Here is a 62,833-nt window from a genome sequence, read left to right as displayed (position 1 = left end):
TTCACATCCATACAAGACACAGCAGAGAAAACTAAAGATTAAACAACACTTACTCCACAAAAAATTAGGGTAATCCCAGGTGCTACGGAAGGTAAGTAAACCCTGCTCCCGAGTGGCACCCGTCGTGTAAAATTTACCTTATTTAGGTTTATGTCTTCCTTTCATATAAAAAAGTAAAATCACAAAAATACTGACCTAAAAAACAAAAAAGGAAAGTCCCTAATCAAATGGTAAATGCAAAGCTCAAAAACATCAAATGTATGGACAAAACTGTCATATTCCTAATTTGGTGCAAGCATTTTCTTATGGATGGATGGATGGATGGATGGAAGGATGGAGGGAGGGAGGGAGGGAGGGAGGGAGGGAGGGAGGAATGGGATGGATGGATGGGAGGGAGGGAGGGAGGCACAAACCAATTAATGAGAACAAAACAGATATATGCAAATAGCCAAGGCAGAAAATTAACGAAGTTGTTTCCAAAATTCATTTTCGTTGAAACCACATTTCAAAGCATGAACGGTGAGGTTAATTGTTCAGCAAATATTGGGACTGATCAATTGAACTTTATAAGTTATCATCCAAATTGTATATATATGAAATAAAATAATAAAAATACCAAATTCTATGGAAATTCAAAACGGAAAGTGACTTATCAAATGAAAAATCAAATTCTCAAACAGAAAAATTGAATGGAAATCAACTTTCATATTCCTGACTGGCTACATGTATTTCCTTATGTAGAAACTGGTTTAATCACAAGCTAAATCTCTTACTTTTGAGAAATTCGAATACAATTCCATTATATTGAAAACAATTAGTCCAGTCAATTATTGCAGATTTTTGACAAAATTGCCTAGATTGTGGTAAAAGCATGAAATTTGTCATAGTAATAGTATATGTCATAGACAACATTTAAGCTATGGACCCAATCTGAAAATCGAAATTGGCGGAAGAGGCGGCCATTTTAAAATGGCGGCCGTTTGATCTCAATAGATTAATAATAGAAAATCATGAAAATGATATTAGAGAAGATATTGACATGAAATCTGGTTGATAGAATAACAGTGCTGAATCCAAGGATTTTGTAGAACAAAAGTTTTGAAACATTACCCATCTTGAATGGCGGCCATCTTGAAAAATCTTTTTTTTTAAGCCAAAATATGTAGTCATTATTCGATATAATAAAAAGAATGCATTGTGAAAGTATATACAAATGTATTTGTTTGAGCTATATAAACAGGACAAAAAGCTAGGCTATCCCCCTCCCCCGAGTTATTCTTCTGTTTTGTAGGGGGTATAAAAGCATTAAAACGCGGACACGAAGAGGATCATAAAATTAACTATTACTCTGAAAGCAATATTCGTGCAACCGCTTGTTCAACATAGAATAACAGGAGAATTTTATTTTATACGTAGAAATAAAGCAAGTAAATATGTGTATACCTGTCGTTTATAATAGTTGGCTGATTACTGGATAATTCTTTTTGTTGATATTGTTCATTTGAAACAACTTTCAAAAACCTTGATTGCAAACATAATGAATTTTATAAGTTATCATCCAAATTGTATATTGTAGACTGGAAGGAATGTGTAAAACGGCAAGAGAGGACATGTAAGGGTTTGCAATGCCAAGCAGATACAAACAGAACAGTCATAGACATTTGAGCTGGCAATCCCTCTTTTGATGCAAGCATACGAAGATGTTGGGTCTTGAACTGAATTTTAATGTGCGTATTGTTATGCGTTTACTTTTCTACATTGGTTAGAGTTATAGGGGGAGGGTTGAGATCTCACAAACATGTTTAACCCCGCCGCATTTTTGCGCCTGTCCCAAGTCAGGAGCCTCTGTCCTTTGTTAGTCTTGTATTATTTTAATTTTAGTTTCTTGTGTACATTTGGAAATTAGTATGGTGTTCATTATCACTGGACTAGTATATATTTGTTTAGGGGCCAGCTGAAGGACGCCTCCGGGTGCGGGAATTTCTCGCTACATTGAAGACCTGTTGGTGACCTTCTGCTGTTGTTTTTTATTTGGTCGGGTTGTTGTCTCTTTGACACATTCCCCATTTCCATTTTCAATTTTATTTATATCATACAAGTAATTGACGTTAACAATATCTAACAATAAATGAAATGTACATGTACATGTTTTGTCAAACCACACTCTGTTTATCATATTCTATCACATTGTCTTCCACATTAACATAGAGTAGTACAACTTAATACTGCCTTTACACATTTGCAATTCATTAGTAACCGTGTTTACTTTTACTTATAAGTTAAGCGCTTGCTGCAGGAAATTATTATATAGTCATATGGTATATTCATCACAATTGACAAGGACTGTCATCTGAGGACTTCATATATATTGATTATTTGGTAGCCATCTTGAATGTTGACCATTTTGAAAACATGAATTTCCAATATATCATTATTCGCTAACCTTAATATTAATTCACTGTTTCCATTCATACTTTTTTTACTAATTTATATTGGATATTCACAAAGAGGTCAGATAAGGCATGCACATGTTTACAAATTTAAGATATCAGTATCAAAATTTCTGTTATGTACACGTTTGCCTAGTAAGTAACTTTTTAAAACAGAAATTACGTATATATTATATAATTTATGACCGAAAGTTTTTTTTTCGGAAAAGATCAAAATTGTTGATTTCGAAAACACTGGAACTAGATATAAGAAAAAAATAATGGGCAATTAGACTGGAAGGAATGTGTAAAACGGCAAGAGAGGACATGTAAGGGTTTGCAATGCCAAGCAGATACAAACAGAACAGTCATGATAGACATTTGAGCTGGCAATCCCTCTTTTGATGCAAGCATACGAAGATGTTGGGTCTTGAATTGGTTTTCCTTTTGCTCAATTCGAAACAGTTGAATGAGGGCTATTGAACTGCAGAAACCCTCCAGAATCACAAGGCAAAATGACACAAACCATGTCAAACAAATTTTGAGACCTCAAAATATTTCATCAGCAAAAGGGAAAACTTACTTCTGATGTTGAAGATAAGTTGCCAATTGAAAGGAAACAAAAAGTAACCAGACACTGTAAAGTGGAACTGGATCAAAAAGAAACAATGACTGCAATGGTTTTTTTTCTGTGGTGATGTATCTGAAGATCTCCATGATACATCGACATTTTCAAATCGTTAAAATAGGGCATGACTGTGCACTTGTACTACAAGACATATTCCCTTTGCCAAAGTAAGAACTGGAGATGTCAAATCACTAGTGTCATGCTTAATAATTGATGAAACTTGACAACATAGCAAATAGGCAGAATAAAAGACACAGAAAGAAAGCCAGGAATCTTTTATCCTTGGAGTTGTGCTTTCCTAAATAATGAAATACATTGATGGCACACGGTCTGGAAGAAGCATTGTACCAATCTCCAAGCTTGCAAATCACGCTAAATTGTACAGTAAACGCCTGGAAGATCTTGAAGTTATCATGGAAGGAAGAACTGATACAACGCAGTTAACAAAATTGGTATGTAGCTGCTATAGGATATCTATAAGAATACAAGCAAGATAAATTAGTGCTCTTGATTTTCAACAAATGTAATCGTGAAGCTCTGAAACAGACCTAATAGAAAAAGGGTAAACATGAAGGTATCACCATAGCCATAGCAGGCAAAATAGATATGCTTGATACTAAGAATAACTTTACAGGGACACTCAATAACAGCTGTTGACACGAATTAGTTCAACAGACATAAGTTTCCTTAGTAAAAATGATACAGGATGACCAAAATATCAAGACACAGTCCAGAAATATCGTTGAGTGGCAGACAAGACTTACCTTTTCTCAGCTATAATAGTTCAATTGTGCAACTCGTCGTTGAAAGGATACAACTGCAACTTATCAGTCCTCAGATAGAGAGTAAGATGTCTCAAAGATTGTGGAACTGATTCATTTTGAAAGCCCACATTGAATGTCCCTGTAAACCTTTTTATAGTAACAAGCTTATCTCTTCAAACTTTTCTAGTTACTTTGACTATGAAGAGCCCTTCATCATCACGACTAAAAGACATGGCCTGTTTCAGAACTTCCTCAACATATTCGTTGAGAATCCGGAGAAAGACGCAAACTTTCGTGTGTGCTTGCATATCATCTATGGCAGCTAGTATTCAATTTTTCAGAAGTTTTTATTAACCATTCCTGTACAATTAAACCAATATCATCAATTTCAAATATTAAAACAATAGATGTTCCATAGTCTGAGCCGTCACTGTTTTTTATCAATTTGGCGAGCCCCATTCCATGGATAACAGATTCTTGACTTTTTTTTCTGTGTCTCGAATTCTGTATAATTGCCCTGTCGTGCAGTTTTAACAAACATTGAGCATGATATCTGCTCCTGAAATATTAATCTCCAGCACTGAGTCTTGCTAAAAGAACAATGGTTAGTAGTTCAAGTGACAGTCACATACTATGTCTGCTCATTTTGTATTTGATTGACCTTGTAAATCCTCATGTGTCCTCTCTTGGCGTTAGGGAATTCTTTCCTGTCTATTTATTATTTGTTCAGCTTCATTGACTTAATGCCTACGTATTATTCCTTTTCAACATACAGTGGTCATAACTTATATTGTATATACCCATTTTTTTTGTGGTAAACAGAAACTAAGCCCTACATGCTAGACTGCAATTAAAAGAATTTACGCATATTTTTTAAATACATTTATTGTTTAACATATGCATGCCTTATTTCAGCACTTGGTGAATATACCCTTTATGAATAGCAACAATCATATAAATAAATAATAAGAAAAACTAGTTGTAATTGCATATAAAACTTAGTATTAATTCCAAAAACAATTTAGGATAGCGAATAATGATATATTTGAAATTTACGTTTCCAAAATGGCCACCATTCAAGATGGCCACCTAATACTTCAATAGTCCTCAGTTGATATCGTTTGTCATAAGATATACGAAAGTTTATCAAAATTGGTAAAGTAATCTATTTTTTTATTTTTTTTTAATAATTTTTATTTATTTTTTGGACATGATTTCAAAATGGCCGCCCAGAGCCGCCATTTCGATTTTCTGAATTGGGTCCATAGCTATAAATGTTAGTTTTGACCTCAACTAACACTCTGCCAAATTTTATGCTTTTACCACAATCTGAGCAATTGTTTTTCTCAAATCGACTGGACTAAATGTATGAACACAACAAAATAAGACACAATACTAGTAGGTAATAAAATAGCCTTAATGCTCTTCAATTTTGTTCTTTAGTATGTCAAATTCCATAAAATACTTCCTGTTATCTGCTCTTTTTGTAAGGTTGTTGTCTCTTTGATATATTTCCCTTTTCAATTGTATCACTGGTATCCAAAAACAAATCTACCAAACTACCAAAAAAATGTCTTTAATTCCCTTTTTATCAAGGGTAGGATTTTCAAAAACATGTACAATGACTTTAAGCATAAAAGAAAGGGCATTTTTGGTTGAAATGCGCATTTATGGTTGCAGAAAAAAAACGTTGGTGCTATTAACCTATACCATTAATATTAATATTGATATTGATTGAAGAGTGCTTGGGCTATAATCCTTCAATCCTGAATTTTTTTAAACATATTAATATGCTAGTATGACACTTTATACATTTGTTTCGTCCGAAGCGCTTTCGGAAATTTGTTAAATGCATTTGACGTAGCGCTCAATTTTCACTGAAACTGTTCACAATGTCAAATGTCAGCATACAATATTTTTGTATTATAAATAAAGACTGTACCAGCGCGTAATGTTCTTATACGTTAATAAAAAATACTTTATTCAAATAAATTAATTGTAAATAAGGAAAAGGTAAACATTTATCTCGACCATTACAAAATACATATACACATATCACAGACGATAAGGAAATAAACTAAAGTTAGGTATAATATACGTGATCGGATTCACGAATTTCAAGACGAGAATTAAGAAACAGGTCGATTCGGACTTTATGTCATGTACATAATGAAGTTTCATTCATTGTTGCTGGTTAACTATTCATGGGCATAGGTAGGAACATTTTAACGTTGTTTATTTTGATAATTGTATATTTAAGATACAGAATTTCTCATGTATTGCTAGCTATTGATACAGATATATCCTTTGCTATGATGGACACTGTCATTTGTCGACCAGCTGATGTTAATTTCAGTTGTAAAATGGGTTATAGTCGATTTGATTGCTGTGTCTGTTTATAGTGGACGTCTTTAACTAAACTCTAATTATTTCATTCAAACTTTTCCACAGTTGCAACCCCCTTCTTCTTTCCCCTTTATCATATGTCATCCTTGAATTGTCAGTTAATACGAAAGTTAATTTTTTTATCTTTGATTTCTGCATTTGATTTGTTTGGTTTTAGATCCTTTTTATACCATGAATAAGAATACTGTCTAGCTAGTAGTTGCAAAAACGCTGAGAGATCGATCTTTGGTTTTCTTTATAGCACCTCATTCATAAAATGACACACACATTGATTTTAAACAGTATAAATAGACACCTGTTTTGTCAAGTGGATCAGGGTACGATCTACAAACCAACAATCTGCGAAGCTTATCGAATTTAAGCTAAAGAAACAACTACTTAAATAAAACTACCCCCCCCCCGGAAGAACACATAAAGTAAACATTAAAAGAGCATAAAAACACAAAACACCAACAGTACCCACCTCCCTCCGTAAAAAAAATACTAACAAAAAGACAGCTTACAAAACACTCAAAAACATCCAACTAGAAAAAACAAAAAACGAACAATTCAAAACAGCAAAAAAAACAAACATAAAAAAACGGACAACAAACAAGTTATTTGATCATTTAATATATTACTAGCTGTTCAGCTGTTTTTCGACTGACTTCACTTTGTTCAGTGAAGCGTTGGATTAAAAGCGGGTTCCAGTTTAAATCACGCTTTCTTCACGTTAACAGAATTCTTACAATAATTCGGAGAGTCTGTATGTGGCCTTTTGTAATGCAGTTTGTCTGTCCTGATCCTAATTCCTTCATTTTCCAGTGGCACCATTATTTCTCGACCCTCGTCCATGTCACCTTATTTAGTAAACCTATCCTTTGTATTTGGTATTAATCTGTTTATCCTGAACTATTTTCAACTTGACTTTAAACAAGCAACAATCATTAAATCAATCACATGTGATCCGTGAATATGATATAGGAAGATGCGGTATGAGTGCCAATAAGACAACTTCAAGACACATTTTTAATTTATAAATTAAAAAAAAATAGGTCAATGTACGGTCTTCAACATAGAGCCTGGGCTCACACCGAACAGCAAGCTATAAAGGGCCCCAAAAATTACTAGTGTAAAACTATTCAAACGGGAAAACAAACGGTCTACCCTATATAAAAAACGAGAAACACTTATGAACCATATAAACAGACGACACAACTGAACATCAAATTCCTGACTTAGGACAGGTGCAAACAATTGCAGCGGGATTAAACGTTTTTTAAAAAGGTACCAAACCTTCTCCCTTTTCTGAAACAGTAGTTTAACATCACATCATAGAAAGACACACGATAAAATATCAATTGGAATGGCTTAACTCAATCAAAAAACATAGTAACACAAAATAACACGAAAGAAAATTAACAAAAATGTCGATATGTTGTGTTACCGAATTTAAGGAGTTTTATTCACACTGGTACATGTACAAGCATAAAGATAAACTAATAAATTCCCACTAATAAACTGACTGCAGTAGTGTAATTTGATTCGTCACTTGTTATGAGACCATATTTTATTCAGTAAAGCGGGGTTATTTATTAACATGACCTATGCCGTAGTCGAAAAGAAATATAAACAGTATAAAAAGACCGTTGAAAGTTCGTCGTTTGTCAAGAATTACAAGTATGCAGCACATATAGTGATTTTTTTCAGTGTGATTGTCCTTTTTTAACGATATAATAAAATTGTCTCATGAATATCTCTTAGTAAGAAGTAATTAAAGGTTGTGACGAAAAGGGGCGTATGTTTTGCTGTGTGGAATATCTATATATACACAGTCACATCTATATACACAGTCACATGTATATACACAGTCACATCTATATACACAGTCACATCTATATACGCAGTCACATATAGTCACATCTATATACACAGTCACATCTAAATACACAGTCACATCTATATACACAGTCACATCTAAATACACAGTCTATATACACAGTCACATCTATATACACAGTCACATCTATATAACATTCACATCTATATACACAGTCATAGCTATATACACAGTCACATCTATATACAGTCACATCTATATACATAGTCACATCCATATACACAGTCATATCTATAGCCTCTATATACACAGTCAAATTATGTATGCATTATGTATAAGATTATCATGCTCATCGTGCTCTCTCTATGCTAACGACAAGGTCCGATCACCCATTGATTGGGGGGTCTAGGCAGCATGACATTATTTCAATACTACTGCATTTCTGTACTTATTAAACACGTGCTCTCTTTTTAGTATTCATACTTTCTTTCAAAACCTTTAAACAGACTTATTAAGAAGGGATATAGTTACGATACTGTTGTCTGGTCATTAAAGATTGCATATTTTGGCTTTAATATTGATTCACTTATAGGGTCTTTGCATCGGATTTAAACACATTTATTCTAAAACCAGTTGTTGGCATGACATGAGTTATATTCTTCTCATATATTTCATGATGGTATAATAATAAACTTTATTGAAAAGCACTTTACGCCCATATGGACCAATGGCTTAAAACATTATACATAATATACAGTTTACATAAAACAATGAAAATAAACAATGGACACACTTTGAACTATAATTTGTCTTTTTTTTAAATCAAGATATATATATATATATAAGAGATTCAAATTATATCAAGGACTCCCTGCCCTCAGTCTTAGTGACTTTTTTAAAAAGGAGCCTAATTTGCAAGTGTCCTGTTTTGTTTCAGGATTGAGAATATGTTTTAATTTATCTATATCATTTAAGTTATTATATTTATTTTCATTTAAAAATTCTTTTCTTAATTGTTCATTTATTTTACATTTAAAAAAGAAATGAAACTCATCATCTAGTACATCACAATGTGTACATAGTCTTAAATCTCTGGGAATTTTCCTGTATCTTCCAGTTTCTATTAATAAGCAGTGGTCACTTATTCGAAATTTAGAAATTAGTTGTCTATATTCAAAGTTTTGAGAAAGTAGGTATGGTTCAAAGTTATAGCTTTTCTTTATTTTTTTAAAAAGTTGGAGTTTGCTATTCTCTTGTAAATTTAAAATTTTATCATTATATAAATTTTCATAGGAGTTTTCTAGATTTTGTTTGTATATTAGCCTATTATTTTTATCCTTATTTTGGTTAACAATTGCTAAATCATTTTGACTTCTGACATGATTTACATAGGAGTACCAAGAATAAATACCTGCATACTAAACCCCTAACAGGAGGGATTGTGTCTGATATTCATATGATGAAGACATAATGTTTCAATCAGTTTAATTGAGGACTGAAGCTGGCATGTCAGTAACTGCAAGTAGTCTGTTGTTATTTATGTATTATTGTCACTTTTGTTTCATATTCTGACATCGGACTCTGACTTCTCTAAAACTGAGTTTTACTGTGCGTATTGTTGAGCGTTTGTTTTTCTACTTTGGCTAGACGTATAGGGGGAGGGTTGAGATCTCAAAAAACATGTTTAACCCTCCGTAATTTTGCACCTGTCCCAAGTCAGGAACCTTTGGCCTTTGTTAGTCTGGTATGATTTTTAATTTTAGTTTCTTGTGTATAATTCGGAGTTTAGTATGACGTCCATTATCACTAAACTAGTATGCATATTTGTTAAGGGGCCAAATGAAGGACGCCTCTGGGTGCGGGAGTTTCTCGCTACATTGAAGACCCATTGGTGGCCATGTTGTCAATTCTATGGTCGGGTTGTTGTCGCTTTGACACATTCCCCATTTCCATTCTCAATTGTATTTCTTCACGGTAGATTCACTTTGCAAAAGTTCTTATTGAATGTATTGATAAATGAAAAAAGTAAAATAACAAAAATACCGAACACCAAAAATTTTCAAAACGGATAGTCCCTAATCAAATGGCAAAAAGCTCAAACACATCAAATGTACGGATAACAACTGTCATAGTTGAAACTTGGTACAAACATTAACTTAAATTAATTAGGTATGGATATCCGTGGTATCATAACCTAAAGCTTTGAATGTAAACATAGACTATAAAAAAAATGAGGTATGATTGCCAATGAGACAACTCTCCACAAGAGACCAAAATGACACAGAAATTAACAATTATAGATCACCGCATATATATTCTACCTTCAACAATGAGCAAAGTCCATATTGCATAGTCAGCTATAAAAGGCCCCGAAATGACAATGTAAAAAAAATCAAACGAGAAAACTAACGGCCTTATCTATATAAAAAACTAGATGTGTCAAAGCGACACGTATGGCCCCGTCTCAAAAAAATTTCAATAACACATGTGGACACAAGCATGATTGTTGTCTCACATATAAAAAATCAGCTCAAAATCTGGAGGCGTATTGGAAAAAGGTCCGTACAACTGTGATTTCAAAAATTTATCAAAGTCAATAGCCCGTAATTTAGCGGAACAAAACTGAAACTTGATCTGGAACTCATCTTGGTTAACTCACATGCCAAAAATCATCCCAATATCTGAAAGTGTTGAGGAAAAAAGTCTGTATAACTGTGATTTTCAACAATTTATCAAAGTCCAAAGCCTGTAATTTCGGCAAAAATTAGCTTAGCGGAACAAAACTTAAACTTTAGCTGTAACTCATCTTGGTTAACTCACATACCAAAAATCAGCCCAATATCAGCTGAAGGCGTTTAGAAAAAAAAACTCTGTGTAATGGTTTGTTGTGGAATGACGGAATGACAGATTAACAGAATGACGGACAAGGTTAAAACTATATGGCACCGATCGACAGCTTCGTTTCGGGGCTATAAAAAAAATGAACGAAAAACAAATATGTAAAACATAAACAAACGACGACCACTGAATTACAGTCTCCTGACTTGGGACAGGTACATACATACATAACGTGGCGGGCATATTACAACGAGCAATTTGGATTTGTGTTCTAAAGACTATCGCTTTTCATGCTTGTATTGTATCAGTTTTGTTGAGTCGACTTATTGATAGGGCGTAACCTCCAAATTTCTTTGCATTCTTTTAATACTATAGTGATACTGATGAATAATGATGTTGCAACTTAAATAGAAATAGATGCAAGGCTATTTGATATGAATAACATTGAATTAATGAACATTATGAATTTAGAAGTAGGCTTATGAAAAGACTCTGTTTTTGGATTTATGCGATTACTTTGTTTATCTTCTATTCACTCCCTCTTTCATTTCCCTTTGCCATGCAGATATATAAAGGGTCCGCAGACTATAGTGTAGACAAGGATACAGTTAAACATGACAATGATTACGTATCTACACTCAAACCTTATATTTTTCTATTATCAATTTCAGGGTTTTCCTAGTATTAAAATCACCACCAACTTTGAGACGGTTATTGGAATTTCGATTAGGAAACAAATCGCCATACAGTTTTAATTTGTGGTGAAACAGTTTCATTTATACGAATTTTAGTGGAATACTTCTCATAAGAACGAGATTCGAGAAAAAACGAGATCTGCTAAAACTAGAAATTAAAATCAGAATTTTGACTGCCATCTATAATAAAAGAATGTTTCGGTGATTACTTCTAATAGAGGTATTCAAGAAAACGAGACCTGTCATAAGAAGAAGTTAATCAAATATTGGATGAAATTTTTGTGGAATATTGTTCATATATCTTACTTTGGAATATTTTGAAATATTTTCCAAAACAAGCGCAGCACCATTTAGAAGTTCGTGACTGTATATTCACCATTCTACGGCTTCCTGTTTACCAATCAAATTATACCCTTGAGATAAATATGATAAAACAACCATGTTCTCCAGTAGTTTCTGTAAGTACATATACTTATATATATAATATATATGTATATAAAGGTGTGGTATGATTGACAATGAAACAACTCTCTACAAGAGACCAACTGACACAAATATTACCAACTATAGGTCATCGTACGGCCTTCAACAATGAGCAATGCCGATACTGCATAGTCAGCTATAAAAGACCCCGAAATGACAAATGTAATACATATTCAAACGAGAAAACTGACTAACGGCATAATTTGTTTACCAAAAAAAAAAACGAAAAAGAAATAAGTAACACAGCAACAAACGACAACCACTGAATTACAGGATCCCGAATTGGGACAGGAACATCCATACAGAATGTGGCGGGGTTCAAACATCTCCAACCCTCCCCATTACTTGTGACAGTGGTTTACGTGACAGTACAACATGAGAGAACGAACTGAAAATCAGTTGAAAACGGATTAACTCATCAGATGGATATACATCTTACAACTTGAAACACAGAATGTCTATGTCTAGCTGCTTAATAATCAATTATCATCTCATCTTTGAAATATTTTCCACTGGACGTTAAGCAATGTTAAGCAAACAACATCAAACAAGCTTGTCTTTTGGACACCAGCAACTACACAGCTTTCTGTAATCATTTGCTGCTATTTTTACGTGTAAAAAAAACACGCAAGCTTCAAAAATCGATTTGTATATCTTTTATATGCAAACTCCTTGTTGAAAACAATATGGCGGACGTTATATTTTGTATACAAGACATACAAATTGAATTCTTGAAGTGAAATTGCACTTTTAATGAATAAAAACGAGTAACATCTTTAATTTAGTAATCTTTTTGTTGTACACACCATAACAAATCTTTTTATCGGGATATATCGGTTTATTCTTGGGATGTTATAAAGGTTCTTGTATTTCTCGGGAAATCGTGGTACCGCTTTTTATGGGCCCTGAAACTTGGAAACGAATAAATACATATAGATATATAAAAATTCTGTTCTACCCTATGATACCAGAAGTCCATTTATACTAGTAATGGTTTTCTGATAATTCCAGATACTTCTTAAAAGGATAGTAATGGGGGTACCTTCATGACGTATAACGGTAAAAATTCTTGCCAAATGATGTTAAAAATTTTAGTGCATGACGATAAAATGTACCGTGACCTTTTTTTATTCCTTAAACAATTGCATTACACAATAAAATGTATCATTCATGATGACACGAGGTCCCACAAAATCGTATTTCCATGATCATAGCTATACGTATTGAATGGTTCTTTTCGTAACTTCATAGAGGAGGGGCAATAGGGGGTCCGTTAACATGTTGGCAACACCTCGATTTTGGCAAAAACAGTTAACAAACATGCAAAAATGCTGATTACAGTTAACAAAGTGGGTTGAAAACAGTTAACAAAGTGGGTTGAAAACAGTTAACAGCTTTAGTTTACCTCAAATTAGTAGTTAACAACACCTTGAAAAGGGCCAAAACAGGTTAACATAAAAACATAACTAGAGGCTCTGAAGAGCCTGTGTCGCTCTCCTTGGTCTATGTGAATATGAAACAAAGGACACAGATGGATTCATGACAAAATTGTGTTTTGGTAATAGTGATGTGTTTGTACATCTTACTTTACTGGACATTCTTGCTGCTTACAATTATTTCTATCTATAATGAACTTGGCCCAGTAGTTTCAGGTGGAAAATGTTAGTAAAAATTAACAAATTTTATGAAAATTGTTAAAAATTGACTATAAAGGACAATAACTCCTTAGGGGGTCAATTGACCATTTTGGTCATGTTGACTTATTTTAAGGTGTTACTTTGCTGTACATTATTGCTGTTTACAGTTTATCTCTATCTATAATAATATTCAAGATAATAACCAAAAACAGCAAAATTTCCATAAAATTACCTATTCAGAGGCAGCAACCTAATAACGGGTTGTCCGATTCATCTGAAAATTCCAGAGCAGATAGAAATTGACCTGATAAACAATTTTACGCAGTCAGATTTGCTCTAAATGCTTTCGTTTTTGAGTTATAAGCCAAAAACTACATTTTACCCCTATGTTCTATTTTTAGCCATATCAGCCATCTTGGTTGGATGGCCGGGTCATCAGACACATTTTTAAAACTAGATACTCAAAAAATGATTGTGGCCAAGTTTGGATTACTTTGGCCCAGTAGTTTCAGAGGAGAAGATTTTTGTAAAAGATTGCTAAGATTTACGAAAAATTGTTAAAAATTGACTAGAAAGGGTAATAACTCCTAAAATGGTCAACTGACCATTTTGGTCATGTGACTTATTTGTAAATCTTACTTTGCTGAATATTATTGCTGTTTACAGTTTATCTCTATCTATAATAATATTCAAGATAATAACCAAAAAACAGCAAAATTTCCCTAAAATCACCTATTCAGGAACAGCAACCCAACAACAGGTTGTCCGATTCATCTGAAAATTTCAGAGCAGATAGATCTTGACCTGATAAACAATTTTACTTCATGTCAGATTTGCTCTAAATGCTTTGGTTTTTGAGTTATAAGCCAAAAACTGCATTTTCCCCCTATGTTCTATTTTTAGCCATGGCACCCATCTTGGTTAGATGGCCGGGTCATCGGACACATTTTTAAACTAGATACTCCATAGATGATTTTGGTGAAGTTATGATTAATTTTGCCCAGTAGTTTCAGAGGAGAAGATTTTTGTAAAAGATAACTAAGATTTACGAAAAATGGTTAAAAATTGACTATAAAGAGCAATAACTCCTAAAGGGGTCAACTGACCATTTTGGTCATGCTAACTTATTTGTAAATCTTACTTTGCTGAACATTATTGCTTTTTACAGTTTATCTCTATCTATAATAATCTTCAAGATAATAACCAAAAACAGCAAAATTTCCCTAAAATTACCAATTCAGGGGCAGCAACCCAACAAAGGGTTGTCCAATTCATCTGAAAATTTCAGGGCAGATAGACGACGACGACGGACGACGGATGCCAAGTAATGAGAAAAGCTCACTTGGCCCTTCGCGCTTCATACAAAATGTACTTCGGTCAACGCATTTACACCCCCAATGAAGTAACAAAAAGATCTTCGAGCATTCAATTCTTAACATCTGACGAATCACGATTAGGTCCGTGATATATATCACGGTAACTGATTTGACGCTAACGGTAGCCGAAAATGAGCGTTTGACGCCTGACGGTAAAAGACATTACCACACTCCTTTATGGGTCCTGCAATTTGGAAAAAAATAAAAAATATTTAATACAAATATAAAATATTTAAATATTTTATAGTGTATATACCTGTTTGTCTTTTTATCATTTCTTGTTTATAATTGATATACCTTAATTAGGAAATAAAAATACTCTAATTAGGAAATAAAATTGTTTGATTTGACTTATGGGCCCTGTTGTAATTTGCGGGGAAAGTATATTTGTCATATGAAAATCATATGAATATATAAATGTTTTATTCTATACTATTCGTTAAATACAAGAGGTCAGAATAGAATAGAATAGAATAGAATAGAATAGAATAGAATAGAATAGAATAGAATAGAATAGAATAGAATAGAATAGAATAGAATAGATTAGAATAGAATAGAATAGAATAGAATAGAATAGAATAGAATAGAACAGAACAGAACAGAACAGAACAGAACAGAACAGAATAGAATAGAATATTTTTATTTCCCAAATTACAAATATTCAATATTACAGTTACAGAACTGATATTCAAATATCAGTATACTAAAAAAATCGACGTCTTCTATCAGATAAGGGACTTATCATTTTTTACCTGGGAAAGGGGGGGCTGATCATTTTGAAATCAAACATACAAAATGTCTTGACCCCCCCCCCCCCCATAATATTTCTATATTTTTATTTGATCACCCCCCCCCCCCCCCCAGTAAAAACATTTAAAAAATGTGATCCCCCCCTCTATTAAACATGCCAAAATTTTTACATGCAAAACACTTATAATGGTATTTCACGAAAATATTGAAAATGAAATATTCTCAGTGGATTGAGTCTTAAAACATTTTTTGAGGGAAATTGTCTTGAAATAGGTAACGTCCATGAGGCCTCTTCCATGAATATAAGTTGGTAAAGCAAGCCACGTACGGTGCTTTGAGTATTTTTTTCTGACTTTTTTTCTAATTTCCTATATCAGTGGCGGATCCAGGGGGGGGGGGGGGGGGTTCCGGGGATTGGAACCCCACTTTTTTGGACGATCAATGCATTTGAATGGGAGCATATAGTTGAACCCCTCCCATTTTACTCTGGGTTGGGACCCCCCCCCCCTTTTTAAAATGGCCGGATCCGCAAGAAACTTGATCCTAAGAAGTAACTCTATAAAATAACTTTTTGAAACAGTAACAACACATTATTTACTTAGAGGAATCTTTTATATGTCCCTCTCTTGAACACTGCTTAAACTTAAGTTTTATGTAAGACCTCAAATGAGTCGCTAAACTTTTTATATGTGGATAAATAATGATAAGTCCCTAATATCATAGAGAGCTTATTATTTTATCGATTTTTGTAGCAAGACCAGGGATATCGAGTAACTGATTAGTCACACTCGCATTAACTTTTTACTGCTTAACATTGCGCAATGATTAATCATGTTATCGATCGTTCCTCATGAGCCCCTTGATAAAAATTTGTTTTTGTAAAACTACATTTCATTGGCTGATCTTTGGCAATATTATCCAATTAGAATTTGTTTATCATTCAAGCACCTGAATATCATGGAGGACGAAAATGGAAATGTAAGAATTAATGGAAAAGTTTCAAAACATAATAAACTGACTAGCGTTGTAGTTTTAATAGTTATCATAGGAAAAATAAAGATATGTGATAACCTGCTCCCCATTCGATAGAATATTCCAGTCCTCTTTGGTCGTCTCTCAGTCAGCGATACCCATTACTTTACTCAGGTCTGTGTATCTTTTCTGCCAAATATATAGGCACATCTTCAATATGAAGTCGACAAATTCCCAGAATAAAAGGGAGGGAGGTTGTGTTGCAATCATATGCCGTATGTCCCCATTCAAAAGCATTGATCGTAAAAAGGGGGGTTAAATCAGCCTCCTTGGATCAATACACCTTATGGCTAATCCCGGCTGACCCGGCCGCTTGAACTTTTGACGTCAACAACAATCACTTTTCCATTGTGGCGTCAGATATTTTGTTTTATGACGTCAAAATTTTTCTGGGAACCTGTGTGATTTCCAGCAATGGCGGACAAATAGCGATAAGGTGTATCACTGCCTACACCAATAGGGCAATACACCTTATCGCTATTTGTTCGCCATTACTGGATATTACACAGGTTCCCGTAAAATTTTGACGTCATAGAATAAAATATCTGACACCACAATGGAAAAGTGATTGTTGTATGCGTCAAAAGTTCAAGCGGCTGGGTCAACCGGGATTAGCGATAAGGTGTATTGTTTTACATTGTCTTATCAGAGCCATATATAGCTGACTATACAGTTTGGACTTTGCTCATTGTTGAAGGCCGTAGGGTGACCTATACATGCATATGTAGTTGTAAATGTCTGTCATTTTGGTCTCGTGTGGACAGTTGTCTCATTAGCAATCATACCACATCTTCTTTTTTTTATAGTGAATCCAGTATTAATTGACTAGGATTCTATGTCAGTTTTCCTATTGACTGTGATTTTTTGGGCACTCTAGATCTTACTTCCTCCACCAATAAAAACTGGCTGCCACAAAAGATCCTAAAGTGGCATGAAAACACTTAAAATCATATGTACTTAATCAGTGGAGTCTCGCGATTGAATATAAAAGTTTGTGAAATGTTGGCTTTGGGGGCACACAGCATTAGCCATACATGTATATACATGTACAACTTGTTAGGGGGTTTGGGGACATAGAATTCTAGTGGATATAAATAAGAAGATGTGGTATGACTGAGGCTTATAATACATGTTCTCACCATTGATGATCAATAATTTTTCAATTCTTTTTTAGGTTATAATAACAATTATTTTTGTAAGTTGCATACACACAGAATACCTTTTGTAAATGGTAGTACTTATTCGTCAAGCTGGAACCAGCTGATTCGTCCACTGCAGCTACCAACATTACACAGGAAGATGAAATCCAAACAGCGAAGGAAGAGGAATGCTGGGTAAATGATACAAAGGACATTGGAGTCCTGACAGGTTAGAAACTATGTCTTTTGTCATGTTTATTTAATTGGTACAAAAATCCAATAATAGAAACTGATGATGCACATGCTGATCTTGAAACGAGATTAATTAATTATAACCCTCCACCCATCATTTTTACTGTTCTAGAGTTATGCCCCTTAAGTAAAGGAAAAATTGCTATTTTTGTTGTTTTCATTCTCTAATTAATTTATGCCTCAACCAAATGTTATGAAACTTATACGCATAATTGCTTATTACCTCAAATAAAATTGAGAATGGGAATGGGGAATGTGTCAAAGAGACAACAACCCAACAAAAGATCAAACAACAGCCAAAGGTCACCAACAGGTCTTCAATGCAGCAAGAAATTCTGCACCTGGAGGCGTCCTTCAGCTGGCCCCAAAACAAATATATATACTAGTTCAGTGATAATGAATGCCATACTAAACTCCAAATTGTATACAAGAAGCTTTAAATTAAAAATAATACAAGACTAACAAAGGACAGAGGCTTCTGACTAGGGACAGGCTCAAAAATGTGGCGGGGTTAAACATGTTTATGAGATCTCAACCCTCCCCCTATACCTCTAGCCAATGTAGAAAAGTAAACGCATAACAATACTCACATTAAAACATTAAAATTCAGTTCAAGAGAAGTCCGAGTCTGATGTCAGAAGATGTAACCAAAGAAAAAAAACAAAATGACAATAATACATAAATAACAACAGACTACTAGCAGTTAACTGACATGCCAGCTCCAGACTTCAATTAAACTGATTGAAAGACTATGTCTTCATCATATGAATATCAGGCACAATCTTTCCCTTTAGTTGTTTAGTATCATACCATCATAACATATATATATATGAGAAGAACATAACCCGTGTCATGCCAACAACTGTTTAAAAAAAAAATGTGTTTTAAAATAGTTCCGATGCAAAGACTCTTTAAGCGAATCAATATTAACTCCAAAACATGCAATCTTTAATGACCTGACAACAGTATTGTAACTATTTCCCTTCTTAATAAGTCTATTTAAAGGTTTTGTTAGCTTCTGAGGTGAGTACTGACCTTTTTGTGCTTTATAAAGATCAACAGATCAAGTACGAATTTTGGTGGCATCACTTTTTTACAATGTACCGTTCTAAAGTAATGCCTCTTTAGAACATTACATATATATACATGTATGAAATTGGGGGCATCATCTGTGTCTTATGTTACAAGAATATTTCTCATATATGAGTTTCTGTTCAAAATTATACTTTTTTTATGGTAACTGTTTCATGAACAGAAAAGGGGAGAATCTGATGTAAGTCTTTTATATTAATATATGATTAATACAAAATTCTTATATCTTCACTAGTACTTCATGTACATGTACTAGTACGGGTCATCTTGTCCAGTAACTGATGACATTTTATTGGACAAAACCATTTATTACTCATCAGGACACATGTCTGGCGTACCTTTGAAATAAATGGTCATAATATGATAATACATCTAACTAAGAAATATTTGTTTTAAAATATTTGGTCACTATACATTACATTCATTATAATTACTTATAATTAGGACATCTTTATACATTTACTTGTACATGTATATATATATATGTATGTAAGTATACAAGGCAGGATGTGATACATGCATACATTTGTACATGTAAAAATTTAGATCTCTATTATCTACATGATCTACATGTATGTCAAGTCTACAACATGTATGTGTAAATTACATGTACATGCATAATTTCATAATTTCATCATGTATCATAATTAAGAACATGATAAAAGAAATGTCCTCATATTAGAAAACTTGTATTCAGCAATTTCAAACTCTTTCCCAAGACACAATGGCATGGGTATTCTGCATAACAAAATAGGATACAACTATACAAAAGTCAAATAAAACAAGAATGCATAACCACCATTTCATCAGTTAAAATCTCTTTAATCATGTTAATAGTAGAATTTTTGAGTTCTTAATCTTTGAAGTCTTTTTTTCCCTTTGGGTCCTTGAAGAAAATTTGCTGGACTTCACAGTCTTTACTATTATTTCTTCAGCAAAAAACCAAAATTTTGTTTGTCCTTTCCAAAATTTTAGTGGTCAAAAGTTAAAACCTTTTGAATCAATGAACCATTACTTTTCAAGAAGTTGGAAATAGAATATAAACATTGTGTATATATTTATACTGTTACAAGTTTAACTTGAAATCCATGCCATTACCCTCTTTTATTTATACGCCAATTTACGGGACATATTATGGTAAAAATGTATACCATTGTCCGTCGTTACAATAATGTCTGTCTGTTTGATGTTGTCAACATGTTGGACATTAACTGACGAATGCTTTAACCAATTTGCATAAAACTTTGGTGAATGTATCTATTGACTTGAGCACCCCTTTCAATTTTTATAAATTTTTCATTCAACATGTACTTTTCCGAGTTGCAAGGTTTATTAATAAAAAAACAAAATGAAAAAGGGTGATTTACCAAGTAAAAAAAATCTTTCAGCAATTCTCATAAAACTTTAATGAATTATGTGTATATCTATTGATGTAAGCTCCCTTTTGATTTCCATTAATTTCTATTTGACATTGAGAAATAATTGAACTTTATTCTTTGAAAATGTGATGGGCGTACATGTATCATGCGCTCATGGCGCAGCTGTTTATTTATTTATAACCTTTAATCTAAAAATTGAATTTAAAAACTAATAATTGATACATTTACCTAGAATTTAACTTGATGTCAAATACCCTCCTTTAGTAGTTAATAAACTTTTAATTGAAAAATTAAATACGAGATTCGTTAATTGATACATAGATTGTTAAACTTTGTTATCTAATACCCGCTGCCCCCTGCCCCTCTTTCCCATTTTTTAATTCATAACCTTTTTATTTGTAAAATTGAATTTTGAATTTGTTCATTGAAACCTAGAGCGTTACTTAACATCAATAAAATATGTCTTTTTACCTATGTGACCTATCAAGGTTAAATTATATAATAGAAAGACAAATGGTAGTAATCTTTAGCATGTTATTTATGGATGTTTAAATACATGTATGGCCTCAGGTAAAATTTAAAATGATATGCATGCCATGGAGCTGGAGAGAGATCAAGATTTGGCTATATATTTGATATAGATCCAGAAAAGCATATCAGTACCCATCTTAATTTGCTGATCGATTTGGCCCAATTTCTTGATTAATGTATAGGTAATTTGGCATTCTTCAGAAATAGAGTAGAAATTAAACATCTGTATAAAATTGTTATCTTAACACAGTTGAGGGTCTCAATGAATCTTTATGATCTTTTATTTTTTTTTGCTCACATACAAACTGTAATACATATTTTCTTACATCTACATGTACATTTGTATATATATGGTCAAAATTGTGGTCTTAGTGACATTGATAAATATCACATTGTTGGGAGTTGTTATATTACTTTTAAAAATATGTGAACAAAAGTTTTCATCTGTTTAAAGGGAAGGAACTCAGTTTAGGTAAAGATATTCAAAAAAAACTTATTCACAACAACAGTTGTCTCCCATTTATCAAGTTTGTTTAATGGAAGGGGGATAACTAAATCAGGCCTAGATATTCATGAAATTTTCAGAAGCAGAGGCTGATTTAAGAGGGAAATTAGGGGGTGAAAACCTGTTATTGTTGATTGTTTTATTAGCAAGGAATTTTGTTAAATAAATGAAGATGTTTAAGGTTCATTATGAAATGCTGTAGTCTGTACACAAAATGTAGCAATTCTGAATTTTGTCTTGTGATGTCTTAATTAATATTACATTTTTCACTTTTTACTTTCCTTCATACATTTCTTGACATTTTACTAAGTCCATTATTTCAAAGAAAGGAGAAAAAAACAACAAATAGACCCCCCCCCCCCAACCCCCCCCCCCAAAAAACTAGATTTATGAATTTAGTGATTTGTCCAGTCATGCAAGTATGATAATAAAAATAATAATAAATTCTTTATGTAAAGAATGATGAAAGACCTCCAAAAATATCCAGACTGTGTAGGTACATGAATTTTTGGTGTGTAATATATGTACATTTTTACCTCATTCATACTGTCATTTCTTTCGATCACAGCAGATATGACTCATTTAAGGTTATCTTAGACATGTTTTGTTCAATCTTCTGTATAATGGTCAGGTCTTTTGTGGTTTGTGGTCAAATTTAGTTATCAGATGTACCACTCCATATCAGATCTTTTTTTCATGTAGGAAGTGACCAAAATGGGCTTGAATGGTAATTTTTTTTATAGTACATTTGTATGAGTCAAATTATATTTGAGGATGCCAGTTGGTTGGACTTTTTGTGGGAGCTTGAAAGAGGAATATTTAGGGAAGTTTCTCTTTGCCTCACGATCAATTTATCAAAACACTGACTACCAATAATTAAAGGGACATAACTGTTAAAAATCATTGGTATGTTTAGTTAGAATTGAAATGTTAGAAGTACAAAGTACAAAAATGTATATGCTGACTATGCCCACCAGTAGAAGAAATGGAAAACAACTGTCACATCAGTGGAATGAATAGAAATGAAACGTTAATACAACTGTCATATTCCTGTATTAGCAAATGATTAGTACAGACATTGTCCATGTTAAATCTGGTTTTATAGCTACATGTAGGTAAACCTCACAAATATCACACATCAAAATAATAGCCCAAGTGATTTTCACTTATATAAGTGTTTAAACTACTGTGAATTTATTTATTTTCATGGTTACTAATTTTCATGGATAAAGGAAAACTTGTATGTTCGTTGATATTTAATTTCATGGTGTTCCCCAGGTCAGAGCATATACCAGCCTATTTTTAAAAGAAAAATTTGTCAATCGTTGAACATTTAATTTTGTGGTTTACCTGTACCCATGAAATCCACGTAAATTGGTATCCAAGGAATAGTAATGAATCCAAAGTATACTTATTGGGTAAATGATAAGTAGCAACTCTAGGCCTAGTAAAACAAACACATGTCTATTTTGTTGCCAAATTTTGAATAAAACTTAACAGTATTAATTTAGTTCATATTGTAGTTACTCATGCAGGTGTGTCCTTGCACAATATCTTCATATATACATGCACTGATAATACATGTATAGTATATGGGACAATTTTGTATTAAAATTTCAAAACGTTGATATCATGCATGCGACTTTTGTTTACAAAAGTGACAAGCCGACATTGATTACGCCAATATCTTGATAACATATATTTGTATATACAGTATTAAAGATAGTGGATTTGTGTCCTCATTTAGATTTATTTCATTAAACAAAAATTTAAAGTGTAAAGTGATTTTGGAAAATTAAAGCTTGATTAGAATTTTAATGGTAAGATGAATAAATTACTTGCAAAAAATGGGAAAAAAAATGTGATTTAGAACTAATTTTGTTAGTTACTGTTGCTAAATTACATAAGTTAAATAGGTCAGGTTAATGTTCACTTAAAGGCCATATTGAATTTAAAAACTCACAATCTTGGTCTGCAAGAGCCAAAATTATATTGTTAGAGTGGGGGGCCCATATTCGCCGGGGACACAATTTCGACGTTTTATGATTTTGAGGTGTAAACACTTCAAAGGATAGCTGAAATGGAAGAAATATGCTGTTAGATTATAATTTTATAACAAATATGATTATTTTTTAGACTTAAACAAAATTACGGCACTTACTGCAAAAGATCAAAAACGGACAACGATTTTCGGTCAATTTCCTGAATGAAAAGCAGGATTTTCAAAGATTTTTTTCTTTAGCATTACTATTTGACTGATTGGCCTAAATTTCTGTTTTTTACACCTTTGAAATGTCTGCTGTTCATCTATAATGAAATTTGTTTGATAAATATTATATAAAGCTGCAGTTATTTGGTTTTTTAAAAATAGGTGTGTAAAAACGGCAAATATGTGTCCCCCATTGACAAAACTTCAGGAAATTTCAAACACCTTTTAATCTAACTTTACAGATGATTATTTTCAAACAAACATGTTTTCAAGCTTAGGAATTTTTGCATTTGAAGTTATCTTCATATAGAAATATCAGTATACTTCAAAAACATATAGACCTGCACATAAACTAGAAAACATGGAAAGATATGGCGAAAATGAGCACCCCACTCTATATCAATTTATTTGAAGAAAATATAAAAACACTGATCTTCTTTTTAAATTTGACTTTTTGATTATAAATCTGGCATTGCAAAGTTGTATTTTCTGACTTGGCCAAGACTGTCCCAAGTGATTTCTGATTTATCAAATACTGTTCACACAAATATTCTGGACAAACTCTGGGTATTTTCTTATTTGATACACATACAATGTATGACCCTCATAATATGTTAACCTATGAAACAAATGTTTGTAAAAAGAGTTAGGTACTAACCATGTTTAAACCAGGGTCAAATGGCTGCCTCTTTTCAGGGTTCTCACTAAGGTGAGTCCATGACTCATCAAAATCTATCTGGACACTGGTGAGTCCAAAGATGCATCAAGATTGAAATATTTTGTATGAACTCAGTTACTGAACACATGCATTATCATATTATAGCATTAAACTAAAGGAAATCTGAATTTAATGTCATTTCATTGCTTGTTTAAGTCATAAAGCGTTTGAAATGATAAATCCTATTGCAATATTAAAAATATCTTCTTACTGTTGGGACTCACCATGGACAAAAATAATCCCTCCTGAGAACGTATACCCTGTCATTAAATGCTGTAAATTTTCAAGAAATACCATTGACCTGTACTGTGTATTTTACGTTGACTGTTTCTGGTGAAGCGTTTTCTAAAGTGTTTCCTAGTCATGTTAAACTTTTCAGAAATATTTCGGTGTGAAGCAAGTCCTTGGTCCTTGATTAGTTAAAGAAATCCATCTGCTTCATCACTAGCCTAACACTTCAGGTTACAAAAAATGGGAGTTTGAATCCAGAACATGGCATGTGCATTCCACACCAAATTGAATCGTCGAAGGTCACCGTACTCTCAGGTTACTCAAGACCTATAGGCTTTCACCAATCAAAACTGACCATGACAATATTGTCAGCAGTGCTGAAAGTGGTGTTAAACACCAACAAATCAATCAATCATCTTCATTTCAAATAGATTTTCCTCGAATATGTCTTATGTTTGCTCATCATCATATTACAGAGATTTGTAATCAAATCAAACTTTATTTTATAGGTCATATAGGTTAAAATAGCAACTGCCAACATATTAAAAGTGCACCAGTTGTGACAGATTTTAGAGATCAGGTGCCTTGACTTTAACACATTAAGTCATCACATGGGATGCTTCTTCTCTTCCAGATGCTTGCTGTAATTTCATGAATTGTTCAAAAACTTCCGAAAAAAACATATAACATACTTTAGTATTCTAAGGCTAATATTAAAAAAATATGGAATGATGCCAGCTGGTCTTGTATAATAGTGGTCATTCACTTAGTATGAAATACTTTGCATATATGTGCATTGCTGCATTGAAAATCATTACTAATCTGTAGGACTTAACTTACAATAGGATTGGTCATTGTTCTCTTGACCAGGTCAGTTTTAGTTCTATGACCTCTTGCTCAATAAGAAATCATAAACAAGGCATCACATACATATAACATGTATAGATTGGTCAATCAGGTTTATGAAGAATTTAATCACAAAATTACTTTCTTGGCAAGATTCCTTAACCATGAGGACAAAATATGCCTTCCAGGAATATATTTTGCTCAGATATAGTTTGAGAAATATAATTTAAATAATGCTTCAATAATAATTCTGAAATGAAATTTTTGTCTAAAAAAAATGCATAATTCTGCAACCATTATGATTGAGGAAATATTTTTGAACATATATATCGTAAAAAAATAAATTTAATGCTTCAATAATAATTGTGAATGTAATTTTTGTTTTCCAGAGTTGTGTAGCAGTGGAAATCTACCGGAAGTAGAAATATTAAGTTTGATTGAAGAACAGATACCTAAATATCGTTTACGGTCGGATAGTATTACTGATTTCTGTGGCTATGATAATGAAGACTGGATCCAGACTCCGTTGATCCCGATCGATGAAGATCTAGAACTGACCAATGAACAGATCGATGAGACCTTAAAATATTTTGGTAAGTTCTAGTGGCATGAGAGTAGGGAATTCATATAAAAATTAAATTTGATAAAAAGAAAGGATTTTATTTACTAGAATGGATTTTTTTGCAAAAGAGGAAAGTTTGCCAAATAACATGCCTGACAAGGCTATCAGTAAAATATATACTTTCAGTTTAAAATTTGTTAAGATTTCGCATGCTTATCACAGTGCAAATGGTTAGGACGATAAAAGTTAAAATGTTTCTGTCTCTAGGCAGGTATTGTTCAGCAATGATAATAACACAAATTATTTGGGAGATACCTGGAAACTCAAACAATTGTCATTATTAAAAATTCATAATTTAAAAGCCATAGAAAGGTCATGTTACAAAGTCTGTCCTGTTTTCATAGCAACTATGATGCCTGTTTACATATCATGTATAGTCTATTGTTTATCAAAGTTATATTAACAATTTCAGGATTTGTGGGGAATCAAATCGATTATATATCTATTATATTGGTCCTGCAGGTTATTCAAAAATCAATTTTAGTAGAGACTTGTTAAAGTTAGAAAATAGAATCATTTGATTTCTTTGATATAAAAAATGTTATTGAAAGTAAAAATCTAAGGACTCAGATGTTGACCCATGATTAAATAATTCAACAGTCACTTTGAGACTAGAAAATGTATAATGAGTTTGAGTGCACATGAAAGTTTCATGTGGAATCAAAAATTAGTTTTTTATGTCCCATTTATGGGCATTATGTTTTCTGGTGTGTGGGTCTGTGGGTCTATCCGTTTGTCTGTGTCTGTCCTTCCATCTGTCTGTCTGTCTGTCCTGCTTCAGGTTAAAGTTTTTGGTCAAGGTAATTTTTGATGAAGTTGAATTCAAATCAACTTGAAACGTAGTACACATGTTTCCTATGTTATGATCTTATTTATTTTAATGCCAAATTGCAGTTTTGACCCCAATTTCACGGTCTTCTGAACATAGTAAACGATAGATAGTGGGAGTGGGGCATCCGTGTACTAAAGTCAGTCTTGTTATAAAGTCAAATTTAAAAAAAAAGATTTAGATACGGAAAATGTCAACAAAATCAATATCTTTATATCCTGTCTGATAGTAATAATTTATAATCAACAGTCATTTTGTCATTTTTTACCAAGTAGATTTAATCAAGATAACTATAGTTCAAGGCCATCTTAGGAAAACATATTCCATAAAAAAATTGTAGTTTTATCCAAAAGTATACAAATTATATAGATATGAACATCATTATCTTAAAAACAATACACTTGTGTTATTTTGGTGTGTGTCTCATTTTCGCTATTCTTATGTTGCATAATTTTCCCACCATGAAAAAATCCCTTATTTAGTATAGTCAGCTGGTATATTATATAAATAAGTAGTTATGAAAAACTTTGAAATACTAAACATGTATCCCAGCAAAACATTAAATAGTCTTTTTCTTGAGCATATTAAGCAAATCCTGAAAAAAAGCTGACTCAGGGAAATTCTTGACATAAGCTAGTTGCAGGATTCGTAACTTAAACACAACATTCACTTAAGAATAATGCAGAATCAGTTGATCTGTCTGTTTAAATCCCAGGGGCAGATCCAGCCATTTTAAAAAGGGGGTTCCCAACACAGGATAAAAAGGGGGGGGTCCAACCTTATATTGATCGTCTACATTATTGGAACTGTACGAGTTAGGTTGCACGTTAACTTGTGAAATTGTTTCGTTACATGTGACTTTGGTCTCATTCAATCAGATTTCTTAATTAGCTCGCAATAAATTTTACAAGACTACTTTAAGTAGATAACATTTTACACTTTGGAATTGCTAAGCTACAACATTAATAACTTAGTGTAATGTATTAGGGACACCAAAAAGATGACCTTCACATTGTACAACGAGTATTTGATTTCTTCAAAAAGTCAATAAGTCAAATCGGTGCTGATATTTATCTTTCAAAACAAAAACAATGAAAGCTGAATGGTTAAGTATTTAAAATATCGTCACAGTAGAGCTGAATGTTACCGGGTTGTAAACTAATATCAGTTCTTTTCATTTTATTCAAAAGTCTATGTATCAGTTAGCGATAAAAGTTAAGCTCTTAAAACCACCTCACAAAAGAAATGAATATTTTTAAACCAACCATGCTTAAATGTCCTGTTGTTAACTAAATGAATGCATGTATTTTACTTGTGAAAAGCAGTAAGTTAGACTGTTGCCCGTTTTCCTGTTTAAATGGTTTTACATTAGTAACTTTTGGGGCCCTTTACTTAGCTTGCTGTTCGGTTTGAGCCAAGGCTCTGTGTTGAAGACCGTACTTTGACTTGTAATGGTTTACTTTTACAAATTGTGACTTGGATGCAGAGTTGTATCATTGTCACTCACATCACATCTTCTTATATCTGTATATGTTGACGTCTGAAATGCAGCAAGTTGGAAATTTTTTCCTCTGATCTATACATGTGTCAGGATTATTTAAGCCTTTAATGTGCAGTGTAGAAATTGATGGATAATCAATACATCTTCTTCATAATAATTTCTCGCAAGAAGTAATAGAAACTTTAGTCTGGATTGTTAAGCTACAAGCTTTCTTTCTTGTGAGGCTGAGTTGATACTATTCTTTAATGTTACAGAAAGTTAGACTCAGAACTTATGTCCATGTGATTTTGTATGTGATAAGTACATATCTCAATTATTTACGAGAGATAGAAGATATGGGAATTATATGTTACAATTTAATGGCAAGGTACGTACAACGTTTCTGTTCTATTATAAAATGTCTGAAGTTTAACTTTAATTGTCAGGTGTGTTATAGACATTGCCATTCAACTTCAAACCGGTACATTACCGTTTGAATGTTATCAAATTGAAAGAACACTGAGGTCTAGAAAACCTTCTGGACCTTGTGGTAACCAATCAAAAAAAAGGGCTGTCTTCTCTGATCAAGATTTGTAATAAGCCAAGTATAGTTTGTTATGTCATGTATGTGTCAGATTCAAATTATTAGTTTTGAGGATAAAGGTGCAGTTTAAATTTGTATGCATTTATTGAGTAGAAATATATATTAACTCCAGTATTTCGATTTCAATGAAGAGATGATTTAATTTGTCAAGGTATCAGTTTTATTAAATTTTTACTTTAATAAATCTTTTTCGGTTATCAATTTAATGTGCATACCAGCTTTTGTCACTTATCTCTGAAACATGCACGAAGACATGTACAAATGAACATGTAAAACTTAAGCAAGTTCGTGTTCTTTACTCAGGTTAAAGAATTAACATCCGACTTGATAGTGTAAATCAAAATTTCACCATTGGCTCTTTTTTCAAAAATGTATTTTATAAAAATAGATTGTTAGTGATAAAAACTGAAATGTTCATAATTTTTAATTTTTCTTCTTCTTCCCAGTTACTAGTTCAACTCGGTAGTAAATTGTAACTGACTCGGTATAGTTATGGATATGATATTTTTTTAACGAGTCGCAGAAAAGTAGTGGTAAAAAATTTCATGGTTAAATTTTGGCGCTATGAATCAAGTATGAACAGCATAATATTACCTTTGGTGAGATTCTAACAAATATAACTCTATCATTAAAACCAGTAAATTTATTTACTATGATTATAAACCTTATAGCTACTTAAAATTATATAATTTATTATACACCTTTTTAAGTTGATTGTAATTATTTCCTTTTAAGTTTAAAGATGGATTATATCTTGTAAATTATTCATACTATAAACATGATAAAACATAAAATAGTATCTTCAATCATACACCCACATTAAACTTTTATTAGATACCTTAGAAACAAATGTAAACAATCCAAATATGGCAATTTTACCTTCTTTAATGAAGAGTACAATCTATATTGTTTCATCTGAATTATAATTAAAAAGCTGTGTATTGAAGTTTGTCTTTTTAAAAATCAATATGTTGGGGGAAAAAATCCAATAAATCTAAATGCACTGTCTCTTTTATTTGTTAGAATGATATACATGGGGTCATTATGGACTTTACAGAAAGAGAATAAATTATGGCCAAAATATATAATGAGTAGAGAAAAATTAGCATAAAGTATATAAAGAATAGAGAATAATTAGGTGCAAAAGCATCATCGGAAGAGAATAATTGGGTGCAAAAGCATTATAGGAATATAGAGAATAATTGGGTGCAATAGTATAACGGGAATTGAGAATCATGGGGTTCAAAAGTATAAGAAATAGAGAATAACGGGGTGCAAAAGTAAAAAGAATAAAGAGCAAAAGCACTACAGGAGAAAAGAGAATAATTGGGTGCAAAAGCATTATAGGAATATAGAGAATAATGGGGTGCAATAGTATAACGGGAATTGAGAATCATGGGGTGCAAAAGTATAAGAAATAGAAAATCATGGGGTGCAAAAGCATAAAGAATAAAAGAATAAAGTTTTAGAATATACGGATTACAGAATAGACAGAAAAATCATTTGCATAAACATTAACAGATCTAGAATAAGCATTATTTTTCAAGATAAAGAAAAATGCCCATATATATTTTACTATTTGGAAGAATACAAATATTAAGGACCCCCCCCCCCCCCCATCTAGACTGTCATACATATCTTAGTTGTTAATGTATTGAGAAAGAGCAGTCCCCTAATGTATCCAAAATTTAAAACATTTACGAGGAATTTTACTTAAGTCATCAAATCATGTCAAACTGGTGCCTAAAGTGACCTCAGATAATTTTTACCTGTTGTAAATTTCTTTCAATACTTTTTCAATACACTAATAATCATATAATGATGTTTAGAGTTTCCAATTAACTGTCTTTTAATCAATAGTCTAGCTGTCCTTCAAATGATATTGATTAAAAAAAGGTTTAATATTATTTGTTAAATTATCTTTACAGCAGATTCCAACGAGTATGAATCTACAGGTAGATTCTTTGGTTAGCTTCCTTGTTAGCTCAACCATGAAATGATTATTACCTCAAAATTGGGAGGAGCATAGCACCAATTCATCATCCAATGAAAACACTCATATCAATGGCCTGTTTATAATATGTATGTTTCATACAAACAGGTTTCCCAAAACAACTTTGCAAATTAAATTTCACTTCTTATAGTTTTTGACTGAATTAAAAAATTCTATGTATTACAATAAATTAGAAGCGGAGTTACGGTTTATGTTTTGTTCAAGGATGATGTACCCTTGTGTTGATTCAATGCTAAACAAATGGAAATTTTATAGAAAATCCACAGCATTTCCTTTGCACTTTCATAGTTGACAATTTAGTACTTGATATATGGAGGATTTTTTTTGCAAGCAGTGCTAGCAACGATTTCATTAAAACAAGTTTATAAATTTAGATATTGGTTTAAACAAATATATATATATATATATGGACCAATTCAAGTACAGAATAGAATAGAATAGAATATTTTTATTTCCCAAATTACAGGGCCCATAAAGGGCATAAAATCAGATACAATTGATTTACATAATTGGTAACAACAACAATAGAGGCATATACATATATATTTGGAATATAAGCATTGGTCAGAATCAAGCTAAAAACCACATATATATTGTGAATAAAAGAATAATAAAATTACATTATACATGTATATGTATTTATTCTCAAATTATTTACTTGACTTAGTGTCAGTGTTCATACCTGATCTCCTTAATTCAAAACAGTCACAAATATAACAGCCCAGTTTTTCCATAAGAGTAACATTTTCTTGGGTCAAGAGCCATAAAAATTTAGAAGATTTATTTAAATTTATAAAATTACAACAATTGTTAGAAATGTCTTGAAAAAAATCGTCCCTTTGAATATCATAAAGAGGGCATTCTAATAAGAAATGAAGCTCATCTTCAACTTTTACCTTCTAGGGTGTGCTCGAATTTCGTGACCTCGGAGGATTTTTTAAAATTTATATTAACGGTTGTCTAGGACTTTTTGTAAACAATAAACGCTAGCGCATCATAGAAATCAAGTGTCTGAGTAATCTATGCTTAAAATTTTATAACAAAAATATCTGTGGATTTTCTACAAAAATCTTGGTTTATTTGACACAAAATCTCGTTTAACTTTTAAATGCAATCAAACTACAAATAATAATGCTTGATCGAAGTTTCCTCATTGTAAATGTACAAAATGGCCCATCTCTATTATTCATTATCTTTGCTGTTTTTATATTATTGCAGTTTGAAACATTCGTAATTCAAAGGCTACAGAAGAGGTCATTAACCTTATACATACACATAACTGGATTTATAAATGAACTGAGTAATTGATTGAAATAAAATTGACAAATTAAACACACCTACAACATGCGTGTGAATTAGCTTATAATTATCAATAAATTTTAAATTTAGATTGAAAACTTATTTTTAAACTGACTTGTAAAACTAGTTTTACACTATTTAATTCTGTCACAAGTTCTGATTGGTTCTCTGCTTAACTATTAACTCCACCCAAATGATTGTTGTGCCTTACCTTATAAGTTCAAATAATGATTTCATGGTTGAGCTAGCAAGGAAGCTAACCAAAGAATCTACCTATAGCTTCATACTCGTTGGAATCTGCTGTAAAGGTTCTGTTTACAAAAGGTGAAAATTGGAAACATAATATATAGTGAACATACAATTTACTTACAACATTAAGTACATTTTGTACATATACTTAATTTTGGTTTATCAAAGGCTTTTGAATATATAGTCAATTGTTTTAAAGTGCTGGTCAATACAGGGTAGATTTGTTTTAGTTCCATTGAAAAAAATAACATATTTATTTTATTTGACTCAGTATTTTGTTTTTTTGTATCCATTATTAAGTTAATTTATTGACTGATTTGCCTATTTGAGGAAAAGTATCAAAATAAAACGTAAAGTTGTGTCCAGTTCTGACAGGTCAAGCATAGTATTATAATCTCAAAATAAACATTGTCTTTGGTCCAATGCACATGTAACAGTTATAGACATTTTATGTGTCAAATATGTATTTTAACATTGTGTCATTTTCATGTTTTTGGGGACAGGACATTTCGTCAATGAGGCTTGTAATTTGATAACTTGATAGATATACGGATGTAGAAAATGTGTAAATGTGTAAATGTTTTTTTCTAAGGAAGTTATATAACCAATTTAAATGGAAACTAATTTAAAAAATAGGATCTTAGTGCCAAAGATTGTATATACATGTATAGAATGTTCTTTGAAGAAATCGTACACTGCAGGTGTATAAATGACAAAACATGGACTTCAATTAAAAATTCTGTACTTAATCAAGTATTTTATACATCACAGTACAGGTGTAAATTGAAGTGTGGGCAACAAATTACGACCCTCTTAGGTGACAAAATATACATGTGAATTTGACATTTGACATACATTCTGGAATTAAAAATTTGTACTTAATCAAGTATTTATTACATCATTGAAAAGGTGTAAATTTTACAGTGAACAACATATTACTACACTCTTAAGGTGACAAAATAATACATTTGCAGCATTATATATGTATGAATATAATCAACAATTTTGACATTCGACATACATATGGGAATTAAATATTCTGTGACAAATTATTGACGATATTGATTGATTTGTGCAGGTATAATGACTGTAAAGGGCTGATTTCACAATTCAAGGTATATTGACTAAACAGAATATTCTGTAGCAAGTGCCTGATTTGTTGATTATTAATTACCAATTGATTTTATGGATGATAATCTTGTTTATTTCATACAGAACAGCAATTGATTAACCCCATGACCTTCGTGGAAAATTGAAATGAAGTGTTGGTGTGAATTAGTCTATTAATTGTTCGAACAATTGTAAAGAATTTTTTAAAAGGAATTCATTGTTGTTTAATAGATTGAGGTCGAAGGTGGACTATTATTAGTATAACATAAACAGGTGTTTTGTCCATGTGCCGATCGTAGAGATTGTAAATTGTTACAATTAACCTCTCCAGGATTATTAGACGTCCAGATTAAGATTAATTGAGAAATGTGAATGTTTTGACCGACATGTTATGGTATAATACTCACACACTGTTTATACTTACGGAATATAAATAGATGGATTATGGATAACAATGGTTTTAAAATTAAAATCAATAAAATCAATTAAATATTTATTAAAATGAATAATTTAGGTAGCTGCTTATAATTGGATTAGCAACTTTTGGAGTAGAGTTGAGTGTGCATGTTTTATTTATGAAAAGTTACGAATATCATGCTTACTTAAGGATTAAAATTCTTCCCAACTAATACATTATATAGTATTTCCGGAGAGAGGAATGTAAAATTATAGTAATGATCAACTTGGTATAAGAAAATCCATTTTGAAGATAATTCAAATTCAGACTATATATATCAACATGCAGTGGAATAATTTATACAATTCATGCAAAAAAATTGAAAATCTAACAGATATATGTCTTTTTGACATTAATTCTGATTATTACATGTACATTTTAGTTTGATTAGTTAATTTTAAACTATGGAATTTATCTGAAATTCTTATTTGTCTTGTACCTGTTTTGTTTAGATTATTAAGATTAATTGGACTGAAAAAGTGTTGAAGAAATTTTTTTTCCAACGATATTTATCTTAAAATGAGTTTATTGAGACAATCGCAAAAAGACTTTACATGTAGATGAAATGCCTAAAAAGGAATGACAGATATTCCTGTATCATGCAATTTGGATGAGAAAGTATTATTAATGGGATGTAGAAAGACGATTGTTGTGTTTCATCTTATGATTTATTGCTTATAAGAAAGGTTTTACTCTCGATAAAACTCAACAAAATTGAAACAACAAGACTTGCTTTCAAATTCCCTAGTGTTATTGAAGAAAAGAAGCTTATTGCAGAAAATATTTAAGAGGATTGAAAATAAATTGGAAGACTGAGTCTGAAGGGGATTGAAATTAAAGTAAAAGAAAGTGGCGTACTGTGTTTCTCAGCTTTTCACACCAAGATGCAAAGCATCTGCACATCTGAGGTTTATGTTTGAACTTGTACAGATTGCACTGTGATTTTGTGATCAATTTATTACTACGGAACTCTTGTTTCAAAAGCAGCACCAGAAAAGCCAGTTTTGTATAAACTGATTATTTAGTCAGTAATTTTAGCTGCATTGTTGTTTTTAAGCTATGACTTTTGAAAGAGCAGGTAATAAATGGACCGGTAGGTGGGACAAAATTAAACTTGTAAAGTAGGAATTGTTTAGACAGTGCCAAGTGACTATTGCCATTGGAATCGGGAGTTGACAATTAATCAACCAAAACAATTGATATTAGGGATTTATTACTCGAAAGGGAATTCTTAATAGTTAATTTTCCTTCTCCGAGAACTCATAACTCTGCATTGAAGGAGTATTAAGATTTGTTTATTCGAAACTGTTAACATTTCTATTTTGACAGTAGGCAAACAACAACTCCAGTGGAAAACTGTTAACACTTTCATTTTCGCAGTTAACAAACAAAAATACTGGTTGAAAACTGTTAACACTTTCATTTTGCAGTTAACAAATAATAATTCCAGTGGAAAACTGTTAACACTTTCATTTTCACAGTTAACAAACAATAATTCCAGTGGAAAACTGTTAACACCTTCATCTTGGTGGTCAGTGAACAATAATTCAGTGGAATACTGTACTTACATGTGAAATAGTCTTTGTCTCATTGACCCCAACCCCTAAAATGACCAAGATGACCGGACATAATGGATATTCCTGTGTTATCTCTGACCAGTGAAGAGCTGTATTGTTATGGGTATTCTACAGACGATCAGCTACAACAGTTGGCAGGTAAAAATTGTAAGAAAATCAGTTCAATACACTGATGTGCTACATTTAAAAAGAGATGTAAAAGTTTTAGGATCTTTTGTGTTTGAGGTTTTGATTTTGGGGTTTGATAATAGGGACTGAAGGTTTTTGATTTTCCTCAGAGTTCCCTATTTTGTAACCCTATGTGTTATTTAAGAAGAAAATTACAAAAGGGAAGTAATTGGGGCATACATGTAAGTGAAAGGAGGCGTAAGATTTTGAGATGGGACCTGTGTCTTTTTGTGGATTGTGCATAGATGCCAACCATTACGATTTTTCCGTAGTTTTTCCGATTTTGCGATACAAACTACGCTATTACGGTCAAAGTCGAATAGTTACGGATTCCCAATCATCGCCGTTCAATTTTGTAAATTGCGGATTTTTATCATTACTTTTCCGTCCTGGTCCGGTATTTAGAAAACGACAATGTAATGTTTCCGGTTTCTCGGGAGTTATCAACCTATTGATGGGAACTAACTGACTTCCGAAGAGGAAAACTTGCATTTTATGAAGTAGCTTTCCCCCTTTCTCTACTTCTCCTTGACAAAACGAAAATGTACGATTTGAGAACATCTGAACAATTAATGAATGGAATTCATACTACAGACAACATGTTGAACGACAAATTTTAGTGCACATCATTTTGCAACCACTCGTCAGTAATTTTTATTGGTAAATGCAAGTTTTTGAATGATTACTGAAAACTTTTCAAAAATACGGAAAATTTGATAGTTTGTTACTGATTGTCTCAAAAGGGGTTGGCATCTATGATTGTGTCTGCATGCATGTGTTCATGGTTTTAAGTTGTGAAAGTTTATGTTTTTCTACCTGGTATTTGCTGACAGTTTTAAAAATTTGATGATGGGAAAACAAAATGTATAAAAAAGGTTTTGCTCATTTTTGAAGGTGGTCATAATTGTTTGTATGTAACTTTGTCATTTAGTCTATCAATGGTTATGTCTCGTTGGCAATTATTCCACTTCTCCTTATTGTACATGGCAGCAAAGCCACAGCATAACATCACTTTTTTAGTTCACATTTTTTATGAGCATATTATATTTCTCCTCTTTGTAGACCTTCTTAAATTATGTATACTCATCAAATTAGTGAAATAATGATGTCATCAATTTAGACATTTTACCAGTAATCCATTTGTTATGGAATCCAGGGTCTATATTTTCTGTGAAGTCAACAAAGTTAATCTCTGTTATATGTTACGCAAGTGGTCCAATTGACATGTAGTCCTTGAATCTTGATCATGTTGGTATTTAAAAAACAGTATGATCCTGGAGATGAATGAATTTCGAATACAGAAAAAGTGCATTGATAATATTTGATTTAAGGGAACTTAAGTTTCTTAAGTAATTTATCTTTTAAAGTTTGGTGAATAAAACATTTAGGACATGCTTTTCTGACATGTGTTTTTTTTTTCTTTCTTTTTAAAAGATGAAAATTACAAAAATAGATGGCCTTGCATGATGTTCTATTTAATGTTGTTTAAAAATGCATGTCTGAGATGATATGCTTCTTCCATTGTTTGATATATTTTATTGCTTAATCTCTTGACAGCGCAAAATGCTAATTTAGGACAAGTGTCCTCATATATTTAAGAGAAATTTACAACTCCATGGCAGAAATCTATATAAAAAGGGGGCCTCAGTGGCTGTTTGGTCTAAGAAGTTACTAATGAAATTACTAGCCCTTCAACACTGAGGTTGTGGTTTAAAACCCTTCTCGTGCAGGTGCACTTGACTCCAACCTCAGTTGACCAGGTTTTTCAGTTTTCCCATCGAACTGGTTTTCTCTAGGCACTCTGGCTTTCCCAACCAATAAAAACTAATTTATGCCCCCACAAAATAGCCCAAAAGCGGTGCTTAAAAGTGGCATTAAAACCCCATCATAGAAAAAAATCTATGAGAAACACCAAAGAGACAAACAAGTCCACAAAACACAACATAGAAATCTTAAGACTGAGCATCATGTAGCCCATCAAAATAAAATTGTTGATCTCAGGTGTTCTGGAAGGGTAAGTATGCATGCAGATCCTTAAATGTCACCTAATGGAAATAGGGAATATGTCAAAGAGACATCAACCCAACTAAAGAGCAGACAACAGCCGACGACCACCAATAGGTCTTTAACACAGCAAGAAAATCCTGGACCTGTAGGTGGTCCTCAGCTAAAATAAATAAAATTGTGTACTTGTTTAGTGAAAATGGACGTCATACTAAACTCCACATCATATGAATGAATTGAAATAATATAAAAATCTGATGTTTCTCATAATTTGTAATTACAAGTTGGGTAGTTTAAGGTGGTACCCAACACCTTCACTAAAATTAATTTGACTAGTTTAATTTTCATAAAATTTTGAGATAGTATCTACCCTGACCCTTTGACAAAAATAAAAAAAAATTGAACCAACCATTTTATCAGAAAAATTACATTGGTTATATATAGAAGTTTGACAAACAGTAATTTTGATCATTGAGAAGCTTAATATTCCCTTAACAACACAACGTAATTAAAATGTTTAGCTTATTTTACAGAGTTATCTCCCTGTAGTGTTAGGTACCAGCTCAAGTATCATCCGATACAGAAAATGAAGATTATAATTTGTAAATACTTACATTTTACTTCTGTTCACTCTAAATGTGTTTTTAAAATCTTAAAAAAAAAATATATAAATAAAATCGTAAACATCATTTCAATTAATTGATTGATACTTTATTATAAATCTGTACTGAATTTTAATGAAATAGATTGTTGCAATGTTACTGCAGAATAAGATCTAAAGAAAATGTAATAAAATGTGTAAAGAAATTTATAAATGAATAAATAAAATCCATCAAATTTGATATAGATTTAATTTCCATATTCCACCTCACATTATAAATATTTTATTAAATAAAATTGTAAACAAATATTCAATTGATTAATTGGTGCTTCTTTACTGAATTTTAATTAAATAGTTAGATGCAAATATTATGCAGATAAGAAGAAAAGAAAAATGAAATGAAATTAATTTTTGCATAAAGAAATTTAGAAATAAATATAAAGTTATAATGCATTGAACAACTAATTGAATACGAATAAACAAATGATAATAAACCTTAAAGAGGTTTATACTTTACTTTATAGCATTCCCCCCCTCCTTAAACATTTACCCACAAAATTATTTTTTTTGTAACTGTACAAACAAACAGTATTTTGATATTGGGCACTTACAACTTTAGTGGCCACACTGGCCAAGTGTAGTAGTTTACCAACTTTTTGCATGTCCACCCTGAATTGTGAGTTTGAACCCTGCATGTGGTAGGAGTGTTTGACTCTGATCTGTATTGCCTGGGACAGTTGTGCTTAGCATTAATGTACTTGTTCTCCAAGCACTGACTTAAATCCTCAACCAACAAAAACTGACAACCATGACATCACAAAGAGCTGAAAGTGGGGTTAAACACCAAATATCATTCAATCAATTACAATTTTAAGTTAATAACTTTGCCTTTTTTATGCCCACCAAACCAGCTTACTGAAGAGAAGAGAATTCAGTTTATAGAATTTTTGCTTAGAACTTAAAGTTATGCAATGAGCATTTATATTCTTCTATTTCTCATGACGTATGTTTTGATAAAAAGTAAATATAAACAAAATTTTAAACAATATGTCTCTTGATCGATTGGGGCTTTAAATGGACTCCATACTGAATATTAATTAAAAATTGTTTACATAAAATTCATTGAGGTGTTACATTTTATGTATTAGCTGTGTTTAATACAGAGTCGATAAATAACAGATTAAAATACATAAAGCTTGTATACAGTTTATAACGGTCTTATATGGAAATGCTGCCAAATGTCGGCAGAATTTTGCAACCTTGAGTTACTGTGAGAAAGAACTACACCTATTGACAATCGTATATGTATGATTTCAGCGCTTTTTACAATTGTATTGTCTATAGATGTGGGTGTCTTTTTATAAAGTGCAGGAACATTGCCAATCGTCAGTTAAGACTTTAAAAATCCATTTAATGTTATGGTGTGTGTTTCTTGAGGAAGAGATGATCTTTGGAGTAATATAACAAGTGGTACTTTAATATTGTGACTATTTGAATTTTTTAAGCGGTAGGTTCATTCTTAATTCAACATGTTAAAATATTTGCAAAAACTTTTATAATGCAGCCATTGGTTTCTTAATAAAATGATTTTTATGCCCTTGTTGATACGAGCGGAGGGGGTATTAAGTTTTTCCCTTGTCAGTCTGACTACGTCCCAAAGTTGGTTCTTTTCTCTAACTTTAGTTTACCTCAACCAAATTTTATGAATATACACCATGCTTTCAACCGCAAAACACAGATCAATTTTGAATTTTGGTGGCAACGAGCTCATCAGATAATGTGGATCTTATTATTGTTATAAAAAAAATATTTATGGAAAAATTTTGGTTGTTTAGACTGATTTATTATTTTTTTTCTGTTTGTAAACCGGACCTGACAATGGCTTCCTGGAAAAGCAATATGTACCTCCAATTTCAAAGAAAGAAGGCAAAGTGCATATAAGATAAACAGTTTAGTGTTATGTTGGACCTTAATTACCATAACAGCTATTTAATTTCAGTTTAATATGATACTTACCTTTTTGCAATGTATTTTACTGATAAGAGTTTAACTATATGACAATGGCTTCCTGGAAAAGCCATGTACCTCCAATTTCAAAGAAAGAAGGCAAAGTGCATATAAAATAAACAATTTAGTGTTATGGTGGATCGTAACCATAACAACTGTTTAATTTCAGTTTAATATGATACATGTACTTACCTTTTTACAATGTATTTTACTGATAAGAGTTTAACTATAAAAAGGGACTTTGACAAAAAAAGTATTAAAAAAATAGTGTCTGCAGAAGGTTAAGTTGGTTGGGAATATATCATCTAGGAAACATTCTGTAAAAACTACTCTGCTCAAGGATTTAAATGATCATTTTGTACAAATTTGGTAAATCACATAATTTTATTATTTATTGATATATTAAACTTGAAAAAGGTGGTACCGTGATTGACCTAGAGTTGTTAACTTTTAATTGTCATTTAGTTTCTGGTGGAGATTTGTTTCTTTGACAATCATACCACATATCCTTTATTTTATGTAAATCAATCCATGTTACTGCAAATCATGGAAAAATCTGCAAGTGCCTAGTTTTGAAAATAGAGAAGTTTTTATTTGGTGATTATTTTAATTTCTTCAGGTCTAGTGCAAGGCCTTGTAAATATAGAATAATGGTATTTATTTATTTTTATAGTGACTTTTATCAGCAAGAGTATCATGAGAGCCACTACAAGGTATCCCAGCTGATGGAATCAATCAGTATCAAAAAATAAAAGCCGTTATTTATTTTATTGGTTTAATATTAGTCTTAACTGTTTTTTGTTAAGAATTATAATGAAGCAAAATTAATGAAATAAAAAATAAAATGTTTTCTGCCTTAAAAAAATTAGGAATATTATTTAAGTTGCTTGCATAGCTTATATTAAGGGCAGTATTAATCAGTGTCTTCATATTGATTTTTTTTGTTTCTGATACGAAAATTGTGATGTAAAAAATCAACTTTTCCTTTCAAACCTAACTTCTTTCCATATAAATAATTGTATAAGTCAACAGTATTATGATTGTGAAGTATTTAACTCAATATTTATTTTTCTAGTGTGTGTTTTTTTCCCCCTGCATGTAATAGCTTATTATAAAAAGGCCACACTGTTCAAACTTAGATATCTGACTAAGTTTGATTAAATACATACATGAAGTGAAAGCTTACTTGGGAGTACAAATATTTCATATGTACATATATCAATTTCATAGTGCATAGTCAGCCCACAACAATTTGATGAAAAAGCCTTTTAATTCTCTGATCTTCAGAAAATTTTACATTTGATCCCACAATGATTTTTGCTGTTTATAAATAATGAATATTTTCAATTGTTTCATGATGAAATTTTTAACAAAAATTAGATTCTATTAGCATAAATAAAATCTCAGTTTTATAATGGTGAGTCCAGGGATATTTGAAATTTTTATTTGTGAGTCCATGACCAATGTTTTGTCATCAGTCCAGGCGGGCGTATGACATTTGCGCCGATTTTGAAAATATTCATTCTTTCATTTGCGCCGATTTCATTTTTTCATTTGCGCCGATTTTATATTTGCTCCTAATTAGATTTACAGGTAAGTTAATACTTGTTCATGTACTATACTATTGGTAAAGTCTGGTTATAAATGCTGTTCATTTATGTTAATTTTGATTCATATTGTTCTGAAACTTCATAGTAACATGATAGACATATTGCACACTGAAACGAGTCGAGGAGTCAATTCTAATCATCGAGGGCCATACATATCGGATGATAAGTGTCCTGAAACACATTTTACTAATGTACCATAAAATCGTGTACAGCCAGAGTCACCACGGATTCTATTGTCAAAACACAGAACGAGCATAACCATGTGGTAGATGTCCGAAAGACAGCGGGTAGAGTCAATGTAAAGTCTGGAGATGTATCTTGTAGGACTTCTTCCACTACCCGTGGTGAGCAGGGGACAACAGTTATATACAAGTTATGATTGATAATTCATTAAATTTGTACAAGTGGCTAACTGAGGAGGTCTATAATGATAAATGAAAAAGAACATGACTTGGATTGAGAGTTCATTCATTGGCACTCATACCACTTCTTCTAATATCTATTCACCTGTAATTTACCTGTAAAAAAAATCGTCGCAAATGGAAAAAAAAATCGGCGCAAATGAAAGAAAAAATCGGCGCAAATGAAATGCAGATCGGCGCAAATGCAAAACGCTCCAGGGTCTTGTCAACTGTTAAAGGCCAGTCCACTGGGATTTGTCACATTTGGTCATGGCTGTTCAAGCATTTATATCCAGTATTTCAGTCTCCATTACAAAATAAGGCAAGGATTGCATACCATCAATTTAGATATTTTTATATTTTATATTTTTATGCCCCATTTATGGGCATTATGTTTTCAGGTCTGTGCATCCGTTCGTCCATCTGTTCGCTCTTTTATCTGTCCGTTTGTCTGTCTGTTCGTCGTTTGTCTGTCCCGCTTCAGGTTAAAGTTTTTGGTCAAGGTAGTTTTTGATGAAGTTGAAGTCCATTCAACTTGAAACTTAGTAAACAAAGTTCCCTATGATATGATCTTTCTAATTTTAATGCCAAATTAGAGATTTTATCCGATTTTCACGGTCCACTGAACATAGAAAATGATCGTGTGGATTGGGCATCCGTATACTTGGGACACATCCTTGTTTTTCTTAAAATGATGATGTTAATATTTTATTTTTCTATTTCAGTCCTGTGCTCTGATCGTCTAACACAGATGACAAAGACATATAATGATATTGAGGCTGTAAATAGATTATTAGAAGAGAAAGAAAGAGATTTAGAACTTGCAGCACGTATTGGACAAACACTTTTAACCAAGAATCAAGAATTAGAAACCAAAAATGAGGGCCTTGAGGAGCACCTATCTGCAGTTGTTGATAAGGTAAATTAGGATACAATATATATCTTCTATTAGGACTGAGATAAAATATTCATATTTTAATAACACAGCTTTTGGTTGGACAATAAAACCGAGCTTTGTTATGTTTATTACATTGATTCTGATTGGACAACGAATAAAGACCATCTAGGTTTTAAAAAAAAATTGTTTACTCAAGGAATGAAAAATTTGCAACACAAGTATATTTTGTTTCCATAAATATTACATGTATTAGTCTTGTTCTTTTTATACGACTGCAAAAAAAAATTATGCGTTGTTAATGGCTGAAGACATATTTACATGTAGTTTCCGGACAATAAATTTAGTTTAAGTAAATGGACCTTTATAAATTTTTACCAGAACTTGCAGAAGGTTCAATACCACGAAATGAAGGTTGGGATTGATTTTTGGGGTTATGGTCTCAAATGTTTCTAATAAAGCGATAAGGGGCAAAAAGGGGCCCAATTAAGCCTTTTGTAGTTTCAAGACAATAACTTGTGTTTAAGTGTATGAATCTCTAGTTAGGGGCGAAAAATGGGGAAAACTAGGTTTTTCTGGTTAATGAAACAATTGAGACAATTGACAAGCAGTGTAAGTGTGATAATCTTATTACATTTTAAATACAATACTGTGTATGTTTGAATTTACCTCCCTTACACTATTTGTAAATTATGTATAAAGAAATGTCAGGTTTCAGACTATTTGCCAATAAAGGGGGTAAGGGGTAAATACATTTTTTTTGGTAGAAAAGGAGGGGGGGTAAATAGGTAATAGCATAGTGTATTGCTCAAAAGCAATAGGTGTTGAGCAATCAACATTATATCCATCAATTAATCATCTTATAAATCAGATTAAAAAGATTGCTACATTATCCAATCTCCTAAAACAAGCAGCATAGAGACTTTGTAGCACAATTGTTAGATATGTAGCCTTACTTATAATACAGTCATATATACTATTTTATAGGTCAACCAGTTGAAACATGAGGTTATTTTGAAGGATGGCCTACTCCAAGCCTTCACAGAATATGAAGGTGGAATATCTCCTTGTGATGACTCTCTAAGGTTAGATCCTATAATTACTATGGGTTCATTTATTTTTGTTGAATATCTAATTTTCATGGTTTTGCCAAAGTCTGCCAAAACCAGTCTTGGGGTAATTGTAATTGTTAATCAGCTGTAATTGATTATATTTTTTCAAGTAATCAATATAATCATTAATCAGCCACAAATCTGATTACATGTAATTTTTATTTAATCAATTACTTTTCAAAATATCCTGTATTCCTGATTACTTTTCAATTACATTCTGATTACAATGAACAAAAATCTGAAACTGTGTTTATGGTCAATAAATGAACCTTTTTGTTATGCATATTTGATAAATATTTGACATGTTAAAATAGTTTTGTTTACTTTAAGCATGTTTAAATTGAAAGTAGTCAGACCCATCTCTGGCCCAGAACTGCCAACTTTCTTGCCTTTAAACTCAATCATTTTGACTTAATACTTCTAAAAGGCATCCAGAGGAGTAAATATAAATTTGAACAAATGAAAACGCATTCATAACCATAGATGTTCTAATTAATCATGCTAATATCAAAATAATTAGATGAGATACAATTTCCAATTAGACAACTATCAACAATAGTGGATTAAGTTCATTATTGATACTGTGGTTTCCTTCATCTGTTCATTTTTCATGGGTATCAATTTTCCTGGATTAAGGAAAACTTGCATTTTCATGGACATATGTTGTGGGGTTAGCCAATATCTGTATGCGTAGCATATATAGAAATTTGTAATTCTTTGAACATTTGAATTCATGGGTCACCTGTACCCACATAAATTGGTATCCAATGAATCCACAGTAGTTGATTTGAAAGAAGTAATATATTTTCCTCTATCCACAAAAATTGAAAATCTCTTTGGTGGTCATCTATATGTCAGCAGAAAAATGACCAGAAGAAAATTTTAATTACTGCATGGGCAAATTGTCTAAACAATTCATTGTACAAAATTAAATAATTACTTTACAGTATTGCAGAATACATCTAAATATTTCTGTGTTAATTTTTAGTGATGACAGTCTACATTCGAGTGGTGTAAAATCACTGCAGAAAAAATGTGAAACCTTGGAGCAAGAAAATGTGAAACTTAAATTGGAGGTAAGAAAAAATGTGAAACCTTGGAATAGTAAAATGTGAAACTTAAGTTGGAGGAAAGAAAATGTGAAACTAAGAGTTGGAGGTTAGACAGAATGAAATCCATCAGCTCTTGTTAGTACTTGCAGAGACTTAAAAAGTAGAATAAAGATGAGGTTATACGATTACCAATGAGACGCTTGTAAATTTTTATAAAGAGTCAGTTAAACTGGAAATAAAATAAGGAGAGGTGGTATGATTGGCAATGAGACAACTACTCACCAGCAGAGCAAAACACATTTGTCCACGCCCCCATCATCTGTGAGGGCAACTCAAAAAGGGATGTCTCTTCTGTAAATCTTATTTACATATATGAGAATGTTGAGATCATGCTGAATGTGTTTTATTTATAGATAAATGAAATAATATTTTTGTATGTTTTTCAGACTGCTCAGTTATCAGCAGATACATATGAACTTGAAGAAAAAGAGTCAAAACTTGTCAATGATTGTCTGCAACAGTTTGGTAAGATTGGTCGAAATATTATATAATCTGGGGTTAAAAATTGTCAGTATAAAAACAGACTATTGCTAAAGTTTACCAAGTCATTGTGTTCAAGGTTGTAGTTTTTATACGCCTGTTTAAATGATGTAGTATGGTATACCTCCTCCGTAAATCTGTTCGTCTTAAAAACTCAAAAACTCTTAAACCAATTTGCATGAAACTTTGGTCAATTGTTTATGTCTATTGATGTGAGCTCCTTTGTGATTTTTATAAATTCTAGATTTTAAGTTTCTGAGTTAAAGGATTTTATTCATTTAAAAGGGGGGATTTTCCAGTTTTCGAACAATAACTCAAAAGTACTTTGAGCATTTTTCATGAAACTTTGATACTGGTATATATCTATTAAAATATAAGTTTTCTTAATAAATTTCTGAAATGAATTTGACAAGTTAGAAGTTTTAATCTTTAAAAAAAAGCGATGGCTGTATCATTGTTCATGTTGCAGCTCTTTATTGTATATATTTTAGTAAGGTTTGGAGTAAGAGTTTGGTCTATTATTAGGAAAGGCCTGAACTGAAACTTTTTGATTTAAAATGGTGTGGATTGTATAAACAGTTTAAGTTGAACTATGATATTTAAAAGTACGAAAATTAAACTGTCATAGGTCCAAATAAATTGCTCAATTTCTTTAATTCTATTTTACTTTTATAACAGTTGAAGTAAAGAAAGATTTAGAACATTATGTTGAAGAATTGACCAAAAAGACGGAGGAGAATGGTGCACAGAAAGAAGAAATAACTAATTTACTGGGGCAGATTGTTGACCTTCAGAGGAAGGTTAAAGTGGTAAGAAATGGAAATTTTATGATTTATATGTCAGTTGTGTGCAGATTTTATTTGAACTTGACCTCATTTTCAAGATTAATTGCTCAGTGTTAAGTTTTTGTGTTTTAGTCTGTTTTTACTATATTAAATTAAGCAATAGCATGAATATATTTGTTGTATGGAAGAATTGTTAGCTGTAAATGTCTGCCAGGCATGGTTCATCTGACCTTTACCTCATTTTCATTTATGATTGGTCAATGTTGTTTTCTTGGTTAATGTTAAATTTATGTGACCGTTGTAATAAAACTTTGTATTTTTTTTTAATTGGCACTACATGGATAAAACTAGAGGATTATGAACTATACCAATCTCATTAAAATACAGATCTAGATTATGTGCCCATGTTCTACTTTCTGTTATGATAAATTTTACATCAACCATTGAAATTCACCCTACAAATTTATGAAGATGTCCATCATTTGGACAAAACATGAGGACTCTGAAAGGTCTTTAAAACAGAAAGTAGAACATATCCTTGTAATCGTAGCATGAAAAAGGACATGTATTTCAATCAGATTGAACAGTACAACAGACAAATCAACCACCAATAAAAATTGAAAAAACAAAAGTACACTTTTAATATTGTCATCCAATCAAAACCATTGATACAAAATGATTACATTTGAATGCAATTTTCATGATAAAATCAAATGGTGATTTATTGTTTGATGTGTCTTGTGTTCTTACACTGCTAGAGAAATTATTACTCATAAAGTGATATTGAAACAATATATATATATTTTTTGTTTAAAACATTTGAAAGAAGAACAATTTTATTCATTTTCCAGCAAACAGCAGAAAATCTAGAACTGCAGAAACATTTAGAAGCTTCACAAAATACCCAAAGATTTTTAACAAGAGAGGTAGGCATGGTTTAAATAAAGATAGCAATTTTCTTTAAAAAACAGAAGAAGAAATGTTTAATTTGCACAAATTTATGTGAGTCCAAGATCTCATGAATTTAAAAAAAAAACACTTTTATACTTTAAATAGAAATATTAAATTACAGTTTTTTATCTTCTGAAAGTTGCTTAATAAATGAGTTATCTTAAGCATTGCTCTTGGATATATTTTGATAACCACATTTTATTTGTGCTTCACTTAAAATTAAGAACTAAATGTAACATGTTGCAGGGGATATAGAAACTCCAGACACCCTTCTGTTCATCTGTCCTGTTTTGTTAGTGTGCTCGCATGTACAATTCTTGCCAGATTTTTATGAAACTAATATTATCAATGTCTTGCACTAGCTCGAAAATCAGTGCTGATCAATTATTTTTAAACGAGTTATGCCCCTTGGAAACATTATTTTAATGGAAAATTGCATTGTAAGCTTTATCATGTGTATTACTCTTCCCAGAATTTTGTGAAACTTAAATCAATTCATAGATTACCGTAATATATATATGCTAAATCTTTGAAAAGACTGAAAATCAGTGCCTATCAATGATTTTAAATGAGTTATATTCCTTGGAATAGATCAAATAGGTGCAACTCGGGCACATTGGAACTCTGTTCTTTTAATATATTTAATACAGTATTCCCGCCCAGTAAAGTATTTTGTAATTTAAAAAGAAATGAATACATAATCAGAATTGAAAAACCTGAAAAATGAATTGTTTGAACAATTACCAAAGAGAAACTACTCTAGAATATCTTTTACAAACATATGTATACCTTATGTTTTAGATCTCAGAGTTAAAAGATAAACATGATGAACTTGTTGCACTTTACGAAGATGCACAAGAAGAGGTACGCCAAGTACGCAGAAAACAGAAACCTGGAGCTGTGCGTCACAATTACATGTCGTCGTCCCTGCTTAGTTTACCTTCTGATTCCCTGGCGTCCGAACTAGAGACATCACTGAAAGGGGATATGGAGTATCCTAAAGGATATTCACCTACAGAGAGGAAGTAAGTACTGTCATACAAGTGAGAGGTTTAGCTAGCTATAAAACCAGGTTCAATCCACCATTTTCTATATAAGAAAATGCCTGTACCAAGTCATAACAGTTGTTATCCATTCATTTGATGTGTTTTATCCTTTGATTTGCCATTTGATTAGGGACTTTCCATTTTGCATTTTCCTCATAGTTCAGTATTTGTGTGATTTTACTTTTTAAGTAGATTTGATTATTGGTAACTGGTGCTTAATTTACCTAATTGTCCTCTATATTCATTCCTTGGCCAAACACACTTGAATTTGTCGAAATCATTTTTCGTTTGATTTTTTAATATTTTGTTCAAACATTATAAACTCCTACATTTGGGAACAAATTGGGAAAGGTAAGAAATTAGTCAATGATTCGTCTATTTTTTAAAACAATTTATGCAACAATTTCATAATTACATTTAGACTGTTTGACTATTCCTAAATCAACTAGAACCTTTCTGGATCGTGGCCAGATGTCTTTTACTCGTATCTTCATTAACTAACTTTCTAGATCGTGGCAAAGTGTGTTTGACTCAGATTTTCACTAACTAACTTTCTGGATTCTGGCCAGGAGTGTTTTAAGCAAGTTTTCTCTCTGGTATCCTGGCATGGCCTTTACCAAATATCAAAACTTAATACTGTGAATATGCAAAATTTTAAACACTAACAACCGAAATGTATTGAATATACATGTATATTTTGAAGTGGACACCAATCAACTATTAATATAGAAATTGCAATGTACAATATATATGTTATCTTTTCAGGGTCCATAATTGGAAAGTTTTCGAGACAGTAAAAGCAGCCAAGAAGTCTGGTTCAAGATGCAGTTCTATACGTAGTGGTAGTCATTTAGGGGCGTCTAATTATAGTTTAAATGACAGTATTGAATCGGCCCCTGTTTCGAATAGAAGTTCTATGTACTTCTCTGATCTTGAATCTGGACCTAGCGATGCTACAGGCAGTGATCTGGATGGTTTATATGGGTAGGTAATTTAGTCACATCACCTCATTAAATATATTGTGTATTCACTATTATTCAGGGCTATTCCAGAAAAAAATGTATTATGGGGGTTGGAAGGCAGTTTTTGTCAGCACCTGCCACCCAGACAATTGTAATTGAGAATTATAGTGCATTATAGTGTGAAAAGTTGCTCTGATACCCATCACCCATGTATTATTAATATAAGGTGCCTTCCAACCAGGGGCGGATGCAGGAATTTTCGAAAGGGGGGGTGCTAACCCAGGGCAAAGGGGGTGCAAAACATATGTCCAGATACAAATGCATTGATCGGCAAAAATAAAGGGGGGGTGCGCACCCCCGGAACCCCCCCTCTGGATACGCCACTGCTTCCAACCACCCCCCACCCCTACATTTTTTTCTGGAATAGCCCTGATGGGATACCAATTTTTGTGGGTTCAGGTAAACTACCAATTTAAATGAGCAACAATTTCAAATAAACATGTATGGAGATCTTAGCAAAACCATGAAATCAAATATACACGAAAATGTAAGTTTTAACTCAATCCACAATAAAGTGGTATCAATGAAAATGAATGAATCCACTGTATATGCTGAACAGAAAAGAAACACAATCACAACGGCCAGACAGCAATTTTCATTCAACTTTCATGTTAGGGACATAGGGTCATTGTATGTTATTATTATGTGGAAAAATATATAGTCATGTTCAATCTGAAGGATGAGCATACATGGCATATAAGATTTTTCTAGAGAGCACATGGGATTTTCTAGAATTTATGTCCTCTCTGTGCACGTGCCTACTCGTAACATTGATAGGAAGAAATGAAAAATAAAATTGAGAATGGAAACAGGGAATGTGTCAAAGAGACAAGAACCCTACCAAAGAGTAGAAAACAGCCCAAGGCCACAGATGGGTCTTCAACACAGTGAGAAACCTACATGAGGTATATAGAATATACACATTATTGCTATTTGTCCGCCATTACTGGATATCACAAAGGTTCCCCTAAAATCTCGACGTAATTATCTGTCAAAATATCTAACGCCACAATGAAAAAGTGGTTGTTGTATGACTTCAATAGTTCTAACGGGGGAGATTCATGGGTCATCTGAGACAGATTTCCAAATAACCATAATCTGTATTGTTTTCCCTAGTATTTCAAAAGATTTTTGCCCGATTTATACCCAATATTTAACATTAAGTATTTTTTATATTTTTCAGGACCAGACATTCTTTAGGAAGACCAGGGATACCTGGGTCCAATGACCTGGAGACTGCTCTACGTAAATTATCACTCAGGAGGGCTAATGAACTGAACGAGCAAGATTATAAAGAGGATGAAAACAAACGACATAGACAGAGGTTTGTGGAGTTAGGACTGCAAATCCTAAGGTTTAATGTCTATTCCATTGAAATGAATGGGGGAGAGGCACGGGGGGGTCTCAACATGGGATTTTGGGTACAGGTGTGCAGCTGGGATTTTAAAAACACCCCCCATTCATATATTGAATAATTGTGAAATCCCTACCTATACATATATTTCACAGCGAAATCATAACCCATTCATATATTTATCACCCATTGATATATCACAATCGGTCAATTACTACCTATTGATATATTTCCTCGGTAAAATTGCACCCCATTGATATATTTGACGGATCAAAAAAGGGACCCATTCCAGCGGCACATATGTATATACCTTTATATAGGAAGAGACCCCCCCGTGGGGAGAGGTATAGATTCCATAACTGAAACAAGTGTATTACAATATTTCTGCACTCCACTCAGTTTAATTTAAATATTAAAACATGAGGCTTGCCGAGCTTTTTGATTAATTAAAATTTTACTGTTGAGAGTGGAGAAATATGGTAATACACGAGTTACAGTGGTAGAATCTGTTTCTCTAATGCATTTTCTCTTTTTTTTTCAAAGATTTGCAGAAAGTTGTGTTCTCTATATGCATGATATGTGACGTCATCACACAAGGTCATCTTTATTTATGACGTCAGAATAGGAAATTCAGAGGAAATCAAGAAAATTAAACGTCATAATTAAATTTCGACCAATCTTTTGCAGAGCACAGATATGATTTAAAATTATCTTATTCAGGGACTTTCTATAATAACCAGACTTGTCTCTATTGATTTTAAATAATTACTAAGCCTCTGGTGTAAACAACCATACAACAATGATCTTAGTTTTCGTATCTCTGATATATGAAGCTAGTAGTTATTTGCATATTTCAAAGTGCAATGTAATTTAATATTTGTTTATATAAAATCTGATGGTGGCCACTAGAAATTTACTAACAAAAGACCTAGAAAGTTCTAAGATCTATATTTAAAAAAATGTCAGAGAAATCTTTTCAAAAGCAGCATTTTACAATGAAAAAATGTATAAAATTTCATGAAAATGTTACTTCATTAAACCTGAACATTTAGTTTTGAAGAACAATTTGTAAATGTGAAATGATTTTATGAAGTTGTGAATAAGCTAAGAGATGGTACAGTTCTGACTGCTTATTTTTAAAGACATTGTTATAAGTGACCAGTCCCACCAGTATAGACTGTCCCTGTCTTAGTTGATTAAAAAATCTTTTCTTGGGACTTTTTTTTACTTGTTTAAGGAGCTTTCGAATGTTGTATGCCTAAATCAATAATTTATTTTAGAATATTTTGTACAAGACATTCTAACTCTTCCTCTAATCCAGGGTTGACTTTAGAAGATTTCTCTGTAAGGACCAGAATTTTAATGGTCATTCTGGAAGACAGAATATATTACTACCCTACAATAACTTAAATGATAAAAAAATTCAAAGTTTCAGTATGGTTGCAATATGGTAATATGGTAACCACTCATGCTTATTTTCGTCCATTTTGCAAGTCAGCAGAAAATATTTGAATCTTGGTAAATAAAATAGTTTTTAATAGTAAACTTCTTTTTATGTTTGTAGGTCAGAAAATGAGAGTTCAACACCTGGTATTTGTCAGACACCAGACAGCACATTGTCAACAGGAAGTGGACTAAGTGGCTTATCAGGCATGACAGGAAGTAGTAATCCATATTATCGTCTGCCAGAAAAGTTGAGAATTGTTAAACCTTTGGAAGGTAGGTGATATACCTTTGTTTTGCATTTTTAAGATAAGGAAGTAGTTACCTATGAAAGGGTACACATTATGTATAATTTTTTTTTTTAAATTTAACCATATTGTAACTTAAAAATTTGTTGAATAAGATACAGAAGTACGAAAACCGCTTTTATAGATTTAAGGTATGTCAAATAGAAAAGCTATCATCAGATATTAAGCATTTTCGTATCATAAACAACAAAATGACAGGGTAACAACACAATGCTCCTTCAAATATTTTACAAGTCTCGTGGCAAACATGACCTGATGAAAAAAGAGATTTCTGTGCAAAAGCGTGAAACTGAAAAATTGAAGAAATAGGTCAACAATTTTGAGTTTGTTAGTATATTCCTCATCCCTCATCCCCATGTGTTTAACCCTAAGATTCAAGTAGGGAAAACATAGGGTATTCCTATATATGGAGATATCAACTAACACAAAAACTTGGACATTCAAAAGTTTAAACAAGCTCTAAACAGTAAGAGCAAGTGATAAACACATTAAATAAAGATTAAACATTGTAGGATTACTTGCAGTTTTTGTCAAAACAATTATACTGAGTATCCATGAAAATTGTTAACCACAAAAAAAAATCACATTAACAATTTATAAATATATTTTTTGACATTGTATATTATCAGGTTCTGTAACTCTCAGGCAGTGGCAACAGTTGGCCACACCAAACATTGGTGGCATATTTGAATCTCGGCCAGGTGTTCAGATCAAGGGAGAGAGAAAACTTGATCTAGAAGAAGAGCAGCATAATCTCAGTGATCTGGAAGAAGATGGTATGGATGCAATATATCTCTCATTATGATAAATGTTGACGTAAGGGAGATAATTCAGTGTCACTTTGATAATTTGATCAATTTTAATAAAAAAAATCAAATTTGTATTTTAAACATAACTATTTAGATATGTCTTTTACTACATCAAAATTGTTTCTTATATTCACCAATATAAGTACAGGTATACAGGTATACTGCAGTCTTATTTACACATTGTAATTTTCAGTAAGAGCTGTTCTATTTAAAACATTGTACTCATGCTAGGCACTTTGAAAATAGATCAAAGACTCGTAGAAGTTATTTCAGAGACCTGTATTGAATTTAAACCTGTAAAAAATAGTCGCCTTGCTTGGGGTCCTATGTATGTTTTTATTGGGAAGCCCTGAGGTAGCTTCTAATTGTAATTCCTATCATCACAAATATGGAAAATAAAAAATTGTAACGGTAGTCATTTTATATTTTATATTAATTTGATTTATATTATCTTTATTTTAACCTCAGGTTATTTGTAAAATAAATGCACACAAATGTTATCAGAAGCTGTGCGCAAATGTAAAAAAAAATGAGTCCCAAAAATAAGCCACCAAATCTTCATCCTTTATGCATTATTTTCTTAATCGTAGATGACTATGAACATTTTCCTGTGAGAACAGCCCAGGATGAAAGCTGGACTATCAATACCTACACAAACTCTGTGGTACGACATCCGTCTTGTTATTTAAGGTAATTATACAGTTAATAAGCACTTATTTATACATAACACACTTATTTATACATAACAGCCAATATTGAAATAATGTGGATTTATTTTAATTTTGTACCAATTTTTGTGGATTGCCAAAAACTTGCTTGTTTCGTGGATATTTGGTTTTCAGGGTTTGCTGAATTTGCATACAACCTGATAGAAAATTTTTAATTTGTTGAATGTTAAAATTCTTGGTTCACCTGTACCTACAAAAACCATGAAAATTGGTATCCAACGAATGATAATGAATCCACAGTAGTTTTTTCTACTCATCCACCGAGGGAGAGGCCAAAGGGAGAGTAAATTTTCCATCTTCTCCACCTAGCCCATTAAAAATATATTCTACAATTCAATTAAGGTGGAGTGTCATTTTAACCAACTAAGGGCAGCACACTCCAGATCTGACAATTGATACTATCAAATTTAACTATTCTTTACAAGACATTACACATGCGAATCTTTTGAAAAAGAAATAATTGGAAAATGTTTCCATGGGACATAGATGATGCTCCCACTAGCATAAACATTTTAAAGGAATTTAAACAAAAATAGTAGAGTGTCACAACCCAAAGTTGGGGCAGGGGTCTGGTTCTATGGGTGGAACCCCCATATTTGATGATCAATGCATTAGAATGGAACCCTAATATGGTTGGAATCCTCTTTATTCTGGTTGGAGAACCCCCTTTTAAAAATGCTGGATCCGCCGCTAATTTTTGGACCATATCCGTTTAACCAGCTGGGGCCTAGGACCATATCAACCTTACAGGCTGGGGACCTTATGATCATGCACACCTTATAGGCTGGGGACCATATTTTGGACCATATCCACCTTACAGGTTGGGGCTTGGGACCATATCCACTTATATATAATAACCAGCTGGGTCTTGGGTTTAGAAAGTGTTTGTTCATTCTTTGCCACTCTCACCATTGATGATTTAAATTAACCATCTCACATAAGCTTAGGTTTTAATCGTCATCTTTAACAAAAAGTTATATTTGATTTATTATTGGTAAAAGTTTATGGGTATTCTGGACTTTAAATTACTACTGTAAAGGATGAGGTATGATAAAGTCAACACCGAATATTAAATGCAGTAAAATTGTCAGGTCATTTCAAAATTATGTTAATTTCTTCAACATATATAAGGTAGTATGATACAATTTATGTAAATTTCTTTGACATCAATAAGATGATATGATATAATTTATGACATCATTGTAATATTATGAATATGGCAAAATGCTTATATTTGACCTTAATGGTAAATTATACACAATGAAAAAAAGATGAAATAAATAATGTGCAAAAGCCTTAACCCCAAAATATTTCAGTTATATACGGTTACAAAAACAAAATAAATGCATAACTATCTTTGTACAAGAAATTATTGGTAAGTGCATGATAAATTTATAATACTATTTGATTTTTAAAAAAACAAAATGTTTGAATACTGGCGAGCCTAATCATTCATTATTCTTAAAAAAATAAATTAATGTGATTTTTCTATTATTCCAAACATAACTTGGTACTGGTAGCTTTATTTTGACCTCTTATTTTCATTCCTTATACTCTTGATTCATTATTATTTGTTGCATACCAATTTCCATGTGTATAGTTGAACCATGAATTCAAATGTTTAACAAATTTCAATTTTTCTAGAGGCTCTTTATGCATACTTTTTCCAAATCCACAAAAATAAATGAATCTACGGTACTTTGCATATATGATATATTCCCTATTTCACCCAAAAACTATGATTCTCTTAAATAGCAACAATTTTTTTTTTTAATTTAAAGTCAATATCAAATTTGAAATTAAATTGGAAAGTTTAAATTTGGTGTTGACTGTAAAGTTTAGCATTTTATTTTTAACTTTTGGTTTTGCATTACACAGCATTTAAAAATACCATTGAAACTTACTAATATGATTGATTATAAATTATTTAAAGTACATTGAACATGTTGTGTGCATTAAAACAAGACATACTTCTTTCTCACAGTAATACTGAATATGTTTCTATTTTCTTAATTGATCGATGAGTTAGCGAGGCAAAAGCTGCATGAAAATGTGACATTGGGTTAAGTAACGTCCGTTGGAAATTCTTAACCCAATGTGCATACCAATTGCTCATTGAGAACAAGAATAGAACTCTTTCAGTGACTAACCTCATCTGTGTCCAACACGACAGATGAAATTGTTAAGTATTTTTACATTTTCTAAAGTACAGTCAGAGTACCTACTTAAGAGTGTGTAGAGGTTGGGTTATACTGGTTTACCTCTTGCTACCAATCCCATGGAAATTAACTAAAAAAACAGAGCTTTCCAGATTTTAATATGAAGCTTCATATGTTTTCAAATTCAATTCTCTCTAGTAGACAACTTTCGAGTTCGATGCATTTCCGTCAAAAACTCTGGTTTTAGTGAACGTCATTTGTGCGTTTAGTGGCGTCGTCACTTCCATTCTAATGTTGAGCGAGTGGTTGGAAAACTATAATTCTATATTGTACAAATTATTGGGCAAATTTGATTCTCAAAAATTGACAATCAGCACTGCTGTCATTAGGGAATTGTCATTAAGTACCTACAGAACAACCATTATTTCTTGTTTATCCTGCACAATGACGATCACTAAGACGCTTGATGAACGTTAATAGTGCAGGGATACAGGCGACCCCCTCTATCTGGTAAATGACGTCATAAAGGCGCGCATAATTGTCGAGTTTTTTCCGGTGATGGATGAACTCGAAAGTGGTCTATTGTGTTTATCAAGTACTTGCACATTGTGATATTATTAGAGAGCTACAATAGATACTTGTAATTACCTCTATTTACCTCAAATGTAAGTTATTTTCAATGGTATTTCTAAACACTGTGTATTTATTGTTAAGCTTTATCTGTTGTGACATTTTGTTTTTCCTTTATTTAGTGAGGACGAGCAATGTGATAGTGACTTAGAAAGTTTAACAGAGTGAGTTGTCATTTATTTTTCTTTTATTTTATTTTAACTGTCCTTTTTAAAAAAGTAATTACACATTCTGTGTAAAGATAGCTAGTAGTCATATGTATTTTAGAATTCTAGTAAAAATTTGACTGGTTTTAAATGTTATGCCTGTCCAAAGTCAGGAGCCTGAAATTCAGTGGTTTTCATTGATTGCTGTCTATAATATTTATTTATTATTGTTTTATACATCAATAAGTTATTGTTTTTCTGGTAGAATTGATTTACAATTTGTCATTTCATGTTTTTGATAGGTTACTATTTATTTTGTTTTTGTAACCGTATATTGACCTGTATGGATGCTTCAAAGCCTTGCTTCTACATCATTTGGTCTTTGGTGGATTGTATATCATTATCAATCATACCATGTATCCTTATACTTAATATTAACATTTTACAGACTATAGGTGAAAAAGAAATCTAGACACTGCCATAATTTGTCTGGCAATCTCATTGTCTGCTTAAAGAGGACCAGCAAACTTTTACTAAGACCACCAGATCTGTAGTCTTAATTAGCAAAATATTTCAAGAACTCAAAATTATTTAATATTTTGATATATAATAAATGTGCTATAAGTCAAAGAAACAGCAACCCATCACAAATAAGAACCCAAATGACATACACTCAGTAAGATAAATATTCTTTGTAAAGATAAAGATTTGATATATTTTATATTTTCAGTACCTCAACTCCTCTTGTCTGCTCACCAAGAATGGCTTCCCAGCATGCACCTAATGTAGGATCTATACCTGTACAAGGAGCAGGGCTTGGATTGGCCTCACTTCTGGGAGCAAGTGATCTCTTACCTCAAAATCTGAACAGAGAAAACACTGAAAAAACAAAAACAAACAACTCAAACTATACGGCTGGTGTAACCTCAGGTTCTTATACAGATGAAACACATAATTTGGATAAAAACTTTAGTGTCACAGACAATCGGAGGGTGAACTGTTCAACAGTGCCATCTAGTGACAGATATATTTTTCACAACCAAATGAAATCAGTGCCTTCAGATGTTCTCCATAATAAAAGTGAAACGGAAAATTTTATGTCCAAAATCAAAAACACTGGATCTTCTCTTTATGGTTTCCTTGGTAACTGGGGTCAAAGTTCACAAACTAGCACAGATGTGACCACTACCAACTCTTCTGCCATTGGAACCTTGCCTGTGTCCAATATGACAGATAGAGCGACCAATGATAATTCAGCAGGATCTAATGTGACGATTATATCGACAAATGATAAGTCGCCTACAAAGTCTTCCATGGTCTCATCTATATTTGGACAAAGGGCGGGAGGAAGTGTACTTGGTGCACTGACGTCTTTTCAACGGAGCGGAATATTATGATATTGACTGTGACTAAGTGATAATTATTCAACCAATATGCATTTTATCTCGCCTTATAAAGGCCATGTAATGGTTATTAATTATAACATATAATGCATTGTGCTGTCATCCAAATTCTTTTAAATTTTTATATGGTTGTGGATTTTTTTGATAATTTCTTCATAGATCTTGAAACTTTTAAACAGAAAAAGATTTTTGCTTCAGTCTTCACAATATTTTCTGACTTCATTTTATACATGCCATGTTTTTTCCTTTTAGAATTAAGAAATCTTTTTCAATTAGACATTGTAATTTTTTATTTTTTTAAATTTCCTAATCATAATAATTAAACTGAATTAATGTTTTAGTTACAAAAAGACAAGAATTTTTTGGGAAAAAAATGATAAAAAGTCAGATTTTTAAACGTTGATTTCAGCATCTGAATTATTATTATTACGAATTTAATGTGGTGTATTTACCTCAAAACATTTTTTTCTGATGGCCATACAGACTAAAATCTGTTCATATTATTGCTTGATTATAAAATAAATGGCAAAAATTGTCTAAGATTCAAATTGAAATTGTAGTGTAGTGGGCCCTGTGGTTTATAAACAGAATTATGTAACAAGTACTAGTCTTTCAATATGCATTTGTGATTTTATACAACTGTATATCAGTGCTGTTTGTTAATATATTTAGTAGTGTGTTTTTCTTACAATGATGAATACATCGTAGGTCACATTCATACTTCCTTAGAGGAATTCCATTCAAATGGAAATGGATGTTTGAATAAAGGAAAGATTTCAAAAAATGCCTCATCCATTTAAACAACTCACATACTTGTTTTAAGTGGTTTTACATACGTTTATCAAGTTTTTTAAAATTCTGTCTGTTTAAATCAAATTATGCAACCTTCCATAATCAGTTATCAAAGCTTTTGTACTCTTGGGGGATTTTTTTTACTGCAACAATTTTGTAAATTTTTATTTAGTCATTTGTAGGATTTAGGTTATTCATATGCTATTCAGACAAAATTGTACTCCTTTTGTAGGATCAAACCTGTAAAATTTTTATTGGATACATTTTAGGAGGAAATTTATGAATTCTACTTTTTTTATGTGAGACGATATGAAAATATAAGTTTTACAGGGATTTTTTTTATTGGTTTCTTGTTTTTAAAAATTTGAGAAGCCTTCTTTCATATTTGTAATATAATTTTAATTAAGGTATTTGCATAGAAATCGAAACCTATGCCTAGTAGTCAAATCCTGATAGGTGCTTTAAAATGGTATAATAGAAAATATGAATTAATAAAAATTGTAAATACTAATTATTTTGTACATAAAGTATGCATATTTAAATATATGTAAATTAAAGATGTGCTATATTTAGATATATTTATATTCTAGTGCTTTTAATTGGGCATTTTTATTTCCTTTTTCTTTTGTCCTTGCTTTCCTGCCTATTTAGACTTTTTGGAGTAGAATTATTATTCTTAAATGTATTTATAAGTTTTACAGAAACTGTCAAGCTATCGTACATAGAATTACACTTTCAGCTCATACATTTAGCATGTCTAGTTGCTCAAAATTTTAAAGTATTAATTTTAAGTTGTGCAACTGTTAAAGATGTACTTAGATGAAAAATCAAGAAATTAAAATTTAGGTGAATTTAAAAAAATCAAGAAATTAAAATTGAGGTGAAATTAAAACAATATAGAAATTAAAATGGATACTTTAAGTTTGAAGAGCATAATTAGTTTAGTAACAAATCAGCTAAAAATATTCATAGGTTATTAAGCTCCTATTCGAGATATTTGGACTATTATCTTATATTAGCATTGGTATTATTAGGGTCTCAAATCGAAAGAAAAGAAATATAAAATCAGCTTAAATTTAGGTAAATGATCTTTTATGACCTAGTGAAGTCTAATATGAAAAGCATAGTGGGTTTAAGATGGGGCAAACTATTTTACCCTGTATTGAAGGAAAAAAAAACAAGGAGTTCAAACATCTGACACAAATTCTCAAACCTCACCTAATTACATCTTTAAAAAATGTATATTTACCTAAACAATGTTGTCAACTTCATACAGGCATATTCACATTGTCCAATCATTTTTAACAACATTTGATAAAACAGTTAATTTCATAGGGTTATAAGAGAATTGATTTCTTCAATTTAGCAAATACATAGATATTCTCTTTACTTATATAAATACATAAACAACATTTGAAAATTGTGCTTAAAAATCATAGTGATAAAGATATTGACTTCAAAAAAATGAATGGTAAAAAAAATTTTGCAATTTAGCATTGATTCGTAATTTTGTGAGAGAATGAATTACCTGAGTTTGCAATTACAAAACAAACTCTACATATTTATATCTTTTTTTTATATATATAATACAAATGTTTATCTTTTGTTATATGAAAACATATCAACATTTGAAACCATAGTGATATAAAATTCAAAAAGTGATAGGCAAGAAAAAAATTCTGCAATAAGAAGTTGATATTCAGTCTCGTGGTATAAGATTTCCAAATTTTGAACAGATAGTTTCAGTACAATATTATACCAAACAATTTGTTGGATGTCACTAATCAGGAGCTTTTCTCCAAATTTTTACACAATTTCATACTTCATGTAGAGGATATTTCATGCTTTTGCATTTTACCGTCATCTTTTTTATCTATGCAAAACACAATTACAAAATTCAGTAGAATTTGAATCAAATTATTTTTAAGTTGGTACCAAACACCTTGAATAAAATTAATTTGGATCATTTAATTTTCATAAAATTTGGAAAAATGTTTACTTTGACATTTGGAATTGAACCAACCACTATCTCTTGAGAAATATCATTGGATATATAGCAGTTTGACAACACCCAATTTTGATCATTTAGAAGCTTTATATTTCCTGACCATTAGAACGTGATTAAAACATTCAGCTGATTTTTAATGAGTTATCTCCCTGTAGTGTAAGGTACCACCTTAAGACTTCTTGCACATGGTGTTTTGCTACGCTTATTTCTATTTGGTAGTTTTTTGTATTTTAATTAATAAGCTTTTGTATATTTGATCCATCACAGAAAGATTTACTGAGTTCCTCTTGGAGCTAAATCGCCATAAGATTACCCTTTATAGATATAATACAAATACTACAATCTATCAGTTTGAGATATTCTAGTTTTGGGAGCAAGGATTAAGCAAAGTCAGTTTGTTTTTCTTCATTTATTATTTCCCTAATTGTAGATATTTATATTTTGTGTGTTTTTATTTTCCATTGTTAAGTTTTATGTTGTTTTTGTTTTGTTTTTGGTGCTTATTCACTAGAAACAATCAGAACTTATATCATGATGATATTAAAACAAAATAAATTAAATCTGTGTATTTGTTTATGTTGCCATGGCAAACCTCTATACATATAATGTTACATGTATATCATAAATAGTACCAATTAATCTGACAGCACTTGTGTTAAGTTTTGGGCAAGGTTAAAAGAGAGTCTGGAACTACTTTAATTGATCTGTCATCCTGAAAATATATGAAATATTTGCCACTGGACATAAAGCAAGCATCAGCTATAAATCAATCAAATTATATGCCAATATTTAAATCTACACAAATTCTCTACTAGTGAAATAATTGGCTTACATTTGGATGTGATCTGTTGTAAAAAAA

The 62,833-nt window shown here is 31.8% G+C and overlaps 1 protein-coding gene across 15 annotated transcripts; it reads left to right on the top strand.

The window, feature by feature from the left end:
* The first annotated feature begins 5,931 nt into the window (after positions 1-5,931).
* Positions 5,932-62,534, top strand: LOC139503592 (trafficking kinesin-binding protein 1-like). 15 transcript variants are annotated; one of them, XR_011659137.1, is made up of 19 exons: positions 5,932-6,035; positions 11,556-12,037; positions 18,032-18,225; positions 26,149-26,352; positions 43,517-43,710; positions 44,674-44,771; positions 45,787-45,874; positions 46,297-46,375; positions 47,069-47,199; positions 48,027-48,101; positions 48,928-49,151; positions 49,938-50,156; positions 51,378-51,518; positions 53,113-53,267; positions 53,929-54,075; positions 54,699-54,798; positions 57,748-57,789; positions 58,502-60,777; positions 61,243-62,534. XR_011659137.1 is itself a non-coding variant. In XM_071293395.1 (18 exons), exons 5-18 carry the CDS (start codon positions 43,543-43,545, stop codon positions 59,166-59,168), a joined length of 2,334 nt encoding a protein of 777 aa, XP_071149496.1. In that variant the 5' UTR covers positions 5,932-6,035; positions 11,556-12,037; positions 18,032-18,225; positions 26,149-26,352; positions 43,517-43,542; the 3' UTR covers positions 59,169-62,534. The 15 variants fall into 15 exon arrangements, 11 of the variants coding, with proteins under 11 accessions (XP_071149496.1, XP_071149502.1, XP_071149495.1 ...); XM_071293395.1 differs by having other exon boundaries at positions 58,502-62,534; XR_011659139.1 differs by lacking the exon at positions 57,748-57,789 and having other exon boundaries at positions 5,984-6,035.
* The last annotated feature ends 299 nt before the right edge of the window (positions 62,535-62,833 follow it).

Source organism: Mytilus edulis, chromosome 14, assembly GCF_963676685.1.
Source record: "Mytilus edulis chromosome 14, xbMytEdul2.2, whole genome shotgun sequence".
Lineage (NCBI taxonomy): Eukaryota > Metazoa > Mollusca > Bivalvia > Mytilida > Mytilidae > Mytilus > Mytilus edulis.
Note: the sequence above shows the minus strand (reverse complement) of the source record. Positions and strands in the feature narration are given on the sequence as shown.

What these genes read in the sequence shown, in the direction of transcription:
- LOC139503592 (XM_071293391.1), top strand. Translation starts at nt 36,054, where the DNA reads ATGGATATTCCTGTGTTATCTCTGACCAGTGAAGAGCTGTATTGTTAT. An exon ending in TGATTGTCTGCAACAGTTTG is followed by an intron (nt 46,376 to 47,068) that starts GTAAGATTGGTC and finishes CTTTTATAACAG; the next exon opens with TTGAAGTAAAGAAAGATTTA. An exon ending in GATCTGGATGGTTTATATGG is followed by an intron (nt 50,157 to 51,377) that starts GTAGGTAATTTA and finishes TATATTTTTCAG; the next exon opens with GACCAGACATTCTTTAGGAA.